A 72,089-nucleotide genomic window follows, 5' to 3' on the forward strand; every position below is an offset into this window, starting at 1 on the left:
CAAGCTGCATCTAATATCATAAGTATTGCATATAGTTGGTTTTAAGTACATTTTTTCTATCTCTTTAATTCTTGAACAAAGTATATCTGTGATATGATATGTGTACATGTAGACACGATATTTTTGTCAATAAATGTATAACAGTAAAGTTGAACGATATTTCAATCTATTTTTTATTGATCAATCTGATTGAATTTTGACAACAGTTGTTGCCTAAGCTGTAAAGGATATTTTTACGTACATATCTTTACGTTTTCTTCTTGATATTCATAATATACACTGGGACTTTGTGATAGTTATAAGTTAAATAATAGCCATATTGAGTAAGTTCAATCAGGCATCACTGATCTTAAAGCTAAGAAATATGAAATATCACGACCATTAAATTTATAAATATTGTATAAACCTTTATTGGAAATATATAAGTACATAATTTTGCTATTTCAAGAGCTTGCTTCAATGTTGTATGTAATCTGTTCTCTTTATGCAGTCAGCATGCTGATTTTTATACGAAAATAAATACCAGCCAGATGTATTTATGTGTTTATCTCTATATTGATACCACTGTATAGCAATTGCTGTCCCATGCTGTTCACTGCAAAGGGCTGTAAACAAGGGTATAGGCATCAAGCAACTGTCAGAGATAATGAGGTACCTGCTGTGGCTAATGATTATTTCATTGGTCTGCGGTCATTAAATTACATGCAACAAAATGTGTGAAAAGTGGCCAGCACAGGAATTTGGTAGCTGACTCTAAACTGTTATATACAGTTGTGTCTCCCCTTAGTAATTTTCTGTGAAATCAATATAACTACTTAAAATTTTGAGATTATTTAATAAAGGGTTTTCAGATGGCAAAAATACGTTTGTTGCACTTCCTCCCCAACCAATCATCAACATAATAATCCTCGATTATTATGGCCATGTTTTTCAAATGTTCACGACTATTTTCAAACTCGTCCGAGGTATCCACATAACCAATGTTTTGACCAAATTTCATGATGATTAGGCAAAAATTGTGACTTCTAGAGTGTTCACAGGCTTTTTTACTATATAAATATAAGGAAAAAGACCCCCCCCCTGGCAGCCATGTTTTTTTTACCGATCTGAACCATTTTCAAACTTAACCGTCGTATCCAGGAAACAAATGTTCTGACCAAATTTCATGAAGATTGGACCAAAAATGTGACTTCTAGAGTGTTCAAATTGTTTCACTATATACATATAGAGAAAACTGCCCCGCCCCCTGGCGGCCATGTTTTTTCACCTTTTCACCGATCTGGACTATTTTTGAACTCATCCGAGATATCAATAAAACCAATGTTTTGACCAAGTTTCATGATGATTGGGCAAAAAGTGTGACTTCTGGAGTGTTCACAAGGTTTCTAAATAGCCATATAAGGAATACTGCCCCGCCCCCTGGTGGCCATGTTTTTCAACGGACCGGAACAATTTTTGAACTCAACCAGAATATCATTAAGACAAACATTTTGGCAAAATTTACATGACGATTGGGCATCAAATGTGACTTCTACAGTGTTCACAAGGTTTTCCAATTTTTTAAAATAGTGACCTAGTTTTTGACCCTGCATGACCCAGTTTCGAATTCAGTCGAGGTATCAGTGATACAAATGTTCTGACCAAGTTTCATGAAGATCGGATAAGAAATGTGGCCTCAAGAGTGTTTACAAGGTAAAATGTTGACGACGCACGACAGACGGACGACGGACAAAAGGCGATCCCAAAAGCTCACCATGAGCACGTTGTGCTCAGGTGAGCTAAAAATCGATCAAACAAAGAGAAATACAATCTCGCTGTTCTCATAGCAAGTACATTTAGTTGTTCAAGTTCTTACTTTAAAGACCTTTTTTTCGTTTGTTCGTTAGCAATTCAAATTTTAATCCATCTACTGTTATGGCTTAACGCTGTTATATAACTTGGTTTCCATTGTAAGTTACTAAATGCTGTAAAATCTATTTATCAAAATGTTATGTATTCTGTTAAATTGAATGACTTTAACACTGATTAGTTTACTGTTTTAACTGGCTTAAAGCAGGGTTGTTCGTTGTCGCCATTACTATTCAATCTATACATAAATGATTTTGCTTTGAAACTGAAGGCTGCTGGTAAAGGAGTGGATATTGATGGCGAAAATGTACCAATTCTCCTTTATGCGGATGATATAGTACTTATTGCCGAGAATGAGCATGACTTACAAAATATGTTAAATATTCTAAATACATGGTGCTCTTCAAACAGCATAAATGTAAAACCTGCAAAATCAAATATTGTACACTTTCGTAATCCATCTGTAGAATGTTCAAACTTTGTGTTTAAAATTGGTGACACTCAATTTAACTATGTAACACAATATAAATATCTTGGTCTTGTGATAACTGAGCACTTAGATTATTCTATTTCTGCAAGAACTGTTGCTGAATCTGCTAAAAGAGCTTTAGGAATGTTGATCGCTAAAACAAAGACATTTGGGGGTATTCCGTATGAAGCTTTTTCAAAATTGTACGAGTCAACAGTTGTTCCAGTAATTACATATGCTTCTTTCATATGGGGTTGTGAAAATTTCTCCTGTATAAGTGCAGTGCAGAATAGGGCTGCTCGCTTCTTCATGAATGTTGGGATATATACCCCAAATGCCGCTGTTTTAGGAGATGTTGGCTGGAAGCCTATAACTTACCATTGTTGGAAAAGTGTATTAGCCAGTTGGAATAGATTTAGCTGTATGAGTCATAGTTTATTGAATATGAAGATATTTGTATGGGCCAATAATGTTGCAAGAAGTACATGTAAAAATTGGAGTTTTAAAGTTTGTAAAATGCTTAAAGCTTATAACTTGGAAAGGTTTTGTAATATGAATATACCTATACAAAAACATGATATTTATGCTTCTGTACTACCTAAAATATTAGACAAGCAAGAGTGGTTGAATGATGTTAATCGTGAATCTGCTAGAAATGGAAATGGTCGTAACAAACTGAGGTTATATAGAACGTTCAAACAAACTTATGAAACTGAAGGCTATTGTCGCACTATTTTTAAAAGGTCATTCAGGGGAGCTATTGCAAAATTCCGCAGTGGAACTGCGCTAATTGGTATTGAGTTAGGAAGATACAATGGTTTGCCAGTTGAGCAAAGAGTCTGTTTTCATTGTCCAGATACTATTGAAGATGAGACGTTACATTGTTCTCTATATGAAACTATTAGATTTGATTTGTTACAAAAGGCAGAATAATTAGATGCACATTTTGTAACCTTATCGGATGCTGATAAAATAGGATTTTTACTATCTAATTCAGACATAGCTTTTTATAGTGCCAAAACATGCTTCAACAAACTGAACAAAACAAAACTGGTATTGTACAATAACAATATGTAGTGTAATAAATGTATTATAGTGTAAATACTTGAAAACCAATAACTTTTATGTTAAACATAGTTTAGTTTTAAAATCCTAGATACATGTTTAGTGTATATATGAACATTGGTTTAAACACTTAAAAACCCAACAAATTTGATGTTAGACATTTTTTAGTTTTTAAATTCCTAGACCCATGTTTTAGTGCATATATGACAATTGTTTTACTGGTCAAATTGTTTTAGCTACATCTTAAAGTTCCCTTGTTAATCAAATTGTGATAAAATCTGATCAAACACTTTCCATTAAATTATACCCATTTTGAGAATGTGTTTTAACATCCCTTCTTAAGGCAGATTTTAATTACCAGATTAAGAAGGATCCTTTAGATCTTATTTGTATTAAGTGTACATCAAGTATAGTCTATGGATCATGATTATCTTATGGTGTTTCTAAGTTTGTCATGTTAACATTAAAAGTCTCTTGTAAATCTTTTCAGATTGACAATGTACTGTATTTTAAACTGTGTTATGTATATGATTATATACTGTGTACATTGATGAGACTATAATAAATATATATATATATAAATGTATCTATCTTTATATTAACGTTTAACTTAGTTTGATGGTGTTAAAGTGGTGGTAATAAAAGGTGTTTATAAAAAATATATATTATATTCGATATTTTACATGACTCATCCAGTCCTCTAAGCCGAAATGATCCGTAAAACAAAAGCGTGTCTTTGTGTCGTATGAACGAATCTGCATGAAAACTACATTAAGACCCGCATCGTACATCGAATCATTTTTGTCGTTAGTTATCAAAACGAAAGTACGGTTGATATTCAAATGCATTAAAGGGTTGCGATAGACACCTATGAACATAGCACATACTGTTAGATGCCCATAATATCATTTCCACAAGTGTATATGAAGTGAAAACACCAAAAATAAACAACGTTGCGATAGACACCTATAAACTGTAAGTTGCCAATAATATCACTTTAAATCTGTGTTCATGATACATAAACATACACTGTAACTCCAATATAAGCGCCAAACATGTGTTATTATAATTGACCGCGTAAAAAATAAGTCATATGCTCATATGTTGCCATGTGGTGTTGTACATGTGTAAAAGTATAATTTGCAAAAACACCTCATAACACCACGCCCATCAACATTACTCAGAAACAACTCACATTTATGTGGAAAAAATAAATAAATAAACACTTTAAGTTAATTTTGTTGAGTTAATGTATTTAACAGAAATTTAATTTAATATATTTAACCCTTTGCCTGTTATGTATGTCATAATCGATTAGCCTAATTACTGCTGAATTATTTTTCATAGCAGAGGCTGATGTGGGCGGCTGAATTCAACAGGCTGCATATCAATTATTATAAGACATAAGTAAATAACAACTTAAGTTTAATTGTTTGTAATTGATCGTTAATTATGATGGTGCTTTTTTATTTTTTACCTGTACTGGCGAATAAACATATTAAAAATTATTCAGTTTCTTTTTGTTCCTTGAAGTTGCAAATTTTGGGCAATGTAACATTTATTCAAACATTCTTATTTTTTGTTGTTGAAATATTTGTTTAAAAAATCTTATTTAACAGCAAAAATTCCAAATCTGACCTTTAAACGAGCCCCATATGTATTGCCAGTGCCAGGAAATCTTTATTTTAGCAGAGGTTACCTCTACTTATTTTCTCTGATTGTTGTTTTGATAAGCTAATTAACTTTGAAGACGCATAGCAGAATGCAACTTATCAAGGCTTCACATATGTCAGAACAATATCAAGAAGTCTAATGGCTCTTGACTGTCAATTTCAATGCTCAACTTTGTATGACCTCTGAATGGGACAACTAATGGCAGAAACCACTATATTAACCAACAATTCTTCACATCTAATTTATTTTAATCGCCACTTATTTTCTCAAATTGAAAGGTTGCCACTCTTTGACATTTGGCGACAATTGCCAATGGAAGCGGGAGCCCTGTTATTACTAATTCAGTCACAGTAAAACATGCAGTTGAAGTAAGAAAATACCAAATTCAGTGCCTTGTGAGCAATTTAACCGAAACAAGCAGACAACATAGCGATCAAAAAGACGCCATTATGTACTAGTAATCAACGTCCTACCAATATTTGCCGCTGGATAAAGAAAAAAGTACACAGACGCTTTTTTGATGTCATATTGTGCCACAAAACATTCTACAATTAATCATTATGAACTTAAATGTCGAATAATTCTGTCTGAAAAAGATTTGAAAAAAAGTTTGCTTTAGATCTAAATATAATCAAACACTCTGTAGAAAGAACTTCATACATAATTGTTCTAAATAATAATGTTCTCCCTTGACAAGAAGCGACATTCAAACTGCGGTTCCGTCATCGGATACGCTTTGCTATAGAGCCGGGGATCAGCTGGAGGCAAGTTGCTGTTTTTAGGGGGAACCACTTGCACGCGCTGCATCAGTGACGTCATCGTGACGAATATTCTGGAGCGCGCGAAATCCTGCCCGGGGCACTCCCTTTTACCGACGCTGAACGGGATTACACTGAAAAATAGGTGAACACTTTACACTATGTACTTAGGGTGCTGGATCAACGGGGTTCACATGGGGTTTAAACACGACTGGACAGAATGTAAACAATTTATGTTTGCAAATATCATAAGTTATTGAAATACATTTGCAAAAATCTTTAGTGCATAAAAGACAGCTTTTCTTGGAGTCGATATGTTAAGAGTTATGAATTAATCCTTCAATGCGTCTTAAATCGTTGCCAAAATTTCACGTTGGGTATTGAATACAACATAGGCGCTCGATGGCAATGTTTTTTATGTTTATTTTATTATTATTATTTTTTTGTTACCCGTTGTTTATTATAATGCATACAAATACTAAATCAATAAGAATCTTCCGACGAAACGTCTTCTTAAAAAAAAGATAGTTCGACTATGTACATAGCTATGTACATATTCGAACTTTTTTTTTAAGAAGACGTTTTGTCGAAAGATGTTTATTGATTGAGTATGTGTATGCATTATAATACATAACGGGTAACTAAACAAATAAAAATAAAAATAAATTAAAAAAAATATTGCCATCGAGCGCCTATTGAATACAAGTGTACATGAATGCTTTACACATCAACTTTTTGCAAAAACACAGGCTTATTTAATAAAGTAATTCTGGTGTATATCACATTGTCATAAGCAGCATAAATGAATGTCTTTAATGCAATAGTTGAAATTCTTAAGAACAATTGTTTTTAAAAGTTATCTGAAAAAAAAATCACGTACAGGTGTGTTTATATCCCTTAACGTTTAAATGGGAAACTAAGAAATTCACGTGATACTGTACCCTGGTACTATATATGTATATTCGCAGTTACTGACACAATAATTATTTAAACTCATTTTTGTTATTCCACTGAATCTGAAGTAATACAAAAGTCTTCAATAGAATTGTGTCTAAAACACGGATGTCCCACTATTCCCACCACGTCTCCCACGAAAATTGACCCATAGTATTTTTACATTGAATTTTAATTTAACAATAGTCAGAGGTCGACCTTTAAACCGATGCATAAAGCCTGCTTTTTCTGACTGATTGTTTACCGAAGACATCTTATCTTAATGTCCAAGAGTGCAATCATGTCCACATAACATAAACCTTTCTTTCCATGTGCGCTTCATTACTCTGCAAACCTCGGTCGTTTTTCTTATGTGTATGTTTTATAACGCGTGCTGTACATAATATATAAATATTACATGTCTGACAGGGTGACAGTAAATTTGTCAACTTGAGGAAATACTGTCAACCGAGGCGAAGCCAAGGTTGACAGTATTTTTCCGAAAGTTGACAAATTTACTGTCACCCTGTCAGACATGTAATATTTATTTTATTATACCGAACAAACTATTCAAACAGGAGCAATTTATATGAATCATAAACAATTTAAATATTCAATAATTGCATTTAATTTCAGCAATGAACAACAATTAATATATTGAGTGGTTCAGCACCCAATTGTATAAACGCTGGTTAAAGTTACCGCTCAGTAACTTTCAAACCTTGGTAAGTTTGCAATTATTCAGGTTTAGTAACCTTCAAAGTAACTCGATTGTATAAACACGATATACCGCTACGTAACCTCACAGCGCAAAGTTGAATTTAACCACCGGCATAGAGATGTGTAAAGTAAAAGATGGTAAAAATAGCACCACACTGGATTTCGGAATGTGCCATTTTGTACACGGGTATCATCCACTAACTTATCCGTTGTGTAATGGCATGTTTTCCATTCGTTGTGTATATATAATTATATTATTTTCGTGTACAATAAGAGCATAAACTATAGACAAATAAAACATTGTGCAAGTTTAAACATATGTTTGTATGCAGAAATCTGCAAATGCAACCAAGTTTACAAACGGCTATTATTTCATAAACTGCTCCGGTTCATTTGAACAGCAAGAATGTAGAGTACATGACGTAGCGTGTGACGAGGAAGAAAGTTTATCGTGTTCATAAACTCATTTGAATATAGTAATACTGTAATAGGATGGCATAAGGGTCTTAATTTTATTATGCTAAACTAATTATTAAAGACCCTTGATGTACAATCGTCAATCATTGACTTAAATGGATTATTTATGGATTTTAAAGGTAAGATACTATTTCAAACGTGTTTTGCTTTTTGTTTGTACTTTTGTCGTTCCCTGTTCTTGGAGAAATGATTTTAACATAGGCGTCATTGATGCATCGGATCACACACGGCATACCCATAACAGAATATTAAAAACACGTTCTGTGCGTCCTTAAATTTGTCGTCCAAAATCGGAAAACGTTTATACTAAATTGATTTTTTTTATGACTCCAGTCAATGCTAAAATAATGGCATTTATCTATTGTACAGCACAGTTTCAGCAATCGATATATAAATTATCCAAATAAAACGGAAATGCAAAACTGCGTACTGCGCATGCGCAAATGGGACAGTTTATTTTTAGAACATTTCGCACGTGGTTGCTATGGCAGCGGGATACAGTATTTTTTGGCCAGTAATTTTTTTCCCGCTGGTGGCACGTGATTACCAAGGTAGCGGGAGACAGTATTTTTTGGACAGTAAATTTATTCCCGCTGGGTCTGACAGTATTTCTATGTCACGATGGCCTATGGGAGTTTAGCATTGTGAATAAAAGTGAGGTATAATAAAATAATATATCATAGGGGAGTTAACTCCCCTGTATAAAGAGCTGAAATCATGACTGCAGCCAAGAGAAGAAATTTGAGATCAGTTTTTAACGTGTCGTTTATAATTTTATGTATATGTTTATTAAAGCCACCGGAACAGCCTTACTTCTGCATCAGTGTGTGGTCGGACGGAAGTAGTTCCCCAGCCTCGTTTAGGAATCGTTCTGGACGGTATTCCCAGGGGTCTCCCCAGGTAACCTCGTCGTGGTGCACTGCGTACAAATTCGGGAATATCTGGAAAATAAATGGATCCATTGAAATACATGTCATTTATTGTAAATCATCTATTTCTGAGTCACAAACTTTGGAAACGCAGGGCAATTACGGTATAAGAGACATAAAAAGCGGCATTATTTCATTAGTTAAGAAGTGAATTAGACAGCATGTACAAATTTACCTTCATATGCGTGACATTATATAATATATTATATACTGTTTGACGTGAACATGTTATCAGCGTTGTTTTTTTAAACAAAACTGCTTCGGTTGGCCTAAGGATCTTTGAGAATAAGGCCCATGTCTCAGTGTCTACCGCGAGACAGTACGTACCACCGAGCCGGCTTCTATCAGGTAACCGTCCAGTTCGACGTTCTTCTGGCACAGATGCGGTATAGCGAGCGGCGTCTGTGACCCATAGCGCCAGATCTCCAACATCACCGCCTGCGTGAATGGCATCCACTTCCGGTCTTCGGGGCACGGGAAACGCTCCGTACCTGACACCATTTTACGTTTTATGAGTTTTGAAAGCTAGATTTTTAGTTGTTTAAGGTTTTTATTGAGAAAACTAGTATCACAATTGCTGCAACTTAGCCGTTTACCAACCCAACTGTACTGGTATACTAGTATACACAATGAACTCACGAAAGATATTTTATCGGTTCCTATTACATGCGGATTGATGATGCTGCAGCAGTTTGATTTTGACAATTTTAACAATGAATAGTTATTATGCTACTTCGCAGTACCTATAATTGTGTCAACCTCCGCTTTTAGCCTGGTCTGAACTTCCGGATGGTGGCACATGAGCAACAGGAAGAGGCGGAGCGTCTTCAAAATCTCGGTCATACCTGTAAAAGGGTGGGCGTGGCAAGTTAATCACGTAGCGCTAATGGCTTGATAAAAACTGACGATTCATTTTACAGGACCGACAATATTGACGTCAAAGATTTATCGTCTTAAATATCACTGTTATGTTTGTAAGAGAGTTGGCAGAGTTTCAGTCAAGTCATGTGGTATTTTTTTTTATAAACAGATTGACAGCATTGTAGGATCGACAATTTTGGAAACGAAAGGCGTTGTCTTCAACATCTCAACCAAGCCTGTATTAAGGCGAGTCGCGAAGTTCCAGAATTGCAACAATTTAGTGAACATTTCGCAATTTACGTTACATAAATGACCAAGAACGAATTAAAAAAAATCATCAAAGAATAGCGACACTAGTCCATACTTTTGAACCATTTGAGTCGTGTTCTAAGAAAACTGGGCATAATGCATGTGCGTAAAGTGTCGTCCCAGGTTAGCCTGTGCAGTCCGCACAGGCTAACCAGGGACGACACTTTCCGCTTTTATAGTATTTTAAATTTCAAAGAAGTCCCTCCTTACCGAAAATCTAGTTTAGGCGGAAAGTGTCGTCCCTGATTAGCCTGTGCGGACTGCACAGGCTAATCTGGGACGACACTTTACGCACATGCTTTAAACCCCATTTTCACAGAACAAGACTCTACACATCTCAATGGTATCAAAATGCTAAATTCATATCCCGTTTCATGTTTCAATGTTTTCAAAAAGATACATTGTCTCTCAATGACGAGTTTTCATTTTTTAATCTAGACTATTCTGAAAACCATGAGGCTGGCGTCTCTCGTCACATACCAGCAGCGAGTGTGTCAAAGATGAGGCCCTTGATGTGTTCGTCAGTTAGCCAGGAGTTACCGGTCTTGGTGAGCTCTTCCAGTTGATTCAGGATACAGACGTCCACAAGGCCCCGGATGTTCCCTGGTCTGTAGCTCGTCTGAAGCCGCATGATACACAAACAAAGAGAGAATAATGTTGACGGCTCTGTCAAACATTAAATCCATCATTCATTAGTATAAATTGCTCGCTTTTCTTGTCTTTCTTAGAAGAATCGAAACGACGTTGGCAATTTATTCAAATTGGGCGTCATTCTCCGTGCAGTTACTGCACTAATGAAATGGGGAAGAATGCAATTTATTTCTTATTATAACAACGTCATGTGTTTAAACGCTGCTATCTTTTATACTACAGTAGCCACAACGGGCTCTCATTTGCAGACGTAAGCGTCTCGTTTCTCATTCGGTTTCATCTTCGGCAAAAGGGCAAACGTTTAAATCGCGCACAAAACGGCGGCATTTCTATATTGACGAATGAACAGCAACGTCGTTAAGATTCGCGGAATACATTAACGTCACTTGAAACTTGTTGATGAAAAAGTAATAAGGTTATGAATATTTATTAGTTCATTTGCATACGTAATGGTTTCATCGGAACAGGTCAGGTAACCGGATTATCCAACCAGAATGCAGCGTCAATGCAAAAACTTAAGAATTGAATAGCATTTTTCTGCATTTCATCGGTGTATGAACTGTCGGGAAAATTACGCCTAATTTGCATAAACGCCGACGGCGTTTATGCATAAATTAGTTGTATTTTTACCGACAGTTCATACACCGATGAATGCTGAAAAATGCTATTCAGTTCTTATAATTACAACACAAAATGATCATCTCCGTGAAATTGGTATATCGTTGAAGTCCGCGCAAACAATATAACGTCATTTCGCTATTGACCAATAAAAAACAACGCGCAAGTTTCGCGCAAAACATAACGTCATTTTGGCAACTTGTTTATGACCAGAAAGTAGCACCATGAATATTCATGTTTAAATTTGCATACGAAGTGGGTTCATCGGAAAATGAAAAACAGGTCTCGTGAACAAATTATCCAATCAGAATGCAGCATTTATATGAAAGCAACAGAAGTTGTTATTATTGTCATTAAAGAATGCAAAACAGTAGACTCCACTATTCTTAAAAAAAACGCAACACAGTGAAACGAAATGAATAAAACAGATCTGTCGACGTTACAACGTCTGAATTCTCTGCACTTTAATTCAAGGGACAAAAATTAGTCTATTACATATTGATAATTTTTCATTAGCAACAGTGGTCAGTTGTTACGTAAAAAGATTGTTCTAAGAAAAATTAAGAATGATTGAAGAAATGTCCAGAGGAATAAGAGAAAAAAATACCACACTTTTCAAAACGGTTTCTGGCTGCCGCGATTATATTGCCAGATGGAGCTCGGGATGTAAAAGCGATCATATTATTGAATAATGTGCACAATGTAATAATACCAGAGACGACGGGAAACTGCATCTGGCTTCTTGCTTGTGTTCTAGAAATTGTTCATATTAAGTATTTTGAAAAAGACGGACATTCGGTACTGACTCATATAAATGGGTAGTCTGGTGAAATTTTGTTTGTAAAAAATCGTTATTATCATATGAGCCGCGTTCTGAGAAAACTGGGCCTTATGCATGTGCGTAAAGTGTCGTCCCAGATTAGCCTGTGCAGTCCGCACAGGCTAATCAGGGACGACAATTTCCGCCTAAATTGGATTTTTGCTAAGAAGAGACCTCATTTAAACGAAAAATGTCATAAAAGCGGAAAGTGTCGTCCCTGAGTAGCCTGTGCGGACTACACAAGCTAATCTGGGACGACACTTTACGCACATGCATTATGCCCAGTTTTCTCAGAACACGACTCATGTGTCATGTTGATAGTTCTTGTTCCTTAAGTAACGCTCTTGCAATATTTATCTCGCTCAGCGGAAAGCTTCTCTTTAGACATGCACATTTACTATATAAAACATGAAACATGATTTGCCAAATGTTTCAGCACTTAAATTTTCTAAAACTTCTTAAATAATACTATTTTATATTACACATTAAAGGGCGCTGGTCACCGTTTTTAAAATGATATATACATTTTTACACAATTACGTTTATCTGAACATAAAGGAAGAATCAAATACACGCCGACCATGCGTATACTTCGATAACGGATGGCACTTAGATATAAGAGAACAACAAAAGCCAGGCACGAGAGGCGAGTTATACGGCTCTTTTGCATTAATCTTCTGTTCATTGGGTTTTCAGACACGGAACATTGTTTGGCAGTTTAATCGTTATGGTATTGCGTAAAGCGAAGAAAGAATATCGCGGGAATACGGTTGATCGTACAAAAACCCCGATAAATATGCACAAAAAATAGCATGAGCAGAATGATCAGTACATACTAGAATACTTTTCGAATAAAATATCAAAATGTCTACTAAAGTTACAATATATATATAAATGTATAATTTACTGGCGTATTTGAAGAAATTCAAATGTTTAAAGCGTCGAGTGCCACATTTTCACAGACACATCTTTAGCCGATCATCTCGATGACAGTGGCACTTCTGTTCCCGACTACACGACAGATATAAAACGCTATTTAAGTCAACCAGATGTTCGTTGTTTAATATTGTATTAGTTACCAGGTAAGAATTAACAAAGTCTGAAAATTAAAAAAGAAACACAAAAATGTGCTTCATTGTTCCCATACCTTAGAAATACGAGCATGATTTTGTTTAAACGTGGCATATTCAATTGAGACAAGACATCTTGGGGATTAAAATCTGAACATTTTAGAGTGGTTTCAATTCATTTTTCTTATATCAATTGTTACGTTTAAGCTTATATACATTTCTCTCGATGTCAGCTTCTTTAGTACTACACCTGGCCTCTCGCCTGTCTATATCATATCAAAGTATGTTAAAAGTCTCCTTTATCCAACTTCATCGTATACTGTGTTAAAAACCAATTTTAAGAAAATAAATTTAAAAAAAAGGGGGAACTTATATTTCGAACGTGGCTTTGTTGTTTTGTTTTGTTGTTGTTTTTTTTTGTTATCGATGTGACATCCGTTATCGAAGTATCTTCATTGGCAGCGTGAAATAATATGGCGAACTTGGAAATAATCACTTTGCCCAAACGAAATTGCAGAAAACCAGCCAACATTAAATACTTCATCAAAATGGAATGTGTCAGATAATGAACTAGAATCGCGTCGACTTCAAACCAGGTATTAACTAATACGCGTGTGATGTTCATCATATTATTCGTATAAACATCTAGCATCTGCCAAACTCACCTTTCATGAAGAACTTCTATGGCATTAATGATAAGCGCTCAATTTACTTATAACTCGTACAGAGAGAGGATTCTTGCGAAAACATCACAGGCAAACATTCGGAAACTTCCGTCCAACATATTTGATATTGTTTACGTTCGGAGTTAACGTGTATATTCAAGAAGGGACGTTTGTTTATAAAGCGGAGAACCAATTTCTGCTTCTACTTTACTGTTTATTATCAGAAAGATTCGCATTTATTGAGCCAGATGCAAACATGTTTAGCCAAGGTCTACACATATATTCATTTTGGTTTAACATTTCCCTAGATTTATTTAGATATAGATCGTCGATTGGAAGAAAAAAACAGAATGTTGGGCGAGCAGATTTAACCATAATACAATAGCATTATTTGAAGCCTTTTTTGTCATTCAAGAAACGCATTCAATATTCTGTGCCCTGGTTCTAGTATTTAAATATTCGTCAAACTCGTCAGTTCAAATAAAACACCGAACAGCAAACAACGTGTTACCTTATGCAGTATAAATGATGTGCACGCTCAAGTTTAAAATCAAAATACTGGTAACAATTGGAATTGAACTGCAAACATTTCAAACTATTGAGAATCTTGCAACGCAAGCATACACAAACTAAGATTCTTGTTAAACTTCGGAAATAAAACAGTTAACTTATATTTTCTGCACACGCGATACTGATTGTAAAGATGACGGCGTCCATATGTCGCTCTATATCTCGACGTTACGCGCCACGAAATTTCTTAGTGGGATCACACAATTACAACTCCTTCCACGAAAATTCGTTGCGAGAGGATTCGATATATAAAGCAAATGTTAATACGAAATTATTAACAACTTTCTAAATGATATTGCAGGAAAGTGTGGGGCATTTGAAAATTAAACATACATGATATAGGGTCTTAAGCGAAAAATACCTTTCTCCGGATCGACATCGCCATCTTGAATATCAGTTTATCACCCCCAGTGTGGTATAGTTTGAATGCAAAACAGAGGCTAAGATCTCTAAGGCGAATGAAACGAAACTTTGAACACTAAGAAACGTGGAGTATTAACAGTTTATACAACCTTGTCAAATATTTACCGAAATTGCAAAGTGATGAATTTATTGGTACCACGTGTCAATCAACACAACAGGCATGAGCAATAAAAATGCTCAAAGAAACCGCGTATTGGCCTTCAATCTTAAGTCGATTCCTTCGCGGGCCCGACGTCGGGTAAAATTTAAGACTGAAAATTAATCCGGACGCCGCCCGATGCTGCAAAATGAGCCGGTGACCGTGCGATCAACGACCGGGCGCCAGCCTAATGAGCGGAAAATACGTCGTCCGCTGATCGGACGGTGATCGGTCTCCATTTGTGACTGAAGAATTTGACTGGGTCACTCATCGGACGACGGACGGCTCCGAAGACAGTCTTCCCGATGCCTGGAGATCGGACACATCGGCCGGCGACCAGGTTATTTATGACTGGGGCATACGTGATTAATGACTGAGGCATAGGCGAGATGTCAATTTTGAGAGTTCTGTTGTCGATATATTTTGTGACACAACGAGGATAGCTTACATAAAATAAAAAATACAAAACTCATTGTATGAGCACGGGTGGCCGAGTGGTCTTAGCGTTAGACTTTTACTCCAGGGGTCAGTGGTTCGAGTCCAGTTGAGGGTTACTTTTTTCTTTCTTTAATTTTATTCTTGTTTTTTTACCAAAGCTTTTTAGATCCAATGTTTTCATTTATTAATATAAGGCATATACTGACAAACTTCAATATCTTCCAAAACCTGTGAAAAGTTTCCTATAATATTAAAACCGTATTTTGAAAATTAACTGTCAACTAACAGTGTGTCCATAGCACATGTCTGCCAGTGTGATGGATCCATCTGCTTAAACATATTCTCCGGGTAGTGTCGGCGGGTCAAAATTTAATGCCCGAAGAAATTAGGAATGTGTCGGATCACGTTTTAATGCAATTATATAAATATAACTACAATGTACTTTCATTTTTTTTGTAACATATTTATGCGCATAACATATTCCACTGTTTGTCAAGTAAAATATGAAAAATGGCACATATTCTATTAACTCAATTTCTTTATGACTGAAAAACTGAAATACCTACAGTTATTTATTGGGTATACTCTACATTGTTGACCTTTAAAAGCAGCTGTAAGTAGTGGATGTCTGACAAGAATGCCCTTATTTGAATATCATGCAAACATGACGCTTCAAGTAAACATAAAGTTTCTGTCACTTTGAGACAAGCTAAAATAACTTTTATTGCTAGCTTTAACTGCCGTTTCAACTTTAAAGTGCATATATTTACCGGTAATATAAAAGTTCATTTTTAGCTGTGGCAATTTTTTGATTTTGATAGGATCCGTCAACTTATTTATTAAGATTTGGAATAGAAACACAGCTTTAAATCATAAAGAATATAATTTTACAGCACTTGTGTCACTTATCTACACTTAAGTGTATGTTCTTTCACTTCGTATCAAACAATCCGAACCGGTATTGTTTGCATTGTGTTTTACCCGGCTCCGCTCTTCTCTCCCACACTTAACAAAAGAGGCATGAAAAGACCATCGTGATAAATGACAATGCAGCTAGACCGGGCCTCATCATCAACAGCTGAAATGGTGAAGTGTTCAAGACCAACGCGTCCAACGGCACACCATTACAGCCCAAGGCGAGTTGCTAGAGCAGGTAAACTGCTTCCCCTATATCAGAAGCATCCCCGATAACAATTATGGAACGGGGGCAGACATCAGAACGAACATATAAGAGCACGCGCAACTTCCGTCTGAACAAAATATTGGAATCAAGCGCTATAGCATCACGACCAAGATTAAGCTCTTTACAACTATCGTGAAGCAAAAAAAATACTCTCTCATGAAGCAGAGACCTTTCAGAACCATGTCCACCAATCATAATATAATCGAGGTCTTTACCAATACCTTCCTCGTGAAGATCCTCAAGATCCGCTGGCCAGAAAAAAATCGCCAACGAGCAATAAAAGATAAGAATCATAAGACATCCTCCAGAGACGTTGTCTATGGCAAGGCCAAACCCTTTTTAAGCCTGCATTCAATACGACAATGCAATCTCTCACCTGGAACCCCATATGAACACGAAGAGAGGGCGGCCAAGAAACTCCTGGCCCATGACTTAAATGCAGATGCTAAACAGATAGGCAATACGTGTGTGTGTGTGTGTGGGGGGGGGGCTACTCGAAAGAATCGCAAAACAAAAAACGAGGCGAATGTATGTAGCTGGTCGAGAGCCTTTGTCCCAAACGGGACCACATGCAAAGATAGGACTAAATAATTTCTTCAAAATATTTGTACCGAACAGGAGACTGAGCGGATTAATCGTATAAAAAATAAACACAGCAACGACTGGAGTTCATGGGTACCTTTTGGTCTTCATAGAATCGTTTTGCCACTTTGTCGCGAGCCGTGATCGTCTGTCGATAGATGCTACCATAGTAACCTGGTAAACGCCGTAAGAACGGAAACGTTCGCAACGCGCCATCTACCGAGGGGTCAATAAGTACGAATAGGAGGTCAATGAATTCCCAAAAAACATCTCTGTCGCGGTCACTTTTTTCCAACGTTTCTCCAATAAGCTGAAACGAAGACAAATATGCGTTATTTACAATATCACAGGGGTAATCACGTGATAGTCAATATGGCGACGTCCATTCCGAGGCATGTATTTTTCGCCGTTGTATACCCTATATTACTTGTATTTTTTTTATGCCGCTCACTTTCCATCCATACAAGCAATACAGTTTCTAGCGTTTATTTCGTATTCATAATTATTCGATCTATACCTCGACTTTACTCGCTGCAAAATATCTTAAGCGGGACGACCTAATAACAGCTACACTAAGAACAGTGGCAGGGAGTTAAGAAGAGATATAAAGCGAATTTTAATACAAAGTATGTTATAATCACCATTTTACTGATATAGCTGGAAAGTGATCGTCATTTTAAAATTACACAAAATAATGAGGGGCGAAAAGTAACTATCTCGGCATGGACATCGCCACCTTGACAATCACTTGATTACCGCCTCTGAATATAGATATTTCCGCTTAAAGAAACTTGTTGAAAATTTGGAAATATGATTATTTAAAAAGTCAAATATTCCTTTTTACATGAAATTCAGACAAGCTAAATAACACTACTGACCCAAACTCACTGTCGAAATATCGGTTCGTTGATGGATATTTCAAATCGGTTAACTTGAATATGGCATCCCATAATGCTTTCTATTGTCTGAATGGTCCAGTGTTCGCGCTTCAGATTTTATTTCGAAACCACCGTCCCGGGTTCGACTCACGGTGGAAGTTGAATATTGATATCACACTTTTTTCCATATTATACTTTTTTAGACTGAACCGAAGTTTGTAAATTTGTTATCAAGTATATTTGATGTCATTTACAATACAATTATCTGTGTACTCTTTCATGTTCATATTGCACTATGTTAATGGATTTTTGCATGTTCATATTGCACTATGTTAATGGATATTGCACTATGTTAATGGACTGTTAATGTCTTTCATGTTCATATTGTACTATGTTAATGGACTTTTAATGTCTTTCATGTTCATATTGCACTATGTTAATGGACTGTTAATGTCTTTCATGTTCATATTGCACTATGTTAATGGACTGTTAATGTCTCTTTAATTTATGTTAAACATTTTTGTACTTTTATCTATGTGTCATTTAAATAAAACCACAAGATGCGGATAGAGAAAAAAATCGTTCAACTAACATAATTATCATGATTACTCGTTTAAGTCCAACGTTCAACTCACAACTAATGTATTTGTATTTTTAGGTTAGCAAGGAACCTATACCACGCTGCTAATGCAGATACTTGGATAACGGATGGCACTTCGATAACAGAGAAAAACAAAAGCGACCCGCGAAATATAAGTTCCTCGTGTTTTTTTTTTAAATATACTGATATAAGTTTTTGAGACACAGTACATGGCTGAGTTGACAAATATGGTATATCCTACTTGAAATGAGTTGATTTATATTGTTACTATTTAACCAATGTGTATGCTATCCCAGCATGAAGATTAATTACTGTGCTTAAAAAGCTGAAAATGGTATAATGTTCAATGAAATATGTACGAAGAAAGAGCATGCTTTAGAGGTATACCACCTTGTTTTAGACACATTGATAACGGACACGTCGGAAAATGGATTATTTTAACAAATCTGGCACCCTGATATGCTGTTGACCGGCGCGAGTATCTGTGTAGTACCAAAGAAGCAAACGCTGAGAGGAGTACCAATAAGCTTCAGCGTTAACATTAAGAACAATTAATTGAATCTTAACGCTATAATTTTAATTTTAATATGCCACAAAAAACAAAATCATGGTAATATTCCAAATGGATAAGAAAAATGAAGCAACTTTTCGATGATTTTTTTAAATTTACGTCAGTCCAGAAATTGTTAATTATTATCTGCTTTCTATAACAATATGCAGCAGCGAATTTTGCATTTCTGGTTCAATAAAAAATGTGTATAATATTTATTAAAAAGTGTCGGGTTAACCGGAACAGAAGTGTAATTGAGATGATAGGCTAACGAAATATCCACGAAAATGTGGCATCCGACTCTTTTAAATTTGAAAAATTCTCAAATACGTCTGTAAACTAAAAATTTAAGATGTTGTAACATTAATAGACATATAGATCTTTTAATTCGAAAAGTAAACACGTTCTTGATATATTTCTACGGATTTTTATTTAGTTGAAATGTGTACTTATCATCCACTTCAAACTGATTTTCGATGGAATTGTATGGTCTTTTTTAACCATTATCAACCGTTTTTTCGAGAATTTCTTTCTTCGCAATAGGAAGTGCTATACCATTAATCGACCAAACAATGCTCTGTGTCCGATAACGCAATGAACAGAAAATAAATGCTGAAGAGCTTACCTCTCACGCGTGGCTTTTGTTGTTCTCTGCACTGTTATCGAAGAGCTATCCGTTATCAAAGTATCCGCATTACCGGCGTGTATACAAAGACTTGTTTGTATCTGTCCCTGGGTGAGTTAACGAGGAAAACAGCATGCTGTTAAGTGTTTAGTGACGCATACTAACCACGTGTCTGTCCGAGTGCGTACGAAGCAACAACACCGAACCCAACACAGAGGCGCCTATAATTTGTACTAAAGGGGCCTTTTCACGTTTGGTAAATTGACAAAATTACAAAAAGTTGTTTCAGATTCGCAAACTTTTGTTGTCGTGATAATAATTGTGTGAAAACTGTAAAACGGAACATTTAGCATGCTCTAAAATATCCATTATAAGAATCTTTTGACGATTTAAAAACCTGACAATTATATCGCGTTGCAATGCGAAACGATTGAATAAAATTGAAAGTTCTGTTGATGTTGTTATATTTTGTGACACTACAAGAATGTTCTACATAAAGTTTAAAATACAGCAACCATGGTATGAGCACGGATGGCCGAGTGGTATAAGTGATTAACTTTTACTCCAGGGATCAGTGGTTCGAGCCCAGTTCTTGTTTTTACTAGAGCCTTTTAGATCCAATGTTTAAATTCATCAATGTAAAGCATTTAATGACAAACTTTAATACATGCTAAAATATGTCAAATGGACCCTTTAACAAAACGATGTTATAAATTGCGGAATAGCAAACTTTCCTGCCCTATCGATGTTATATAATGCGGAATAGCAAACGTTCCTGCCCTATCGATGTTTTATAATGCGGAATAGCAAGCTTTCCTGCCCTATCGATGTTATATAATGCGGAATAGCAAACGTTCCTGCCCTATCGATGTTATATAATGCGGAATAGCAAGCGTTCCTGCACTATCGATGTTATATAATGCGGAATAGCAAGCGTTCCTGCCCTATCGATGTTATATAATGTGGAATAGCAAGCTTTCCTGCACTATCGATGTTATATAATGCGGAATAGCAAACGTTACTGCCCTAGCGATGTCTAATATGCAAGATGTTAAGCATAACATAACGGCTAGGCTTCTTAACATATAACGGTGTTATACAGGTTAGTAAGATTATTGTTATAGTCAGATCGAGCCACGCTCTCGCCCAATACTAATTAAATGACCCTGTATCACTCTCGCCCAATACTAATTAAGTGACCCTGTATCACTCTCGCCCAATACTAATTAAGTGACCCTGTATCATACCGTACGAGGCTAGTTCTAAAACGCTAACTAACAATGTAGCTTCATAATTTGCCTTATTTAAGAAAAAGTAATAGAATCAGTCGATATTGTATTGACAGATACGCAGTTCCATTTAAATTGTTTTTGAAAATGTACCGGGTCCGATGCCCTTCTCAAAAGTTTAAAAGCCACAATAGAATGGTTGGAATTATTAAATGGTTATATTGTAAGTTATAAAGGCATCAACTGTATATTTGATAATAACTACTCATGCTTTTCAAGAACTATTCAGACAATAGACAATCCCAGAAATTGATAACTCCCGGATTACCGCCCCTGAATACTCGCGTGCGCCTCCTAAACGGTACTGAAGAAAAAAATAGGAACATATATGTTTGTATAGGTCCCTGAACAAAACAAGAAGGCGAAACGATTTTATCGAATATGTTTGAAGATTTAAAAAGGTTCTGTTAACGATCTGAAAATCAAATAATAGTTCGTGTTTTTTCAAGATCAGTTAATACGTAATTAGTAGAAATAAGGTTCATCTGCATTCATTTAAGAGTAATAAAACTCAGCATGAACAGGGCCCTTTTTGTAAAGGTCCCTGGCAAGAATAAGGTATTGATTGTCATTTATCATGTTGTTTAAAGGCGACACGTGATATGTTATCTTAATTACGGTATCTACACATGTGCAGACATGTGGTGTCACGGGCATACCCATAAACGCTTTTAATACACACTTGGAACATTTCAATAAAAAAGTATGCCATGTTCTGACATCTTACACAGTTTGCAAATGGATAGCTCCGATACTTGTTCAGTTAGAATCACAAAATTTATATCCGGCTAGTGATTTTTGTATTAGCTTGAGAGCGATTTTTAAATAAAAGAAATTGCTAAAAAGCACACTAGTTTTAAACTCAACCAGATACATACATTTAGTTAAAAAAAGTTGAAATCTTACAGAGGTTAGCTAATAAATATTTCCGGACCAATTTTAGAATCACAAACTTCATTTTGGCTATACATTTTATATTACCTTTAAAATGACACTTACAAAGGAAGTATTAATAACGAAATTGGAAAATGTTTAGACAATCACTATTCAATAAAAAAGTCGGCCTCTGTCTGTAATCTTACACGGTTTCTTATTGAGTATCTCCGGAATTATATAAGTACGGCATTTTATAAGAAATAATACAGGCTAAAACAAAGGCAGATATCTACTTTTCAATAAATTTGTCTACCTCGGTCTGAAATCTTTCAAAGTTTCGCCAATTCATATTTTTGGCACTATTTACGCAAAGACCACAACGTTTACTTCAGACTTTAGATATTTCTATAAACTTTATAATTTTCATTCAATAATTTTATTCCATAAGGAAATCATTAAATTTTATACAAAGGCATTACTGAAAGGTATGCTTAAAAAAGCAAACTTGGCCTTAAACATTACGTGTTGTCACTGAATATTGTTGCAGAGACACATTTTATAAATCTATCGGGTATATTTCTTATTTAACTTATATTGATAAACGGTGTTTAACAAATCGACACTTGGTTTCATGTTTCAATTGTTTTCAATCCTACTGTGAGAAATCATTAAGTACTGTTTCTTGGAATAAAGCGGGTGTACACTATGATTACGCTGTAATCTGCCAAATTCTTCAGTACCGTCAGGATCAGCGGGTCACGTGATAGCCAGTATGGCGGCGGTCAATTTATCGATTCTGGGATTGTCTAGGTTTCGATAAATCTTATCGAAAAAAGGAATCGATAAATGTTGAATTGTGCTCTTGAAACATCCACAAAATAAAACTTTACACACGGTGGTTCGTCCAACCCCCTTCATGTTTCGGAACTATTTCTTTGGCTTTTACTCGACTGCAAATGTTTACACTTGATAAATATCGGTACAACCAAAGATGCTGTGCACGTTTGTTATTTAAGATTCGTGCCTTTGTTTTGCATTGTCCCTTCATTTTGAAAAGTGCATGTATATACATTTTATTAAATGTATTGATTTAAAATATAAAGTTCAAACATGTACCTGGTAATTAGCGATAGGAATCGTATCCGAAGTCGGTATCCGGATAACCGTATTCGTTATCCAAATATAGCCGGATATACGTATTCTTTTGTAAGTAAAGTAAGAGGCTTTTACCATCATCACAACACTGTGAATACTTTAATTTGCACTGTTTACAGAATAACAAACATTATAACGCATTTTTATGATTATATGTTTTTAAATTATTTTATTTATAAGAACAATATCAAAGTCTCAAAATACGTAATTTCTTTAAAAAAAAAAGAACACATCGTAAAACAAACTCAAACTAAAACAAAAGCATACTACGATATAAACATTCTACATACGTTAAATACATTCAGTTAAGTATTATTATTTTTCGCAAAAGATTGTTAATACAACAGCAATGACAAACACATCTTTATTAATACTCTTAAAAAAAACAGATAAATATTGATTGGCCAATGGAAAAACATTTTTCTGATTGGGCAGAGATATTTTTTCCATACTGTTGCACCCGTCGATTGAAGCTAAGTAGTCATTTGGTGTCAATTAGCGGGACCATAAAACAAACGAAGGAGGCTCAAGTTTGCAATTATGCAACTCGGCCATTATCACCAAGTTGATCGGGAACTGGCAGGGACACTCGCTGAGCAACAACCTGTTAAAGGATTTATGTCAGTCTGTCAACGTTGTCTGGTTTACAGATTAACGGCGAAATATACGATAAGGTACATAGTGTGCATAACAGCAGTGCAAATATCGTTTAAAAAGTACTCGGATGCACTTTTTCAATTCGGATACTTGACCAGTATTCGGATATCCGGATAATCTTTACCATCTCTAAGGGTAATACATGTTAACTACAATAACAAGCCATGGCGAAATCAATCGTTTATTTTGTATGTCCCTGTAAACTTTTTAAGAACTGGGGTATTCCATTTATTGTTCAGTGCATCAAATGCATCAACCACTGAAAATATCTTTAACTCAAGCATCGATCACTTACCCAGAGTACCCATGAATGTTCTGATATTGTTAACAACAAAGGCAGTGTCTGAAGACAGATCATGTTTAATAACGTGTATCTCTCACTTGAACTTTCCTCAGCATCGACGCAGTACTAAAGAATTGTCTGGTAACACAATTTTGCGAGGTTTTATTTATTTAGATTCACCGTTCATACCATTAGGATCGCAAATAAGGGTGCGGTTCAGCCCAAGTACAGTATACCATGCTTTAATCGCTTGATAGGGAACGATGCGAAAATTAATTGATGAACGAATAAGATTAGCGTTTACATTAGCCTTGCTCTGTGAAAAGAGGGTTTAATACATGTTCGTAAAGTGTCGTCCCAAATAAGACTGTGCAGTCCACACAGGATAATCTGGGACGACACTTTCCGCTGTTATTATATTTTTCATTTAAAAAGTATCTTTGAGCAAAAATCTAGTTAAGCGGACAGTGTCGTCCCTGATTCCTTAAAAACTCCTTTTCACAGAGCACGCCCAAATGGGTTTAACATATAGTAGTACATGGTTTAGCAAAACGGCGCTGATATAAGAATGGTCATGTTTATTTAAAACGTACAGCTGTCTGCTTTGTGTTTTGATATGTATCCATATTCCCCATATAACGAGTGAATGTTAAATAATGTAATTTATGGTAGAAACGATTGAATCTCACGATATAAACAAAAAAGCAGATTGCCCCGTAACGTAGACATTAGAAAAAACGTTCATTTTAACTCAAGTTCGTGCACGCGATAATACTAAACACAATAGCGCAGATTTTATTTGAGACTGATTACACTTACATAGCTGGCAGCAATACGTGAACATTATAACTTAGTTTTTTTTATTCTTAAAAATATATTTGTTAAACATTGACTTGGAAGTTAATTTTGTAATGGATTATATAACCTTCAAACAATGTAAACATCAGCTGACTGCATATTTCTACAGTATGTTCATTTAGTTTAATCGCTGTGTAAGATTTGAGTTGTCAGTTTTTGTTGCTTTGGTTACTTATGCATAATAAATTAAATCAACATGACGATATATCGGGTTTATTTCATTGTTTTCAACATTGTACCTAAGTCGCATTATCTTACTGTTATGTCCCCGAATAACAAATTCAATGCACTTAGTGATTTATTTAAATGCTGTTTCTTTCAGAATACATATTTCAACATTCTGATGAATCCATCCGGTTTTGCCTACTTATTCGAACATCAAATGGTACTAGGCAAACCCGTTCAGAACGATAATCGCTTTCAATATGACTGGAAACCAGACTTTGACTCATTTTGCCCTGACGTCTTTTCCTTGTAAAAGTTGTGATTAACGTTTCGAGTAATATTTCAACCCAATTTTTTGCTATTAAAAAATTACGAAGTTCAACATAGCGCGAAATTATTTAGTCCTTTGAATAATAATTTTCGACATATTCGTTTGAAACCACAGCGTGTATAAAAAAATCCATACAACAGGTCATTACTCGGCATTGTCAAGTTTTGGATAAACTTTTTCTTTTGACAAGGCAGGATTTTTTTGCATTTTGTCTTAACAATAATAAATTACAAACGTTTTATGTGGAAATAGTATTCTGTATCTCAGTGTAATCCATTCCATCAAGCATGCTGTGAGTTGATACGTTTAGTAGTGATGCTGAATAGTGTACACGATATGTCTTTGTTTGTCTTTTACCCGGCAGTTGTTGAATGTCATTTTTTGTTAACTAATCAATTGTTGTTGAATTTTTCTATAATGCCAGTCTTAACTTATTCAAATTTTTGTAATCAGCATTACTCTTCAAAGTACTTCACAATAGGTGTATTAAGTTTACATTTAAAAATCGCTTGACAACTGACAGGCTGTGAACTGGAAAGGTTTGTAAAATCGAATTGTTGCTGCATGTCTTTGTACAATCCAACGATTGTACAAGAAAGCCACAATTCTGAAAATCGGTATTGAAATGAACTATTAACTACAAAACTTTATGTTTATCTTGCTTGCATATCTACATGTGCTAGCACTAACGAGAAAGAGAGAAGAAAAGTTAGCTTACCAATATGGAGATCAAATTCTGAAGAAATAATCTCAAATGTAGGTGAGGATTAACATCAATATTCCTTCCACTGATAAAATTTAAATGTAACACCTTGATTTCCGTTTCAAATAGCGTATTGAGTTTTCCGCCTTTATCGAAAACCCGTATGGCGGAAAGTTTATGGAAATCCCGCAGTAAACTCGTTACATAATTCCAGTCTGCTAGCCCGATGTGTTTTCGTCCGTAAAAAATATCCGACGTAGAATTGGTCGGTCTGTCATTGGCAATTTGGCAAGATGGGTTCAGTTCGAACGCTTCGGAAATATATTTAGCAGACGACAATGATATCACTTTAGTTCCGAATATTTGAAATTTTATGATTTTACCGTAAACGTCATGGAATCCTTTTAAATTTTGATGGATATGATCAGAGTCAATTTGGAAACTATTTCCGCAACATAAATATCCCTTAGGTCCTGGCGGAAGTCGCCGATTTCTCTTGTACAGAAATGCGCATGAGAACACGATGAAAACGAAACTCGACGTGCACGTGCATATTATTAAAATGTCTGTCAATGAGATCATTTTGCATTCAGTTACAGAATTAAATGCAATTTAAACGAAAACGCTGTTAACTCGTAGTTAATGATAAACGAGTGTAAACGTTGTTATAACGTCCTCATGCTTCAGTTATTTTAAGCTGCAACCCTTTTCTGACAGACACGAATATCCTCATAAATATAAGTAATCCATTTATTCAACACGACCATGAAAAGCCATTGCACATTCGAATATAATTAACGAGAACAATAAATGCATTCATGTAGCCGGGCACTTAATACGAGTGGCTACCTCTAAAGACTCAGAGTTACTAGAAACTCCATCGCTTCACCACGGATAACAAACTCGGCTGTAACTTGCAGTCCGCATCATCCCATTGGCTATCTATTTTGTTATCCGTTGCGTAGGAATTAATTTCTTTATAACAGATGGTTAGCATTGCAAGAAATATGAGCGATAACAATTAACAAAGATATATAATATTTCCTTTCTTTGGTTTTGGTTGGTAGATTATCAGTTTTATCAATGAGGTAAACTTTTGCAAATGTTTTTGCGCGCAGTTTTTAGGCGCATCGTACCGACATCAATTACGGGATGTTGTGCCAGTTTTCGTGATCTTATTTCCCATTTTTGCGGTATCGTTAAAGGGGCATTTTCACAGATTTTGGCATGTATTGAAATTGATAAATGTTAACATCGGATCTAAAAAGCTCTAGTAAAAAAATCTAGAATAAAATTGAAGAAAGAAAAAAAAGTAACCCTCATCGGGGCTCGCACACTGACCGCTGGAGCCCTGGAGTAAAGTCTTCCGCTTAGAACACTCGGCCATCGGTGCTCATACCATGCGATTTGTATTTTATACTGCAATCGTCGTAGTATCACAAAATATAACGACAACAACAGAACTCTCCAAATTATTCAATCGTTTCGCGTTGCAACACTTTATTATTTTCAGGTATTTTAATAGTCAATAGATGCACATAATTGATATTTTAAAGCATGGTAAATTTTCAGTATAACTATTTCCTCACAAATATCATAACTACAACGAAAATTTGCGAATCTGAAACATTCTTTTTTAATTTTGTCAATTAAGCAAAACGTGAAAAGGCCCCTTTAAAATAACGATTTCCTGCTACAGTTTGAAGCAATGCTCACGTTTACAACATGTTAAAAGGAAAATTATATAAACAATCTAAATATTTGTAAATTGGATTTTGGACCGATGAGATAATGGACTGTCGAGGAAATGGAGTAGAGAGATATTGAACTGGGCGATACTGGACTGGTGAGATATTGGACTTGAGAGATAATGGACTGCAAGATACTGGACTGACGAGGTAATGGACTGGCAGACATTGGCTATGAATGTTGTAGGTCACTTAAAATTAATCAGTATGTTCTACCACCAAAAAACTTTGGAAATATAAAAACGGTTATACGAAATGATTTTCGTTGTTGGATCGCATACAAAAGAAACCGCGACCCTTAAAACCTAAAATGAAATGTGTGGTACGTGAGATAGGCCGCTGTTTTCTGTCAGCCCCACCTACACATTTTGTGGTACGTGAGATAGGCCGCTGTTTTTTGTCAGTCCCGCACCCACAGTTTGTGGTATTTGAGATAGGCCGCTGTATGCTGTCAGTCCCCCACCCAGAATTTGTAGTGAGTGAGATAGTCCGCTGTATTCTATCAGTCCCCCACCCACAGTTTGTGGTACGTGAGATAGCCCGCTGTATTTTGTCAGTCCCCCATCTACAGTTTGTGGTACGTAAGACAGGCCGCTGTATTCTGTCAGTCCGCACCCACATTTTGTGGTACGTGAGATAGGCCGCTGTTATCTGTCAGTCCCCCCCCCCCCCCACACACACAGTTTGTGGTACGTGAGATAGGCCGCTGTATTCTGTCAGTCCCCCACCCACAATTTGTGATCGTGAGATAGGCCGCTGTATTCTGTCAGCCCCCCCCCCCCCCGCATACACAGTTTGTGGAACGTGAGATAGGCCGCTGTTTTCTGTCAGCCCCCCCACCCTTCGCAGTTTGTGGTACGTGAGGTAGGCCGCTGTATTCTGTCAGTCCTCCACCCACAGTTTCTGGTACGTGAGATAGGCCGCTGTATTCTGTCAGTTCCCCATCCGCTGTTTGTGGCACGTGAGATAACCCGTTGAATTCTGTCAGTCCCCCACCCACAGTTTGTGGTACTTGAGAAAGGCCGCTGTATTCTGTCAGCCCCCGACCCACAGTTTGTGGTACGTGAGAAAGCCCGCTGTTTTCTGTCAGTTCCCCCCCCTCCCTACGCAGTTTGTGGTACGTGAGGTAGGCCGCTGTAATCTGTCAGTCCTCCACCCACAGTTTGTGGTACGTGAGATAAGCCGCTGTATTCTGTCAGCCCCTCCCCCCCACCTACGCAGTTTGTGGCACGTGAGATAGCCCGCTGTATTCTGTGTCAGTCCCCCAACAACAGTTTTTGGTACATGAGATAGGCGGCTGTATTCTGTCAGTCCCCCACCCACAGTTTGTGGTACATGAGATAGTCCGCTGTATTCTGTCAGTCCCCACCCACAGTTTGTGGTACGTGAGATAGCCCGCTGTATTCTGTAAGTCCCCCACCCACAGTTAGTGGTAGGTGGGATAAGCCGCTGTATTCTGTCAGTCCCCCACCCACAGTTTGTGGTAGGTGAGATAGGCCGCTGTATTCTGTCAGCCTCACCCCTACGCAGTTTGTGGTACGTGAGATAGGCCGCTGTATTCTGTCAGTCCCCCACCCACAGTGTGTGGCACGTGAGATAGCCCGCTGTATTCTGTCAGTCCCCCACCTACAGTTTGTGGTACGTGAGATAAGCAGCTGTATTCTGTCAGCCCCCCACCCCCTACACAGTTTGTGGCACGTGAGATAGCCCGCTGTATTCTGTAAGTCCCCCACCCACAGATAGTGGTAGGTGGGATAAGCCGCTGTATTCTGTCAGTCCCCCACCCACAGTTTGTGGTAGGTGAGATAGGCCGCTGTATTCTGTCAGCCTCACCCCTACGCAGTTTGTGGTACGTGAGATAGGCCGCTGTATTCTGTCAGTCCCCCACCCACAGTTTGTGGCACGTGAGATAGCCCGCTGTATTCTGTCAGTCCCCCACCTACAGTTTGTGGTAGGTGAGATAGGCCGCTGTATTTGGTCAGTCCCCCACCCACAGTTTGTGGTACGTGAGATAGCCCGCTGTATTCTGTCAGTCCCCACCCACATTTTGTGGTACGTGAGATAGGCCGCTGTTTCATGTCATTCCCCTCCCCCCCCCCTCACACACAGTTTGTGGTACGTGAGATAGGCCGCTGTTTTTTGTTAGTCCCCCACCACGGTTTGTGGAATGTGAGATAGGCCGCTGTTTTCTGTCTGCCCACCCCCCCACACACACACAGTTTGTTGTACGTTAGATAGGCCGCTGTATTCTGTCAGTCAACTACCCACAGTTTGTGGTATGTGAGATAGGCTGCTGTTTTCCGTCAGTCCCCCACCCACCAGACTAATCACACTATCCGGCAAAGTTTCGTAAAAAGTTACGTCTATGCTTTTCATTTTATCATATCAATTGAACGACTCGTCAATTTACGCAAACGCGACATATCACCTGAAAAGGCAAGTATCTAGATAACGTTGTAAAAATCATTTGAATAGCTTAAATATTTTCGCCTCTAATCGTTCCAAAACGTTATTGTCATGCATTATACAATACTTGATTAATATATTATTGGAGACTTCTTGCATGAAAAAATACGTATTTTGTTTCCTTTAACTATTAGCTATTAAGAAATGTCGAACGATATTGAATGATGATGATCACACAGTGTGGACTTCAGTCAAGACAGCGTAAAGATACCCTGTAATTACGTGTTAGTCATAGCATCAGCAATACATGTCGAACAATTATTACTCCATTCTCATCGTAACTGAGTCTGTTTGATCTTTTTTTTTATAATCGCAAATATTGTTCATTTGAAGATTCCAGTGACTGCATATTTCAGTTGCTAATTGAGAGATCGAAACAAATTAGTCTTGTTCTGAGAAAGCTGGGCTTAATGCATGTGCGTAAAGTGTCGTCCCAGATTAGCATGTGCAGTCTGCACAGGCTAATCAGGGACGTCAATTTCCGCCTAAATTAGATTTTTGCTAAGAAGAGACTTTATTCAAACGAAAAATGTCATTCAAGCGGAAAGTGTCGTCCCGGATAAGCCTGTGCGTACTGCACAGGCTAATCTGGAACGACACTTAACGCACATGCATTATGCCCGGTTTTCTCAGAACGCGACTCAAATCATTGTCCTTGGTATTGTGCACGAAAAACTCCAATAAGTAGCCATCGTTTCCTCAATTTCAAGGTCACGTTATTATTCAGGTTTTAAATACATGAAATAGCAAACTTTTTCTAATACTGAAAAAAAAGATAAAATGTGCGTTAAAAATAGCAAATCGACATCTCGAATACTTATCATTAGTAAAAACTATATAATAATAATAATATGGTATACATCAATATTATGTTTTCCACTAATAAAAAGAACATGAGTAAGATAGCAAATGTTTGTGTTAAAATATCCATGTGAAAATACATTTCAAAATAATAGTACTTATACCAAGATAAGGCTGCTATCTCATCTGTCCGCATCCGCATATCCGCATCCGCAAAAAAATAGAACCAGTTGAAATGCACTGCGCTTATTCCATTCATCCGCATCCGTATCCGCATCCGCATCCGCATATTCGCATCCGCAAAAGAACGCTCAAGTGAGCATTCTAAGGCTGCTATTCATCTGTCCGTATCCGCATCCTCATATCCGCATCCGCAAAAAAATAGAACCAGTTGAAATGCACTGCGCTTATTCCATTCATCCGCATCCGTATCCACATCCGCATATCCGCATCCGCAAAAGAACGCTCAAGTGAGCATTCTAATGCGGATGCGGACGAGATACGGACGGCATTTAGCACGATGAGGGGAAAGCTGTCATCTCAAAAATCAACCGAAAAACTTATCGAATTGGTGAAAAATTAACCGGAACTATACAATCAACGCAGTTCTTTATATCGTGACTCAGATTTTACCTCAAATGTTTGGAAAAGTATAGCAAAGGCGCTAGAAGAAGATGTTTCAGGTATTTACCATTTGTATTCTTTTACAGACATAATGATGATTTGTACCTTATATATAATAAAATTCACGCTTGTTTTTCATAACAATTATCTCAATTATAATTTTCAGTTTTATCCATAATTTTATAATGAAAAGTGTGCACTTCGTGCCAAACAGTTGTCCAAAGAAAGGCAATCATGGCTCCAGTTACAGAATTCGATGGACTTGTTTAACGCGGAGTCGAACGCTATTTTGTCACCGCCTACATATCCTACAGGTCTAAACAATTACAACCAGCCCGTGCCTGAGCATAGATAACAACAATCGTTTTTGTCATCTGTTAACCAAGAGCATGGTTTCCAGCATATGTCCACAGCTAGTTATGTGGCCTACCCTGTGGCACAGGCACAGGACAATCAGACCGGTGGACAACAAACAGGACTTAACATTTTGAGCGCTGCTATGGAAACTTTACAGTAAAACGAGCGATTGTCCACAATTTTGTGACAAATTAAAGTTACATTTCCTTGTTCGTTTGATGTCTCAAGTACAGTGAAACACAGGTCTTTTCGAGAATATTTTATTTCTAAATACATTATATGCATCATTTGATATTGTTTTATGCTTATGATTGCTGATTAAGTTTACGTTGCCAATATGTAAGTACATTAAAGTTGAATAAACGTATATAAAATTCAAATTATTGACCCAAACAAAATATGTATAGTTACCGCAAGCAAATAGCTAGGCGTTGTTTGGCTTCAATGGTCTGTCTTGTAACCGATTTCTTTGAAATAAACTCTTTAACTAGAGAGAGAACGTATCCAAATTGTTGTTTATTTAGTCTAAAGTAACCTTTAGACTCCTCATCAGCAAGTTCAAGTTCTTGAACTAAATGGTTGTAAGTTCCAAATGTTTGGCGATTTCTTACTATTGCACGTGTCCACCACCTGTGCTTTCGTTTACGTTTACACTCCTTCGCGTGAGCAACAGCAGCACCAATTAACAAACGAGAGCGCCGATGGCGCTGAAAGCATAGTTGCAAGATACAGGGAAGATGCTGCTGAAGTAAATGTTTAGGTCAAAATATACTAAATAGTTTCCTTATATGTTTCGATGTAAAAGCGACAACTTTGAGCGAAAATAAATACAACATTTTGCACAAAGAGACCCCCATAACCATACCTTTTCTTGACGGGCATTCTTAGCTGAATCGATTTAAGCAATAAAAAAGATTTGTCATGTTCAAACCAAAAACAAATTCGACTCAAATCAAAATCGACTGTTTTTGCGCCTTTTTCGGCCGTTTTCTAGTGGATTGTAACCTTTTGCAGTGCCATTTTTTACTTTAATCTCCAACTTTATCCTATTTCAGGGATTAAGTAGTGAACACCTATGCTTCCCCTATCAATATCTCCAAACGATAAAACCAGAACAAAGTGTACAACATGCCTTCGAGGAAAATATGATGATTTGTTTAGAAAGTACAGCCCTTCATGACTCGATTATTTAGTATATTGTAGCCTTAACGATTGCTGACATCACGAGTCGCCCCCCTTGTTAACAAAATGCTCTATTTTTAGAAACGGGAATTCCAAATAGTGACGAATGTGAATGGTTACAAAATGACATAACTATGAAAATAAATACGTAGAATTACATTATTTCACGCATACCATTATGCAACCATCCGTTTTCTTTTCCGACTTGATACATTTACAGCTTTCCATTTAATATTTTACAGACACAGCACTCGTCCAGAATTCACGCGAATCCATTAAATCCGATGCCACATTTAAACCGTTAACTCTACTCGTAACGTAAATTTCTGGCTCAAAGTAAAACATTTTAACTTCAATTAACACATCTCTTACTTTTAAACTCTACTTCATCAAATCCATAGAAAGGCACGTCAGAATCCATGTCATAAATCAGAAAACATTCATCGTACTCCGCCATTTTTTACACATTTTCAAAGAATAAAAGTGCTTTATGCCCCACTTCCTGCTGAGAATATGTTTTAATTTCTATTTATAATTAACCGATGAAATGTTCCATATACTTTAACCAGGGCCTTATTAATTCAGTTATGTAAACATTTGACCTCTCACAGAACAGTAAACGAAGGAAATAGAAATTGGGATCCCATATAGATCTAAATTAGGTGTGAGGTCACTATCAACAAGAACAGAATTGTTTTACGAACGAAATTTGTTCTAGGTTATAAGAAGATTTTTTGACATAAAACGGTCTTAGAAAAATTCACTAAAAACGGTGTCAGTAATATTCTTGGAAGAAAACGTTAGAAAAACGTTTCCCCCCAAAAAATTGTAAGAATTACCATATGCTAAATTAAATAGATATTTCGTCTGATTTTTGATCAGGTAAGGCTTCAGAAAGGTTAACCGACCGATGTGGATTTTCAAAATGTGGTATATACCTTAAGCATAGGTGCAAGCACCTATGCTAAAAATGGGAAAACTCTTCTTTTGCATACATGTTTTCAGTTCAGAAGTTTTTCCAAAAAAGAAAGACACGTTCGACGTATGCGGATAAATGGAATAAAGCGTCCGTATTATGATTTTGCGGATACGGATGCGGATACGGATGCGGATACGGATGCGGAAACGGATGCGGACAGATGGAATAGTAGCCTGAAAAAAGCTGAAGTTAGGCAAAAAGGGAGGCTACTACAAAAAGAAAACTCCTGTATTAAAATAAATTGTGATATTGTTTTTTTCTTAGCATTCGATTAAATGAAATCTTATAATACTTTTATGTCATTGATTCACGCCGGTTATGCGGATACTTTGATAAATGGTGTCACGTCGTTAATAGAGAACAACAAACGAAACGCGCGAGATTCCAGTTTTCAACTTTTTACATTTATTTTCTTTTCCGTGAGACACGGACTTTTTGGCAAATAAATAGTTAACCACGTCGTATCGAGAAGAAAGAAAATCCGGGTAAACGGTTGATTTAATAAAAAAAATACGATAAAAAATTCCATCGAAGATTATCATGAAGTGTATGATCAGTGCATATTTTAACAAAATAAAAAAGCTTCGAAATTACTCAAGTCATTGTCACAATTCGAATTTAAAGATCAATAAGTCTATAAATGTTCTAACATGTTAATTGTGTTGTTTACTGACGTATTTGAGGAAATTCAAATGTTTAAAGAGTCCAATGCCAAATTTTCATTGACACTTCTAGTACTATCAAAATTCCAGTATTTGCAGTAAAGTTTTTGCTAAACATGATGGAATAGCAAACACTATATAAATATGTTTCTAAGTATGTTTATTTTATAGAAATGTGTACCGATTATCCAGAGAATGCTGTTTTCCGAACGAATTTCCTCAATTTTTGCAACAATATACCATTTATTTTTAACATTCCTCCTTTTCGGTACAAAATATATACTTTTCAAATATGTACTGTGTCATAACAAGTAATAGTATTGATGTACATTTTCAAAAGAAGTAAGAACCTTATATTTTGCACATGGCTGTTGTGTATTAAGACGATGTGTATTTAATATATCCATACTGGGAAAAGCCCTATCTACGACAAATGGTGTGTGTGGCCACCAGCGGCTTGTTCGTTTTATGAGAACATGTTCTTTAAAGAAAGAGTTATTCAAAACTGTAGTCGTTACCAGAAAACATTGCAGAACAACATATTACATGTAATGCACGTGTTAAAAACAAAAATAATTAAACGAAAAAACGGTTGCATTTAATTTGGTAATATAAACTGAATAATAACAAACAAATTCATGTACCGCTGGCGGCCACACACACCATTTGTCGTAGATAGGGCTTTTCCCAGTATGGCTATATTAAATACACATACAAAAGAACACGTTTTGTAGAACGCTATGTGAAAAGTTTTGCCTTGAATTGGCTCGATACTCATGTGCAATAAAAAAAGAATGAATGCGAGGATCTTCTCAGAAAAGCGAAGTTAAAATGCCATGTTCACGTCTTACAAGCATTAATTTATTCGATCATTTATTTTCAGAAACTTACAATTTTACTATCAGAAAATGATAATAAGTCCGGCTAAATATGATTATGTCCGGTTACTTAATCTTAAGATCCAACAGAACGCTTACTAAACTATTCGAGTCTTAAGTTATACCTTTTGTGAAATGTAAGCAAAAAACATCTTATAAAAACAGTTGTATATGTTACAAAGATAGGTAATAGTATAGACGGGACTTGCTTAAAACAGCGGTTTCAAAGTTTATAAGAGTAATGTGGAAGCCTTATTATTTCATGTGGTCTTTATAATTACGAAGATTTAACTGATTTACAAAAAAGTGTGACGGGTCACAAAACAGACCCACTACACACAACACAACATGCAACAAACACACACAAAATATAAATAATAACTCCTGATACGGAAAGTTGATACTGATAATTCGCTCTGCAGTTAAGTTAAACCTTGGATGTTTGTTGGTATCTGTTATTTACCGAAAACCAAGAAATTTCCTTTTTATTTCACGAATAGTTAATTATTTTTATTTTTTTAAAGAGTTGAGCAGGCGAAGTTTGCTGGATTTATAACGTCATGATATCAATAATGACGTCATTTCACATGAAACAGTGAAAGTGTGGATCATTTTTGCTGATAATTGTTATTATTTAAAACAATAAATAATTATTTTTATAAACTATTTATATTAACCCTATAAAATTCAGATAATAATGAAGTACGTATTGATCTTCAAAGAAATGCACTATTTCACTTACCAGATTAGTGATGATATTTGGTGACAACGTCTTTCACAATAACGTCCGGTCTCACGTCACGCTTGAGCACAAGGTTAACTTGAACAGTCCTGTCAAGATCTTACTTCGCTTTCCGTCCAATGTGTGTAGAAACGATATTAGAAGCGTTCTTGGCAGCCTCGTAACAACAGAGAAACTTGAAAACGCTAGAGAATGTTCCCGGAAGATGTATTAACTAATGAACAAGTCTTTTCTTCCGCCTGTATAGGGGCAATGCGACGGTGACGTAAACAGTTTATGAATAATCTTCGCAGACGACACGACGACGTGACGTCTTCTCATGAATTTGAACTGAAAATGTCGCCGAGTCAAGTCTGCTATTTCGCAAACTGTTCCAAGACCGTCGTCTGCGTTTTCGTCTTGCAAAGGGCGAGAACACAAATATTTGCACATGGTAAAACCTTAAGACGCCGATCTTTTTTACGATGTACACTATCCATTCCAAGTTAAAAATTAACTCTACAGCATCAGGGGTTTTCATATATTTAACGCCGATGTATTCTTAGATGCAGCTGCTTTTCATGAAGCGTTCTCAATAATTGTGCTGAAAATGCTATGTAATTTTCACTCGTTTGACGGTTATACGAATGTATCCCTCTAAAGCAAAGACCCCAACACGAGGTTTGTACCCGTAACCTGACAAAGGCGCCTGGTGTATTCATGAATGTCGACATTAATTTATAATACATTATAGGGACATATCGCACACACTTTTCACTACATTTAATTGCTTATATAATGTATCGAAGTAATTTTCGTCTGATATTACCGAAACATCGATAACGCATTTCGCTAGTTTCATCAGTTGTGTGACATAGCGACAAGTATGTGATTCACACGACGACCACATTCCAATAATTCGATAACATTGTTTGTGTGCCGAACGTTTTTACTACCGGTAATTGTATAATGATATTTCATCCTATAATATGTTTGTTTCAGTAATCGTGTAAACAAGGAAATATAACGTTGTTTTCTGTTGCTGTTTTTGTTGTTAACCAACTACAATTATTTGGATATTGAATAAACATCAAAAGATCATATTTGTCGAAAATTCTAATAATCGTTAGGATTTTATGTATTTTTATCTTGGAAATCTGCATATTTATATATCTAATCTGCATATGCTCACACAATAATTATATCTTATCAATTTCTACAATTTGTTGGGAATAAGGTTTCTCTTTAAAACATACGATTTTACACCATTATTTATACTTTGGCACAATGATTTGTGAAGTTCATGAACGTTGATGAAGCATAGACACATTTTGTAAGTTTGCAACTAAAACATTTTTTTATTAATTTATAATGCGCTTGGTAAAAATCAATTTATTGACGCACGTACATAAATACATAAATATCAAATACTTCTTATGTTGCAAATATATATTTTATCAATGACTATACAACACATAATCAAAGTGGTATGCTTAAAATACAATCAGTAACATGCACACGTACATAGAGGTGCTTAATGTTATAAGACATCATACGACTTACATGATAAGAAATGAGATAAGGTGTATGCACGAACAAAGAGATGTATATGCTTACAGCAAATATTAAAAATGCTTATACATTTAAAGTAACATAAATACTCTAAATCAAAGAAGAATTCTTTAACATTTCGTGAAATAAAGTTAACCCATACAAAATCATTGTTCCTTAAAGCAAATACCAAAATTTCAACGCAAGATGTGGTAAAGTATCATAGATTTACAGGGTCATCAGAATTACTTTATTTGATAAGCCTGTGTTCTTATTCACACAATTCCATGTATACTGCACGATAATGCTTCTCGAAAGGTGAAACTTTGTCACCGATTTCAGACGTACTCAAGGATTTATTCTTATACCTGAAGAAACCGGCAAAAACTGCAAGAAAAACTGTCTTTGATGCACTTAAGATGTTCACAAATAACTTGAGATATTTGCACAAATAAAGTGTTAACGGTGTGATAACATTCTGTCCAGCCCGTGTGCAAATCCCTGAAAACCCCGTTGATTCTTCGCCCTGTTTAACGAGATACAAAATGCTCGTTTTTATTTGTTATGCAATATATACGATTTGAATTTCCCGCCACTAAATCCTAACATTTACGCATTCAAGAGAACTACGACTTGCTTTCGAAGCTACCCGAAGACCATCTCGCGCTCGCTCGTAAATGCTCGGATATCGTAGCCCAAAATTCAATTGCAATATTGTGACAAAAAATAAAAACGAGCATTTTGTATCGCTTAAATCTTAGTAACCAGACCTCATCTTGCATTGAAATCTTGGCTATTGCTATAAGGAACAATGCTTTTTTAATGTGTTATCTTTGTTTTTCGAAATATTTCGAAATAAAGTGGATGTAACCAAAAAGAGTGATATAATGTGATACACACAACACATCAATAAACATTCAACGATTTCTATCAATAATCAACGCAATTAGGATATCAAAAGATGGAGATCATTATGATCTGATAAGTTACAGAATTTAAGCAGTTATTTCTTTTACTTATCATTTTATTTTTTTTGTAGAACTTTTTATAAACAAGTTCATTGATGTGACCGAATAAGACCTAGTTCCTGGAAATCGCTGCACAATTGATGAAGTTATGGATGTTCGAAGCGATGCACCATGTTTTCCGATCATTCTGAGTTGAATAACTTGTTATATATATACTTTATGGGGATTATTATTTCAGTGAGGTTGATTTTTCGTTATAATTTTTATTATTTTTCATTCAAAATGATGTTTTTACTAATTATTATCATAGCCACAGGCTAACCACCTGTGCAAACAGCAAGAAAAACTGTCTCTTATGCACTAAAGATCAAGTTATTGTGGACTAACGATTCTCAACGACCTATGACGGACAGAAGACGGTCACACAATCTTAATCACATCGCGCTCCAACAAGTAAAAAAAAAATAGTTTTAAGAATAACTACATCACAAGATCATCTTTTTACATGTTCAGATCTCGCGAATGAAAATGCCGGGGAACCGGACGACATTGACTCTTGGCGACTGGCAGCGAAACTCAGACTGGTTTTCAAGCGTTCCATGTAAAACTCGCTCTTCTCAAGGCGCTTGCGCTCCAGTGAACGCCATCTGGCGGAAAGGTCGGCCAGCTTTGTGGTATTGCGGAGTCTGAAAGTATTTGAGGAAATATTATTAACGATGCCTGCATTATATTGTTCTGACCCATACAGAAACTAATCAAACTAATGACATTGTTTGTTGAATTCAGACATTCTTTCGCTCCAAACATTGAAAATTGACCTGTTTCACCGTACACCATAACGCGTTTGTAGACATATGCACATTAAGTGTTCGTTTCAGGTATTTTAAATGCACTCTTTTTATATTTTCTGCCCAACACCCACCCCCACCCCCATCCCCCCCACACACTCAATCCCACCCAATATTACTGAGCAGTCCCTAAATACTGGCGCGACAAAAGTGTCAAATAAGTAAAATGTTTTTTCACCCGAACGTACATAATTTGTTTTACACTTGCAGTGCGAACATTGACTTCAGCGTAGTACCGGTTTTCTATACTATTCCTACATGATCCACGGGAATCGCTATACGGAAGATCAAAGCAAAGGATTAACTGGTATCAGCATATGCCACACAGAAACGCACATTCTGTCACCTTTTTACAAATATTTGGCTATGATATAAAAATCATATTATGTATGATAAATGTTGCGCAGCATATACTGTCATCTCATCTTCGCCTGTTGTACCGTCTGGACCAGCCTGCTCTAGGCGTATCGGTCTGTTGTTCCGTCTGGACCAGCTTGCTCTAGGCGTCTTGGAATGTTGTCCCGTCTGGACAAGCTTGCTCTATGCGTCTCGGTATGTTGTCCCGTCTGGACCAGCTTGCTCTATGCGTTTCTGTATGTTGTCCCGTCATGACCAGCTTGCTCTAGGCGGCTCGGTCTGTTGTCCCGTCTGGACCAGCTTGCTCTATGCGTCTCGGTATGTTGTCCCGTCTGGACCAGCCTGCTCTAGGCGTCTCTGTATGTTGTTCCGTCTGGACCAGCTTGCTCTAGGCGACTCGGTCTGTTGTTCCGTCTGGACCAGCTTGCTGTAGGCGGCTCGATCTGTTGTCCCGTCTGGACCAGCTTGCTCTAGACGGCTCGGTATGTTGTCCCGTCTGGACCAACTTGCTCTAGGCGGCTCGGTATGTTGTCCCGTCTGGACCAGCTTGCTCTTGGCATCTCGGTCTGTTGTCGCGTCTGGACCAGCTTGCTCTAGACGGCTCGGTCTGTTGTCCCGTCTGGATTACCTTGCTCTGTGCGTCTCGGTCTGATGTCCCGTTTGGACCAGCTAGCTCTAGGCGTCTCGGTCTGTTGTCCAGTCTGCACCAGCCTGCTCTAGGCGTCTCGGTCTGTTGTCCCGTCTGCACCAGCCTGATCTATGCGTCTCGGTCTGTTGTCCCGTCTGGACCAGCCTGCTCTAGGCGTCTCGGTCTGTTGTACCGTCTGGACCAGCTTGCTCTATGCGTCTCGGTATGTTGATCCGTCTGGTCCATCTTGCTCTATGCGTCTCGGTATGTTGTCCCGTCTGGACCAGCTTGCTCTAGGCGGCTCGGTCTGTTGTCCCGTCTTGACCAGCTTGCTCTATGCGTCTCGGTATGTTGTCTCGTCTGGACCAGCCTACTCAAGGCGTCTCGGTCTGTTGTTCCGTCTGGACCAGCTTGCTCTAGGCGGGTCGGTCTGTTGTTTCGTCTGGACCAGCTTGCTGTAGGCGGCTCGGTATGTTGTCCCGTCTGGACCAGCTTGCTCTAGGCGGCTCGGTATGTTGTCCCGTCTGGACCAGCTTGCTCTAGGCGTCTCGGTCTGTTGTCCCGTCTGGACCAGCTTGCTCTAGACGTCTCGGTCTGTTGTCCCGTCTGGACCAGCTTGCTCTGAGCGTCTCGGTCTGATGTCCCGTTTGGACCAGCTTGCTCTAGGCGTCTCGGTCTGTTGTCCCGTCTGCACCAGCCTGCTCTAGGCGTCTCGGTCTGTTGTCCCGTCTGGACCAGCCTGCTCTATGCGTCTCGGTCTGTTGTCCCGTCTGGACCAGCCTGCTCTAGGCTCTAGAGAGACGTAACATGAAATTTGACCTCTTATAGGGGTATTCCACTACGACCCGATTCCCCACGATTTGTCCCGATTTCCAATATTTTGAGGTCGGGTACATTAGTTATGCTAAGTTTACATCTGGCCACGATCTCCCCGATTAGCCAGAGGCTAAAAAATCGGGGAGCTCTACGATTAAATGGTATACTCCACGTTCTGTTACGCTTCCTTACGAAATCAGCACGTTTTGTTGCTACGATCGAGCCCACGATTTGCATCACGTTCTGTTACGCTTTGTTGCGATCAACACGATTGGCTTCCACGCTCCACCACGTTCCGTTACGTCCTGTTAAGATCTTCCACGACAAAGCCGCTTTGTTGCGATCTCCTGCGATTTGACCCACGATTTGAGATAAGAAAATGAATCGGGGCAATCGTGGTGAAATTTAAGTTTGATTTAAAATCAGTCCCGATGCCCACGATGTCTCCGATTCAACCACGTTCCGTTACGCTCCCCCACGATCACCCCGATTCGACTCCACGCTCTGTTACGTTCGCCACGATGCTCTGGAATCGGGGACATCGTGGTAATCGTGGCCAGATGTAAACCTAGCATTACTCAATCGGCGAAGGTCCTAACTCATTCGTAGCTAGTCGCGGGCGAGTCGTGAGCTCCCAAAAAATCGCGGCCAGTTTTTAAACGTGTTTAAAATTTGACCAAAACCTCCAAGACTGAATTTAATCGCAGTTGACTCGTAACAGTTTCGTAGTGCGTTCTTGGGCGTCGTAATGGAATCTTAGGTAATTCGTGACTCAATCGGGGAATCGGTGATCACGTGATCTGTCTACGAATCATTTACGACTTTGTCAAGACTCTCAAGAGTTCACCCCGATTGAGTTGCGAGCCCGCTAAAATTCTCGCGATTTAGTTACGAAACAGTTACGATTTTGTTAAGAATGATAAAGAAATAATATTTTTCCATCATGTTTTGTTGTCGAATAACCCACAGTAAGGAGTATAGATGCGTAGGAATTAAATCACGAATGCGGAGCACGAGTGCTTTGATAACACGAATCTATACTGCTTACTGTGGGTTATTCGACAACAAGCCATCATAGAAAAATATTATTTCTATTCTTACACGATTGTGATTGATTTGCTTCAAGCTTTTGGACGTGAACTATATTTTTCAATACTCCGCCCTTCTTAGTACAAAGTTCACTATTTAGTGACGTCATTGAATTGAACAAACATTTGACGTCGTTTTCATTCATAAATATTTTGCAAATTACGTCACTTTCATTGAGAACAACACTCATAGAAACTAAATGACGTCACATGTGTTAATTCTTCTGAAAAGCTGACATGCTATAAATGTTTTTTTAATTACGTTTCTTAACAAACAAATTCTTAGCAGGCGTGGTCATGCCACTTATCACCAAATATACAATTTGTTGTTTCATTACGTGCTACATATTTTTTACATTTCTTTAAGAGCGAGATTTAAGCACGTGCATTTTACTACAATATTTTCTTTATTTATTCGGAACTATTTTCGAAACATTAAGCTCCGCCCATAATTTATTGCAGAATAACCGACACTTTATTTCCTTCTTTGTCTATAGAAAACAAGTCGCGTGCCGAGTTAGAATCAATATCAGTAGATATTGGCGCCGAATTCATGGGTGCGTTCGGTGAGGTCCTAGCTTAGTCGTGACCGATCTGCATCGTTCGTAGTACAGTCGCAGTAGATTCTTACACATCGTAGTGAAGTCGCGACCCTATTCGCAAGACTTCAACCGAACCCCACGATTCGTCGTAACTCAATCGTACCACTGTCGTAACTGAATCGCAGACTGTCACGAGTCTTCCCGATTCAATAAATGTGAGAAATTGTGGCGAATAGTGGGCTTGTTTTCGTAGTGGAATAGGGCCATTAAGCGAAATACTTTGTCTATACATTGTCAAGCTCACAGGTAAGTTTCTGACATTGTCAAGCTCTCAGGTCTGTTTCTGTTAAGATGTCAAAAAGTACTTGAACATATATCATTATACTTGAATAAGCTACCACCTAATCGGAATGCAGCGCTAAGCAGTAAATTGACGAATCCACTTTTTTGTGAAGCTTGAGTCAATAAAAGTGGAATACTCTGTTTTCGTTGCATCACACAATTGCTTTGATATCTTGTTTCATAATCAAGTAAATTATTATAATTAGGGCATGTTTGCAAAGTACTTTTTTAATGAAAACTTAAATCAATTCATATCAAACGGATTAAAAATACCCAAATGGTTGCTAAACGTATTATTTCGGCATTGTGTATGCCTTTATGAAACATTTCTCCTCGGATGAGAACTGATATTTTCAAAAGAAGTATCTTTTATGTTGTCATATTTCAGTCTTGGTAAGATGTAAGCAGAAGAGCTATTTTGTGTTATGTGGATGAAACATATTTACAAACTTCCGTCAGCCTAGTTTGTGTGAAAGATGTTTGTTGATAAATCTCTTACTTGATAGTTTGCCATGTCTGTTTCTTTTATACTTTAAATATAAAAATCTTTACCCTGATAGTAAACATAGAATTACGATTCAATTTATGCGTTTCATTTTGGCACTCATATTTTCATTTTGGGTCTTAAAAGAATGGCGTGTCAAAAGTTGAAAAAAAATACATTTACATAGGAAAATTAAGTTTGTGTATCACATAAAAATGTGCTTATGTGAAAAATATATTATGTGTTTGGTAAAACAACATATCTTCTAAAATGTCGCATTTATTTTCTAGAATGCTATTGATGTGTTGTTAAACAAAGTTTTATGTGTACCGGTTTTGAATAGTTTTTACATGGTATGAATAGATCGGGTTTGATTGGAATTAAACGAAAAAATATCTTTAAAAAATATTCGGCGTATATCCTGACTTTAAAATAAACGTAGAAAATTTACGTGTTTTAAGTTATTAACTTAAAAAACAAAGGTTAAAGTAATGTAGTGTTTTTTTTTCGCTAAATGATCGCACATCCACGCATGAAATGTTTGCTAAGTAGTACACGTATATTGAATTACATAATAGTGTTTGTAGATACATATTTTACTGCGTTAGATCACATCATACGTGTTCTCACATTACTAATTTGAATGTATTTCTTCGTTATCGAAACATATGGTATATTTATATTTCATTTATGGGCAGTTTTTTATTGCACATAATCAAATAACACTGTTACATCTGTGTCATGCGAACCTTGGTCTTATGGCCAGCGTAGCTCAAGCCCAGACTTCTTACTTGTGCGTTCTAGTAATGGGCTACGCATATCGCACTTGCGCGGTCTAGTCTTGGGCTACGCTTATCGCACTTGCGCGGTCTATTCACGGGCTACGCTTATCGCACTTGCGCGGCCTAGTCATGGGCTACGCTTATCGCACTTGCGAGGTCTAGTCATGGACTACGCATATCGCACTTGCGCGGTCAAGTCATGGGCTACGCTTATCGCACTTGCGCGGTCTGGTCATGGGCTACGCATATTGCACTTGCGCGGTCTAGTCATGGACTACGCATATCGCACTTGCGCGGTCTAGTCATGGACTACGCATATCGCACTTGCGCGGTCAAGTCATGGGCTACGCTTATCGCACTTGCGCGGTCTAGTCATTGGTAACACTTATCGCACTTGCGCGGTCTAGTCACGGGCTACGCCAATTGCACTTGCGCGGTCTAGTCATGGGTTACGCTTATCGCACGTGCGCGGTCTAGTCATGGGCTACGCTTATCGCACTTGCGCGGTCTAGTCATGGGCTTCTCTTATCGCACTTGCGCTGTCTAGTCATGGGCTACGCTTATCGCTATTGTGCGGTCTAGTCATGGGTAGCGCTTATCGCACTTGCGCGGTCTATTCACGGGCAACGCTTATCGCACTTGCGCGCTCTAATCATGGGCTACGCTTATCGCACTTGCGCGTTCTAGCCATGGACTACGCATATCGCACTTGCGCGGTCTAGTCATGGGCTACGCTTATCGCACTTGCGCTGTCTAGTCATGGGCTACGCTTATCGCACTTGCGCGGTTTAGTCATGGACTACGCATATCGCACTTGTGCGGTCTAGTCATGGGCTACGCATATCGCACTTGCGCGGTCTAGTCATAGGCTACGCTTATCGCATTGCGCGGTCTACCCATAGGCTACGCATATCGCACCTGTATAGTGATTATAGTGATAGTGCGATATCCCTTCTAAAATGGACACTATATTAGTTCAATTGTTTTGTCTCAAAATAAAAGACAAATGGCAATTGCTGATAGGTTTTCATTCATTTGTTCACATAACATTCGTGTTATTTGATTAATTGAAAGCAGTACTGAGTTATTAACATAAGGCGTTTATTGATAGTACATTTCGTCGTCCCACTGACGATTTACTGACACAGTACTGTTCCTAAAAGTCTTGGGGAATGGGTATGATAGTCTGTACCACATAAACATTGTGTTTTTCAATATAAATAGTGTTTTTAGAATATGCCCATGAAACTATACAATGAAAACATGTCTTTTGCAATACAAATACAATCTTTGTAACATGAACAACAATTTAATAACACTTTCATATTGAAATATTCTACTCAATTTTCACATTCACTACATAAACCCGGAAACATTGAAATAGCGGACATTTTACTCGTTATTCCACACGGGCTCTGTGAAAAGGGGGTTTGCTGCATGTGCGTAAAGTGTCGTCCCAGATTATACTGTGCAGTCCGCATAGGCAAGTCAGGGACGACACTTTCCGCTTTTATGATATTTATCGTTTAAAGAAATTCTCTTCTTAGCAAAAATACAGTTTAAGCGGAAAGTGTCGTCCTTGATTAGTCTGTGCGGACTGCACAGGCTAATCTGAGACGACACTTAAAGCACATGCGATCATTTCAGTTGCTCGTCTGGTATGTGATTTATTCAAGTCAAAGTGTGATTCAAGGCAAGCCTTCAAAACGTTGTAAATGCTTTGCATTTACCGTCACATATCGGTAATCAAAATATTTCATCATTTTGTGTTTATAGTTGGTGTGCTCTTATAAAAAATAGTGGATACGAGCAGATCCAGAATGTTTCTACTGACAGAGTTTATGGCGTTTCGGTGTTTGCTATATATTGCACGTGTTTTCTTAACCAAGAAAACTCATAAAAAAATTTGGAATGTAAAAGGCAAGCTGGTGATTTTTTATAACAGCTAGGCAATCTACAAAACTGTAAATATAAGCAATAGTTGCATGTATATTATGACATAACCGGTTAAAATAAGGAATTTTCCAAAGCCGCCACCCTTAAACGAAAGTATCATACTTTTGTAAAGCTACCCCTCCAAACCTGCGTTGTGACGACATCGCCTGCTGCCCCTGAAGGTCCTGTTTGCGTCGGTGGAACTCCTGGTCCCAACGGCGCTCCTCCTCGCGCTCCCTGGCGTCCATCAACTGTGCATGCTTCACCTCCTTCCACGACTTTCGGAGAGCTTCTATGTCCGTCTTGGAACGCTGGACCTGTCACATATCAGCACAGGTCTGGATGTGTATCTTGCTAATTATTTAGTACGCATATAATAATCTATTTGGTCCAATTATATCTCGTGTAAGCCGGCGTATATGGATATTACTTTAAGAGCGTTTGTTAAACAATAGTATACACAGTTTTTGCATGTCAACAAAAGCGAAAAAGGAACTGTGCCTAATAAAATAAGACCGATATATCTTTTATATGGTTTCGTACATTGAAAAACATTATTTGGTAGTGAATTTCAAAATGGGAGAATCACGGATCAAATGTATCTTTTGTTTGCGGTATTAAGGTAATACTGACTCTCTATTTTAATGGATATGCTGCACGGTACTTGTTTCACGCTTTTGAGCGGCGGTTTTAATGACCTTTTGTTCGCTATACGTGTAGTTTATAAGTTACTCTACTAATGCGTTTGTTTCCCAAATTAAATGCTTATTGAATAAAGTTTGTGAACTTTTCACTCCTAACAACTCACACACAAAATATCTGGACATGTAAGTAACTTTTCGGCGTGTCCCGATTTAAATATTCCTATTGGCGGTTAGGTTATCACATTATAATCCCCTTTTTCTGACAACACGACCAAGCTTAGCGAAAAACAAGACTGAAGTGTGTAAAGAGGAACGCTTGCAATTAATTTGAATTCGATTGGTCATTTAAGTATATTAATCTATTATTCTCGCATTCTCTTCATCGCGTTTTCGCATTCTGGCCATAGTATTGTCGAACTGTCGTTATCGTATTGACGCAATCTCGTTTTCGTACTCTCGAGTCCTCGCATTCTCGCCCTCTGGATTCTAATGTGTAACCACGATGGCCCTAACGGTACTCCGTACGCACATCATAGCATTCCATTTTGCTTGCAATATAAATCGAGTGTGCACGTAATAGAGACCTCTAAATAAAATACTTTCAAATACCCTGTATGCCATCGTTTAAAATGCACTATGTGGCGGTTCAAAAAATATTGTTTGGTCTTAGTCAAGGTGACTTTTGCTATAATAGCGACATTACACAACTCATGCTTGACGCTTTACGAGCATTTATAAACTGACTATAATTCAAATACAAATGTGCCCTGGGGCCCGGGGTGTGGTCGTGGACGTGCACAGTTTACATATATAAGCCAGTATGAAATATGTAATAAATACAACGATATCTTGAAAACATAAATATTATATAATATGTTTTTGTTAAGTCTTACTTACTTTGATTATTTCCGTTGCCATGTCTTTTGAACTTTAAATGTCCACTTTTCATCAAAAACTAAACATACAATTTCACATTCTGTGTAATTAACAGTGCAATCATGTTCGCATTAATCAGTAACTACTCTTGTTAGATGTTTATATTTGTTATGGGCGAAAAAAGCACCCACGATTATCTGTCTAATTATCCGTAAGGCTTTTATAATCTCCATGAAATACCAGTGTACTTGACATGGCGGCTATTTAATTCCCCGGGTACATATAAGTCCATTGTTAGGCTACTTTTAACGACTTAAGATTAACGATTTTAAAGCCTTGTACCTCAATAAACATCACACGTTTTATTGATATTCATAAAGAAGCTATTAAAGAACGACATTAAGTTACGCCGCTGTAATTTCATGCTTCGATTAAAATTTGCAAACAAGTATTGGAAACACAACTATAATGTTTCCTAATCGCACTTGCCTTTGAAAACGTTATCCATACCACAAACTTACTGTTAAATTGCTGCGGTCATAGTTTAACAACTTGTTTTATTGACGTTCTTATATAATTCATAATTGTTACCTCCTGGTGGTCACATCAACTCGTGTCTATGCCCTCTTCTGATATGTTGAAGGCTAATATATTTAGATTATATCTAGAATTGAGAACCGTAGCATGTTTCTATCATTTAACACCATGATAGCAATTAAATAATTCTCCGTGTGAATAGATTTCAAACGTGTTTCTTAAACGTCAAGTTTTATGACAAAACCTCACATAACCTTCAGCGAGTGCGTCAATTTTAATAATAAGTCAACAACTTACCTGAATATTATGTATACACCGCCACATTTGGGTCTTTGACTTCATCAGCAACGCTTCGTTTCCATGCTGAAAAGTCATATTTGAGCAATTAAGCCCAAAGTCTCTATCCAAGTAGATTGCTGAGACGGTCCATTCAAGTTTACAAAGTCGGCAGAGCATTAAAAATGCTCAATTTCTTTGCAGTGTAAAATGATTATCAGCTGAGGCTTTCGAAATGACATTACTAAATAAAACTGAATACGTTGTCTTTCCAGTGCAATACAAATATTAGAAAAGGTCCGAGGATGGTCCGAAAAGTATGCTACGATTTAGTGTAACAACAAAGACCGTTCAAATATCCGAAAACGTGAATAAAAAAAGTTATACCAGTCGCATATGTTCGAAGAATCTGATTGTATATTAAGCGTTCTATGGTGCAAGATAGCAAAGTTCGACACATTATTCCGTAAGAAGTTGTTGCGAATTTAAATGAAAACTATCACAGTGGTTTTGTATTGGAACTGGTTACATAGAAAAAAAAACGGATGTATCTCTAAACTCCGTGTTAACAGCCATCCAGTCAGCTGACTATCGGTTTAAAGCGCCCTGTTTCTCAGAATCCGTTGTTTTTCTTGTAAATTGATCGTGCAAATACCAATGACAATATTTGCAAATGTTTTCAATTCTCCACAACGTGCGGCACGCATTGGCTTATCGAAGCAAAACAGTTGCGATCTTTATCTTGCATTGTCGGCGACAGCGTGAAATCGATATGGGTAAAGGATTGAAGCACTCAACATAAGGTCCAGAAATTAATGCGGCTTCTTTAATTACAATCAAAGTACTGAAAGTGCTGGTTTGACGATGCTTTTGAAGAGGATGGATATATAGAGGATATTTGTTGGATTCGGTGGAATATCGATTTTCCCAGAAAAACTGCGAAAAATATCGATATTTTCACTGTTATTTTTCACTGTTTAAAACAGTGAAATACCAGTTTATTTCACTGATATTTCTGTATAAATCACCGAAAAGCATAAAATAAATAAGCATCCATTTAAGTTAATCTACATCACCGCAATTGTGTAAATTAAATTTGTATTGCTTGTCATTTATCCGCAGGTCAATAGTTAATGGTAGTGGCGCAATCGTTTTTTTCTTGGACACTGCACTCCCTTCAATAAAATTTATTTACCTAAATATCTCACATTTGAACTTACAATTCTTTTGGGAGTAATGGTCCAGACAACTGGATAAAACAGCAACAATATGCTAACCCATTATTTTTCGAGGAACATAATTGAGAATTCCTGTGCTAGCCCCCAGTCACAGTATGTACGGGTATAATAATAGTCAAATTTTGTTTTTCTTCTCAGAAGATTGTCGTAGATTATAAGTTGAGGAATATAACAAATTTTTCATGAAGATCTAGAAAAAAAGGCATTGTGATTATGAACAAACTATTTGCGTCTAGTTGAGCCTTGTTACCGAGTTCCTACTTTTATTTATTTGAACATTCTGATCAACTGCCATGAAGATCAGGTAAAATATGTAAGTGTTAACATAGATTTTAATGATTTTAGTTATTGATCAAATGCTTGGAAGCACATGACCCACTTTGGAACGTGACCTGTTGATCACTGAGACTAGACCGTGTGACCTAAATGTTGAATATGCTACTTTCAAGCTTGACTTTGAAATCATTTAAAATGATGTTCTAACCAATTTACAAGTGGATCAGAGAGAGAATGTGAGCACTTAAGTATAAACAGACATTTTCTTATATTTGACATAGTGCCCTATTTTTTGATAGAATATGAAACCCAAAATGACATAGAGGTGACTTGTTTCATAAGAATCTGGCAAAGAGGTGACACCCAAATTTAAACATTGTAAAATGATATCTTATGTGTTCACAATAAACTTTGGATAAAATACAACAGACAAAGAGTGATAACAAAAGCTCACCTTGTCACATCATAACAAGTAAGCAAAATAACCAAAACTATGACATCATATAATTGCTCAGTTACTTCCAATAACAATAAAATGTTACTTTTGAAACAAATACAATACCTTCCCTTTCTTACTACAGGCTGTTCTAAAACAAGATAGCCATGTATCGCTCACCCAAAACTCCTTCTATAGTGTCAAAAACTTGTGTATGATTTGACTAAGTTGTAACCTAGCTTTAGCCTGCCAGGACCAACTTGCAAATTCAGCTTTTGATTTGATTAAGATGGACATTGTAAGCAATTTTCATGAAAATCAGGAAGATAATGTAACCTGTAGAAAGGTAAAGGAAGTTTTCTATATTTTGACATAATGACCTAGTTTTTTTTACAAACTACCAACTTTCAAACTGAAACTTTATTTCATCGAGATAACATTATGTCCAATTTTCATGAAGATCTGGAAGAAAATGTGACCTCTGGAGTGTTCACTTACCTTTTCTGTGATTTGGTTTGTTGACCTAGTTCGAACCACATATGACCTACTTTCAAACTTAACCTAGAATTGACCGAGATGAACATTTACCAACATAAGACAAACAAGGGCTGTTTGTAAAACATGCATGCCCCCCATATGGGCTGTCAGTTGTAGTGGTAGCCATTGTGTGAATACATTTTTTGTCACTGTGACCTTGACCTTTGACCTAGTGACCTGAAAATCAATAGGGATCATCTGCCAGTCATGATCAATTTACCTATGAAGTTTCATGATCCTAGGCCTTACTTTTTTGAGTTATCATCAGGAAACCTTTTTACTGTTATGAGTCACTGTGACCTTGACCTTTGACCAAGTGACCTGAAAATCAATAAGGGTTATATACCAGTCATGGTCAATGTACCTATGAAGTTTAATGGTCCTAGGCGTAAGCATTTTTGAGTTATCATCCATTTACTATTTTACTGTTTAAAGTCATTTTGACCTTGACCTTTGACCTAGTGACCTAAACATCAATAGGGGTAATCTGCAAGTCATGATCAATGTACCTATAAAGTTTCATGATCCTAGACGTAAGCATTCTTGAGTTATCATCCGGAAATCATTAAACTGTTTTTACTCACTGTGACCTTGACCTTTGACCTAATGACCTGAACATCAATAGGGGTCATCTTCGAGTCATGATCAATGTACCTATGAAGTTTCATGATCCTATGCGTAAGTTTCTTGTGTTATCATCCGGAAACCATTTTACTATGTCAAGTCACCGTGACCTTGACCTTTGACCTAGTGACCTGAAAGGCAATAGGGGTCATCTGCGAGGCATGATCAATGTACCTAAGAAGTTTCATGATCATAGGCGTAAGCATTCTTGAGTTATCATTTGGAAACCATTTTTCAAAGTTGACCCATGTGACCTGAAAATCATTAGGGGTCATCTGCGAGTCATGATCAACGTACCTATGAAGTTTCATGATCCTAGGCATAAACGTTGTTGAGTTATCATCTGGAAACCATTTCACTATTTCGGGTCACCGTGACCTTGACCTTTGACCTAGTGACCTAAAATTAAATAGGGATCATCTGCGAGTCATGATCAATGTATCTATGATGTTTCATGATCCTAGACATAAGCGTTCTTGAGTTATCATCCGGAAACCATTTAACTATTTCGGGTCACAGTGACCTTGACCTTTGACCTAGTGACCTCAAAAGGGGTCATCTGCGAGTCATGATCAATTTATCTATGAAGTTTCATGATCCTAGGCATAAGCGTTCTTGAGTTATCATCCGGAAACCATTTTACTATTTCGGGTCACCGTGACATTGACCTCTGACCTAGTGACCTGAAAATCAATAGGGTTCATCTGCGAGTCATGATCAATGAACCTATGAAGTTTCATGATCCTAGGCATAAGCGTTCTTGAGTTATCATCCGGAAACCGTTGTACTATTTCGGGTCACCGTGACCTTGACCTTTGACCTAGAAACCTCAAAATCAATAGTGGCCATTTGCGAGTCATGATCAATGTACACATGAAGTTTCATGATCCTAGGCATAAGCGTTCTTGAGTTATAATCAGGAAACCATTTTACTATTTCGGGTCACCGTGACCTTGCTCTTTGACCTAGTGTCCTCAAAATCAATATGGGTCATCTGCGAGTCATGATCAATGTACCTATGAAGTTTCATGATCCTAGGCATAAGCATTCTTGAGTGATCATACGGAAACCATCTGGTGGACGGACATACGGACATACGGACCGACATGTGCAAAACAATATACCCTCTCTTCTTCGAAGGGGGGCATAATAATACAGTAGCATGAACCAACAATGGAGGCAACATGTTATGTCACAATTTGGCAGTGTATAAAAAGTGGTACTTAATTATCTCGCTAAACATGGGTCTAAATTACGTTTAAAAGCTATTTTCTGATTGGATGAAACAGTCCAAAATCATCCAATAAATGAAGTCGAAATATTTATCTTGCGGAACATGCAATGCCATGCCGCATGCAAACTATCAATAAAGTAAATATCGTAAATCAAATAGTTTTTTTTTCGCGGTCATTGACAGTGTTCCTGGCTGAAATAATGCAATATTACTTTTAAATCATTCATGTATTAGATTTTAGCAAGAAAGAGGTAGAATATTAGTGTAAAACATATTTTTCATATTTAAACTTGTATCTGCTACAATTTAACGAGTGGTTACGGAAATAACCGATTGTACAGATGTATCGACAGACATGCAAAACGAAAGAATAGCTTGCATATTTCAAGTTTATCAGCCTTGAAATTACCTATTAATCAAATGAGAATCGAAATTATTAAAATATAAACCAGTAATGTTCATTAACACCAAAATCTTTGGGCACAACCATCATATTTTTGGAAACCGTAACGTATAGTTTTTCGGAAACTGACGATCGGTAATTTCCATAACCATATGGAAAATTTCATCACTGACAAGTTTCGTTTCTAATGTTTTTCTCAAATATTCTACCACAAAATTATTGTATACCATTACAAAAATGAATGACAAGTAATACTTCCTTGATTTTGGGGAGGGACACTGTCTATAAATGATTATAAAAACGCATTAAGGCTAAACTTAAGTGCATAAAATATTGAAAAATAAATCATAATTCAAGTGTAGACAAGTGTTCGTTTTATCCGATATATTCATTCATTCACATTGCTCAGACACTCAATTATATTGGAAATTATTACGAATATCTGATAAAACTTGCACTATTTATTTTTATCTTTAAACTTCCATTTCATAAATGTTTTTTGATAAACGTCGTCAATTATTAATTGTATATAGATTTCTCTATAGTTTAAAAACATTTAGGCAAATATTTCTCATGTAAGATAAAATGCAAATAATTAATAAAATATTCCCTTTTAATCAGTATGTTGGTTTATCGGTCAATAACAATATCACTTTGAACATTGAATTATTTAAAAGTTATAACAAGCATTAAATGTTCTCCGAACAAATGATTCATAACACATATAACAGATTGATAGGAAGATATGAACAAACCAAGGTTGCTAGGCTGTCCGCCTTGAATGGTCCTGTTAGTATGGAAGTACTTGATATATAAACTTATTAGCCTGTCGGTGTTGTAAAGACATGAATATTTTATGAATGTCTCAAAGTGTAGAATTATTTTGCATTTAGTAAAAGAAAGGCAACATATAACCCTTAAGTGGCTGACACGAACTTGTGGCTGAATACAACTAAAACGAGGCATTATGATTCTTGAAAATTAAAGTAAACATCATTTTATATGAATTTTCTGATCAAAAGTGTTATTTTAAGTGAATAGGTGAAATACATTTTCAAGAATAAACAATATAATTATAAATGTTTTGGCGAAGTGCATCATAGTATTATCATAGTACCAGTTTTGGTCTAAAAATCCAGTAACCTTTTTTAAATTTCATAACCCCTTGTTGCAAAAAAAATTCATGAAAAATAGAATTTTCAGAGTAACCTATTAAAATAAAATAAAAAATGCTTTATTAGACCCTAAATATTATTTTTGCAATCATTTTTCATCAATTACAAATAAAAAAAATTGTTTCATACTACTCATGGTACTATTTTTTTTGTCAGAAAATTAATTATATTTTAAGAAAATGCGTTACCCCTTGTTGCCAACTAATTCATAAAAGATATAATTTTCAAAGATATCCTTTGAAACAAAAAGAAAATGCCTTCTTAAACCTAAAATGTTATTCCTTCGAGCATTTTACATCAATTATTAATGTTTGAAAAAATCATTGGTTCATGCTAAATACTGTTTGATATACTGTAAATAATGTAACTACACATCCAAGTTGTGAGTCCATCAAACTATTGCAACCGAAACACCTGGTGTGCCAAGGCACCAGCCGAAGTCAAATGCCTTCTGACTTAGTGCATTTTACTATTTATATTTGTATGCATTTGTATGTGTTTGAAAAAAAATGTATAATCTTTAATGACATCTTCTGACCATGCATGTCCTAGATTTCAAAATCCAGGCCCTGGTCTGACACATTGGTAACATTAACGTTAAACAGTTACCAGGCTTCTGAATATAATAAGCCAGGTCACATGAAAAGGGCAGTCTACTCAGTATCCAATCAAACTATTTGTCATTGTCAGAAAACCGCTCTTAAGCAAACAGCTTTCAAGCAACTGCAGGCTGAACTGGATCTAAACTGGCCACAATCGCCTTAATGTCTCTTTTACTGGGATACAGTTCATTTGACTTTAAAGGGATCTTTTCACGTTTTGGTAAATTGACAAAAATTGAAAAAAGTTGTATCGGATTCGCAAATTTTCGTTTTAGTTATGTTATTTTTAGGAAACAGTATAACTGAACATTTACCATGGTCTAATATAGCCAGTATATGCATCTTTTAACGATTTAAAAATTATAAAGCGTTGCAACGCGAAACGATTGAATAATTTGGAGAGTTTGCTTATATAAGGTATAAAATACGTCAACCATTTATACTTGGCAGAATAGTCGAGCAGGCTAATGCGTTTTTACTCCAGGACTAAGGGGGTCACTGGTTCGAACCCTGCTGCGGACTACTTTTTTTTAAAGAATTTTATTCTGGATTTTTAACTGGAGCTTTTAAGATCTAATGTTTACATTTATCAATGTAAAGCATTTAATGACTAACTTCAAAACATGTCAAAATCTGTGAAAAGGCCTCTTTAACATAATATCTACTCCTATTAATATGAGGTCAATAAACATGGACTAAACGGTAAATTACGTCTAATTATTTGGACTATAATTATATCAACTACTTAAATAGAAAGAAGAAAGAATTCATACAAACCAGTAATTTGAGTAAAGAGTTTGTAATCAATGTTGTATTTCAGGACAGCTTGGTGATATGCAAATCCCATATGACATGTTGATATCGGGTATCATACCCATTCAATAAGTCGCAAAATGCTCGTACAAAATTTATAAAGCAAAATTTGACTTAAATTGATAACTAAAAATACCAGTATCATCAGTATGCCAGTTTTGCCTTGTCAAGCTGTCGAGATCAAGAAAGTGCTTCATTCACATTGAATATGTCCTTCGAATTCCATTTATTGTTGTATAACTAAATAGCGATACAAGCCGATTTAAGCTGTAAGAAAGTTTTGACACGAGTGTTATCAAGTCTCTCATGGGCGAAGCCATTGTTGTAGAAAGTGATCCATTCACATCGAATATATCCTTCGAATTCCATCCATTGTTGTCATTAGCGGAGATTTAGTAATAATAATTCATATATCATAAATGACAGATTCTAAATAGCGAAACAAGCCAATTTATGCAGTAAGAAAGTTTTGACTCGAGACTCCCATGGGTGCGGCCATTGTTGAATGTTGAAAAACGAACGACAACTCTGCTAGGAGAATGTTATCAATGAAAATCAACGAGGTCGAGGTATTTCGATTAGAAAATTCGAGTTATCTCAATCGGACTGGCTCGGTCTTTTACATAGGTCGCCATTGTGAAGAATTATTTGATGGTTATCATACCTTAGACGATGTTGCCAGCATCGTCAAAAAAGGACGTTATTTACTTTCACGAGGTTGACATGAATTCCTTTTGATTGTGCTTATCACTTAGGCCTGTTCACTTACTTCAGTTGCGTAAAGTATCGCACAGGCTGTCTGGGATAATACTCTCCGCATCGACTGGATGTAGTTTAGAAGGGACTTTCTTTAAATGACAAATCAATTACGGTAAAGTGGAATGCACAAGCTAATCTATGACGATAATACAAGCCAAAGCATTAAGCCCAGTGTTCCCAGAGAGCGACTCATTGGTGAATAAATGTCTATATGTCTAACTCTATCCCGTTATGTCAGTTCCTTCATATCTGTTCACGATTGCAGAATCATGATTATAAAAGATGCTTGATTGAAAGTTCATGAAGTGCAGTAATGTATTTCATGTATTGCGGAATCACAGAGATAAAAAAGGATAACACACAGATCAGAAAAGGAGCAGCACACTATACAGTAATGCGTAAAATGATCTAGTAAGCCGAAAGACTGGTCTTCGTTTTCACACGCAAACATATTTTAACCACATGTGGTTAGAGTGTGACTATACTATACATTAGTAAAAAAACATCATCTTGAATGAAAAATAATCAAATAATAACGAAAAATCCAGTAAGGATGGCCGTACTTGATGCAGTTGTAGAGTAAGGATGACCATACTTTATGCAGTGGTAGCGTGAGGATGACCGTTCTTGATTTAGTGGTAGAGTGAGGATGATTGTACATGATTCACTGGTAAATTGAGGATTAACGTTCTCCATTTTGTTGTAAAATGGGAATGGCCGTCATTGAATCAGTAGTAGAGTGAAGATGGCCGTACAGTGGTAGAGTGAGGATGGCCATACTTGATTCAGTGGTAGAGTGCGGGTGATCGTACTTTATTCAATGGTAGGGCGAGGATGGCCGTACATGATTCAGTGGTAGAGTGAAGATGTTCGTACGTGATTCAGTGGTAGAGTGAGGATGGCCGTACATGATTCTGTGGTAGAATTAGGATGGCTCTACTTGATTCAGTGGTAGAGTGAGAATGGCAGTACAGAGGTAGATTGAGGATGGCCGAACTTGATTCAGTGGAAGAGTTAAGATAGCCGTACAGTGGTAGAGTGAGGAAGGTCGTACTTAAGTCAGTAGTACAGTAAGGATGGCCGTACCTGATTCGGTTTTAGAGTGAAAAATGTCGTAATTGATTCAGTGGAAGGGTGCGGATGGCCGTGCAACGGTAGTGGGGATGGCCCTACAGTGGTTGAGTGAGGATGGCCGTACTGTGGTAGAGTGAGGATGGCCGTACTTTGGTAGAGTGAGAATTGTCGTACAGTGGTATGTGAGGATGGTTATCAAGTGGAAGAGTGAGGATGGCCGGACAGTCGTAGAGTAAGGATGGCTGTACTTGATTTAGTGGAAGATTGAGGACGGACGTACTGGATTCAATTATAGAATGGGGATGGTCGTACAATGGTAGAGTGAGGATGGCCTCACAATGGTAGAGTGAAGAGCGGCGCACTTGATTTGATGGAAGTGATGATGGCCGTACATTTGTTGAGTTAGGATGGCCGCACAGTGGTGAAGTAAGGATGGGCGTATCGTGGTAGAGTGAGGAGGTCCGTTCATAATTTAGTAATAGAGTTAGGATGGCCGTACTTGATTCAGTGGTAGAGTGCGGATGGTCGTACTTTATTCAATGGTAGAGCGAGGATGGCCGTACATGATTCAGTGGTAGAGTGAGGATGGCCGTATGTAATTCAATGGTAGAGTGAGGATGGCCGTTATTGATTTTGTGGTAGAATGAGGATGGCCGTACTTGATTCAGTGGTAGAGTGAGGATGGCCGTACAGAGGTAGATTGAGGATAGCCGAACTTGATTCAGTGGTAGAGTGAGGATGGCCGTACAGTGGTAGAGTGAGAAGGATCGTACTTGAGTCAGTTTAAGAGTACGTACTTGATTCAGTGGAAGAGTGACGATGGACGTAGAGTGGTAGTGAGGATGGACGAACATTGGTTGAGTGAGTATGGCCGTACAGTGGTCGAGTGAGAATGACCATACAGTGGTAGATTGAGGATGGCCGTATTGTGATAGAGTGAGGATGGCCGTATAGTGGTTAAAAGAGATGGCCGTATTTGATTCAGAAGTAGAGTGAGGATGGCCGTACAGTGGTAGAGTAAGTATGGCCGTACAGTGGTTGAGTGAGGACGGCCGTACAGTGATAAAGTGAGGATGGCCGTACAATGGTAGAGTGAGAATGGCCGTATAGTGGTTAAAAGAAATGGCCGTATTTGATTCAGAAGTAGAATGAGAATGGCCGTACAGTGGTAGAGTGAGTATAGCCGTTCAGTGGTTGAGTGAGGATGGCCGTACAGTGGTTGAGTGAGCATGGCCGTACAGTGGTAGAGTGAGTGTGGCCTTACCATACAGTGGTTGTGTGAGGATGGCCGTACAGTGATTGAGTGAGAATGGCCCTACAGTGGTAGAGTGAGGATGTCCGTATATGATTCAGAAGAAGAGTGACGATGGCCGTACAGTTGTAGAATGAGGATGTCCGTTATTGATTAAGAAGTAGATTGAGGATGGCCGTACAGTGGAAGAACGAGGATGGCCGTACAGTGGTAGAGTGAGGATGGCCGTACAGTAGTAGAATGAGGAAGGTCATACAGTGGTAGAGTGAGGATGGACTACAGTGATAGAGTGAGTATGGCCGTATTTGATTCAGAACAGACTGAGGATGGACGTACAGTGGTAGAGTGAGTATGGCCTGGCCATACAGTGGTTGTGTGAGGATGGTCGTTCAGTGGTAGAGTGATGATGGCCGTACAGTGGTTGAGTGAGGATGGCCTACAGTGGTAGAGTGAGGATGGCCGTATAGTGGTAAGGTCAGATAGCCGTATTATTCAGAAGTAGAGTGAGGATAGCCGTACAGTGGTAGAGTGAGTATGGCCGTACAGTGGTAGAGTGAGTATGGCCTACAGTGGTAGAGTGAAGATGGCCGTATAGTGGTAAAGTGTGATGGCCGTATTATTCAGAAGTATTGTGAGGATGGCCGTACAGTGGTAGAGTGAGGATGGCCGCACAGTGGTAGAGTGAGTATGGCCGTATAGTGGTAAAGTGAGTATGACAGTATTTGATTCAGGAGTAGAGTGAGTATGGCCGTATTTGATTCAGAAGTATAGTGAGTAAGGCCGTACATTGGTTGAGTGAGGATGACCGTATTTGATGCATAAGTAGAGTGAGGATGGTCGTTCAATGGTAGTGAAGATGGTCGTACAGTGGTAGTGAGGATGGTCGTACAGTGGTAGTGAGGATGGTCGAACAGTGGTAGTGAGGATGGTCGTACAGTGGTAGAATGAGGGTGGTCGTACAGTGGTAGTGAGGATGGTCGTACAGTGGTAGAGTGAGAATGGTCGTTCAGTGGTAGAGTGAGAATGGTCGTCCAGTGTTAGTAAGAATGGTCGTACAGTGGTAGAGTGAGGATGGTCGTACAGTGGAAGTGAAGATGGTCGTACAGTGGTAGTGAGGATGGTCGTACAGTGGTAGTGAGGATGGTCGTACAGTGGTAGTGAGGATGGCCGTACAGTGGTAGTGAGGATGGTCGTACAGTGGTAGTGAGGATGGTCGTAAAGTGGTAGTGAGGATGGTCGTACAGTGGTAGTGAGGATGGTCGTCCAGTGGTAGAGTGAGGATGGCCGTACAGTGGTTGAGTGAGGATGGTCCTACAGTGATAGTGAGGATAGTCGTACAGTGGTAGAGTGAGGATGGTCGTACAGTGGTAGTGAGGATTGTCGTACAATGGTAAAGTGAGGATGGTCGTACAGTGGTTGAGTGAGGATGGTCGTAAAGTGGTTGAGTGAGGATGGCCGTACAGTGGTAGTGAGGACGGTCGTACAGTGGTAGTGAGGATGGTCAAACAGTGGTAGCCTGAGGATGGTCGTACAGTGGTAGTGAGGATGGTCGTACAGTGGTAGTGAGGATGATCGTACAGTGGTAGAGTGAGGATGGCCGTAGAGTGGTAGAGTGAGAATGGTCGTACAGTGGAGTGAAGATGGTCGTACAGTGGTAGAGTGAGGATGGCCGCACAGTGGTAGTGAGTATGGTCGAACAGTGGTAGAGTGAGTATGGTCGTACAGTGGTAGAGTGAGGATGGTCGTACAGTGGTAGAGTGAGGATGGTCGTACAGTGGTAGTGAGGATGGTGGTACAGTGGTAGTGAGGATTGTCGTACAGTGGTAGTGAGGATGGTCGTACAGTGGTAGAGAGGATGATCGTACAGCGGTAGATGAGGATGGCCGTACAGTGGTAGAGTGAGGATTATCGTACCGTGGTAGTGAGGATTATCGTACCGTGGTAGTGAGGATGGCCGTACAGTGGTAGAGTGAGGATAGTCGTTCAGTGGTAGTGAGGATGGTCGTACAGTGGTTGTGAGGATGGCCGTACAGTGGTAGTGAGGATGGTCGTACAGTGGTAGTGAGGATGGCCGTACAGTGTTAGTGAGGATGGACGTACAATGCTAGTGAGGATGGTCGTACAGTTGTAGAGTGAGGATGGTCGAACAGTGGAAGAGTGTGGATGGTCGAACAGTGGTAGAGTGAGGATGGTCGTACAGTGGTAAAGTGAGGATGGTCGTACAGTGGTAGAGTGAGGATGGTCGTACAGTGGTAGTAAGGATGGTCGTACAGTGGTAGTGAGGATGGCCGTACAGTGATAGAGTAAGGATGGACGTGCAGTGGTAGTGAAGATGGTCGTTCAGTGTTAGTGAGGATTGTCTTTCAGTGGTAGTGAGGATGGTCGTACAGTGGTAGTGAGGATGGCCGTACAGTTGTAGAGTGAGGATGGTCGAACAGTGGAAGAGTGTGGATGGTCGTACAGTGGTAGAGTGAGGATGGTCGTACAGTGGTAGAGTGAGGATGGTCGTACAGTTGTAGAGTGAGTATGGTCGTACAGTGGTAGTGAGGATGGTCGTACAGTGGTAGTGAGGATGGCCGTACAGTGATAGAGTAAGGATGGACGTGCAGTTGTAGTGAAGATGGTCGTTCAGTGGTAGTAAGGATGGTCTTTCAGTGGTAGTGAGGATGGTCGTACAGCGGCAGTGAGGATGGTCGTACAGTGGTAGTGAGGATGGTCGTACAGTGGTAGAGTAAGGATGGTCGTACAGTGGTAGTGAGGATGGCCGTACAGTGGTAATGAGGATGGTCGTACAGTGGTAGAGTGAGGATGGTCGTACAGTGGTAGTGAGGATTGTCGTACAGTGGTAGTGAGGATGGTCGTATAGCGGAAGTGAGAATGGTCGTAGAATGGTAGTGAGGATGGTCGTACTGTGGTAGAGTGAGGATGGTCATAAAGTGGTAGTTAGGATGGTCGTACAGTGGTAGAGTGAGGATGGTTGTACATTGGTAGTGAGGATTGTCGTAAGTGGTAGTGAGGATGGTCGTACAGTGATATAGTGTCAGGATTGCCGTACAGTGGTAGAGTTAGGATGGTCGTGGAGTGGTAGTGAGAATAATCGTACAGTGGTAGTCAGGATGGTCGTACAGTGGTAGAGTGAGGATTGCCGTACAGTGGTTGAGTGAGAATGGTCGTAGAGTGGTAGTGAGGATGGTCGTACAGTAGAGTGAGGATGGTCGTACAGTGGTAGTGAGGATGGCCGTAGAGTGGTAGTGAGGATTGTCGTAGAGTGGTAGTGAGGATGGCCGTACAGTGGTATTGAGGATGGCCGTACAGTGGTAGTGAGGATGGTCGTACAGTGGTAGTGAAGATGGTCCTACAGTGGTAGAATGAGAATGGTCGTACAGTGGAAGAGTGAGGATGGTGGTACAGTGGTAGTGAGGATGGTCGTTCAGTGGTAGTGAGGATGGTCGTACAGTGGTAGAGTGAGAATGGTCGTACAGTGGAAGTGAGGATGGTCGTACAGTGGTAGTGAGGATGGTCGTACAGTGGTAGTGAGGATGGCCGTACAGTGGTAGAGTGTGGATGGCCGTACAGTGGTAGTGAGGATGGTCGGACAGTGGTAGCGAGGATGGCTGTACTGTGGTAGTGAGGATGGTCGTACAGTGGTAGTGAAGATGTACGTACAATGGTAGTGAGGATGGTCGTACAGTGGTAGAGTGAGGATAGTCGTACAGATGTAGTGAGGATTGTCGCAAAGTGGTAGAGAGACTTTTGCCGTACAGTGGGAGTGAAGATAGTCGTACAGTGGTAGTGAGGATGGTCATACAGTGGTAGTGAGGATGGCCGTACTGTGGTAGTGAGGATGGTCGTACAGTGGTAGTGAGGATGGTCGAACAATGGTAGAGTGAGTATGGTCGTACAGTGGTAGAGTGAGGATGGTCGCACAGTGGTAGAGTGAGGATGGTCGTACAGTTGAAGTAAGGATGGTCGTAGAGTGGTAGTGAGGATTGTCGGACAGTGGTAGAGAGGATGGTCGTACAGTAGTAGAGTGAAAATTGCCGGACAGCGGTAGTGAGGATGGTCGTACAGTGGTCGTGAGGATGGTCGTACAGTGGTAGAGTGAGGATGGTCGTACAGTGGTAGAGTGAGGATGGTCGTACAGTGGTAGTGAGGAAGGTCGTACATTGGTAGTGAGGATTGTCGTACAGTGGAAGTGAGGATGGTCGTAGAGTGGTAGTGAAGATGGTCGTACAGAGGTGGAGTGAGGATTGCCGTACAGTGGTAGAGTAAGGATGGTCGATCAGTGGTAGTGAGGATGGTCGTACAATGGAAATGAAAATGGTCGTACAGTGGTAGTGAGGATGGTCGTACAGTTGTAGAGTGAGGATGGTCGTACAGTGGTAGTGAGGATGGTCGTACAGTTGTAATGAGGATTTCCATACAGTGGTAATGAGGATGGTCGTACAGTGGTAGTGAGGATGGCCATACAGTAGTAGTGAGGATGGTCGTACAGTGGTAGTGAGGATGGTCGTACAGTGGTATATTGAGGATGGTCGTACAGTGGTAGTGACGATTGTCGTACAGTGGTAGTGAAGATGGTCGTACAGTGGTAGAGTGAGGATTGCCGTACAGTGGTAGAGTGAGGATTGTCGTGGATTGGTAGTGAGGATGGTCATACAGTGGTAGAGTGAGGATGGTCGTTCAATGGTAGTGAGGATGGTCGTACAGTGGTAGAGTGAGGATGGTCGTATAGTGGTAGAGTGAGGATGGTCGTACAGTAGTAGTGAGGATGGTCGTACAGTGGTAGTGAGGATGGCCGTACAGTGGTAGAGTGAGGATGGTCGTACAGTAGTAGAGTGATGATGGTCGTACAGTGGTAGTGAGGATGTTCGTACAGTGGTAGTGAGGATGGCCGTACAGTGGTAGAGTGAGGATGGTCGTACAGTGGTATTGAGGATGGTCGTACAGTGGTAGTGAGGATGGTCGTACAGTGATAGTGAGGATGGTCGTACAGTGGTAGTGAGGATGGTCGTACAGTGGTAGTGAGGATGGCACTAACACATATTATAAAATACACGACTCGGTTTCTGATTTCCATGGTAATTTTCTTGAACTTGACATTTTTGTTATCGGATATTGCTTTACTTTGCTTTCTTTAGATGGACCAAATAATGACTCATTTTATTTTTAACTGATATCTTTGAAGTTATTGAAATACTTGAAAATGAGGCTTTTATTATATGTGGCGATTTTAACTTAGTTTTATATATCCTGTATTAGATAACTTTAATTACAAAAAAGTCAATAATTATAAAACTCGAAATCAAGTCTTTGAATTAATTAAATGATACAATCTTGTTGATCACTTCCGTCAACATAACCAGTCAAAAATAAAAATTAAGATGGCGAAGTACAAATCCAATACAACGGGCTAGGTTTGGTAAAGTTTGTATCACATCTGATTTCTTGAAATATTTTAAAGCAACTGAAAGTGTACTAAATATTTAATCTTTACATTCAATAATTACTTTAAACTTAACTGTTAGCAATTTTTTCTCATAGACCAGGTCTTTGACAACATAACAATTCTCTGCTGTCAGTCATTTTCTATGTTTTGGGAATAAACAAACATATGGATGACATTACAATTCAATACGCTGTGCCCATTTACAATTATAAAAATATAAATGCAATTATTTACAGTGAATTACAGTTTAAAACAAGTGATTAAGTCTTTTCGACAATCTGCTTATGGAATTAAGTGGTAAATCTATTTCAAATGGGTTATATATATATATATATATATATATATATATATATATATATATATATATTTATATATTTATTTATTTATTTATATAAAAGAAACAAAACTTATAGAAAGCAAATTATTACAAAGAATTAAAGAGTTGGAGGTAAACTTTTCAGATGCGAATATTGAAGAACAAGCAAACTTAAAATCAGAAATACCTATCATTCAGAACAAAACAATAATAAAAGGATGTATGCTTAGATCCACATTTCAATAGACTGTACATCGTGAAAAGACGAATACTTTTGAAATGTCAACAAATTCACTCTCAACTCAGGGTAGAGGCTAAATTAATTACTAAAACTATGTTTTAAACATCAGTAATTATTATTCATACCAATATACAATTCGGCTCCCCGTCAAAGTCGTTTGATGTACCGACGTTTAATTGCCCATAAAACTGCGATGGGAGCTATTACTCTTATAAATTAGAATTGTGTTTGATCTTTACAAAAGCTCTTCAAAACGTATGTGCTATATTCAGTTTGCATTTCTGTTATCTTCCATTATGTTTTAATTGTGGTAGACGTCATGATGGTGAACATTTTAATTGAACAACTACAAATATTGAACGAACCAAATAACTCATTGGGTCACAACAGGTTAAACACAAAGTTATAAGATATTTGTCGAAGTTTCCAAACACAAACATAACATATTAATTTCATTGAACTACGCAAATAAATTATCTATTATAACTGCTCAGTGAACGTTTGCAATACGGGCTTATCATCGTTCATCGTCCAGAATGCTTAAACAAGCGAACGAACATTCATCATATTTCATTTTATATTTTGTTTTATCAAACTAAAACGGTTTATTAATTCGTGATTGTAAAAAATCATTGAAGAGAATGCGAACTTACAATATATTAGTAACCACCAGTATTTGTTTCGGATTAAGTCTATACTCTCTGTTTAATGCAAATTACTGGGGCACCTATACAATAAAATAAATCGTAAATTGGCGAAAAGGCTCGATAATCGATATGTCATCGGTAGCCACAATTTGTTTTTATTGAACATTCAACAATTAGAATGTAACTACTATGATTTAGTAGATACCCGTTACATAACATTCAGTCCTGTATCGTACGTCCTACGCATGATAACTTTAAATAGTGTTGTGTTTCGCTTTTTACTTAATATAAATATGGCATACCAATTGAAATTGAAATTTTTGAAGAATGAAAACATGTATTAGTATAAAATTCCATTAAAAACCTGAAGGCATTGTTGAAAAAACACCAAGTGATCGTGAATTCTGTAATAGTCAACATAAACGTACACAAACCCCAAAAAGCATGTAAGAAAGGTCCCTCAGCATCGTGTTTTTGTTGTAAATGTTTTAAATTTCGCTTCTCACCGAAATACGATTAGGCTGCTAACTCTTTATTTTGAGACAAAATTACGGTAAAGGTATCAATTACAAGTGTGATTGAATTGTCGCAGGACATCAATCATTACGCAATATGTGTTATTATGAGACTTTTACATAATACATCTTATAATAAATATACAGTCAAGGGTGGTATTTGATTTGTATGCAATGTATGTAATATTGTTTTTTTCCCACGAGAATCATACTTTAAGCATTATTTCTTGAGAAACAACATTCTGCATATATTTTTTTATATACGTATTACTTCTCTTCTAGGTCGTTGGGTCGTTTGTGTCGTTGGGTCGTTTGAAACAGTTGTTCAAAAGGAAGGGAAGTTTTATATATATATATATATATATATATATATATATATATATATATATATAGATATATATATATATATATATATATATATATATATATATATATATATATATATATATATATATATATATATATATATATATATATATATATATATATACCAACTCATTAGGTCGATATTTGGCATCACAAGCATGTTTGGGGAATAGACAGTTACATAATCTATACAAATATTGACAAATATTTATATTGATACAAGTGACACGGACTCAGGGATGCAACAACGAGCTATTGGATGTAAATTTCTGCCCGATATTTATCTACATTTAAAACAAGCAAGAGTGTTTGTTTCTGTATAACTACTTATATCACGTTAGAAACATATTTTATATCGAACCAGACTGGATAAAATGCCGTGTTATGTTGTCTAAGGTGTCAGGCAGATGATACACTGTTTAAGTTTAAATATTGCTCTCAAACAGTTTTTATGTACACATTTTTGACAAACACGGTCCTAATAGTTCAACATCTATCGAGTAGAAGACACATGTATCATAGATCACCCTTACTAGGTGGCATGTAGTCCAGTTCAGATTACTTAACGTGACAATAAATCAGGTTGACCAAAAAAGGCTGTTTTGATGCTTCATTCGTACGTCATTTAAATGCCAATCTGTGACAAAAACATGTGTATATGTTTTTAGACATTATTCATGTTAAATACATTTGATTGTTTTTGTTAATTTAGCGAAACGTATCGGGTCCCATAAGAAAGCGATTGCTTACGTCATGAAAATCATAGTTTGCAAGATTGTTTCTTGGATGTTAAACACCAATAAACTAATCTTCATAACACTCAAATTGACTGTATGTTTATGTAAATGAAAAAAAGCTTTTTTGAGAGTATACTTATCGTATGGGGGCTCTTTTAGTTTAATAATATTAAAAACACACCTATCGGAGCATACGCAATGCCATGTTGTTGCCAGTCGAAAATAACAGTACGGTCACAAACCAATTTTAGACAACGCCAACACTACGGGTACCTGTTCACTAACCAAGTGGTACAATTTATACATGTCTGAGCTTAAGATATACATTTTGGTACCAGTCCAGAATTGTTTCACGATACTGTTCCTGCTTGATATCAAACGAATCAACCTTCTTGGACCTATAATACAACGCAGACTTAAATGGAGAGATATCGTGTACTTAAAATATGACGAGGTATGTTTTACTTGTACAAGCGAAATGTGTGTGCGATTGTATTCACATTAAAACTGTAATGCAACGAATTTACAACTGCCTTGACGTCAGATAAACGAAAATCATACGTTGTTTTTTATGTTGGGCGCTTATGTTACCCAGCCAGACAAATCCCCGACCACAATGGGGATTGAGTCCAGGACCTCTCGTTTCAGGCAGAAACTCTACCGCGTCGCTAAAAAGCTACCGCATACAGCACGACAATATCAGATCTCTTTATACTGTATGCTGTTACATGCATCTAAAGGTTAGGGGTGCATGTTTTTTCTTACATACATATCTGTTCATCATATACATCTTCGCTTTATAATGCGTGTTATGAACGTTTAACGTTACACATACTTCTAACGTTGTATTTAATATTCATATCATACGGCATATTAATAAAACTTGAATTATAAATCGATTTGGCGATGCAACACAGTCGACATTAATGCAAACGTTATATTTACTTGATTATACTTTTATGATATTGATGATGATATGGAACGATAGGCCTGCACGCGCGGATGTGCTGATAAATGCAATAGTATGCAAGTTATGTGTGTTAAACTCATTCGTCGTAAATGTTGCCAATCGGCAGCGGAGGTTAAACATTCAGTAATCACGCATTCAAATGGTTATTTTAATTTAATATTCAGTTTAATATATATGTCGAATATTTAAGTTCGATGCTACGAATGCTACGGCTATTACATGGGCATGAACAACAACAAATACCGGGTCAATATGGAGATAGTGGCGCTCTTGATTTGGTTAAACTCTTAATGATATGTATCACAGCATTAGGCGCTTCCTTATAGTCTGTCATACCGAAAATTAACATGCATATCTTATATCATGCTTTTAAGCAATGACATTTGCTGAGGTTGATTTGGTTTCAATGTGTATACAACTTTCGATAATAAACGACAAAAACACAGTGTGTAACATGTATAATAAGCAACATGTTTGTTATTTTGTAAATAATATTACCCAAAGTGTCGATTTGTCATATCTTACGATTCCCTTAAAGCGAGCGTCTCCTGATATCGATCATTTAGTTGACATTAAGAACGAGGCTCTCGAGATAACGTCACTCGCATGCGCTCCAAGCATATTTTTTTAATTAAATTACTAAGCTGGAAAATAAATACAAGCTCAACCAAATAAGTAAAAACCTGATGAAATAGCATTTCGAAATCTGACTTCAACTTACATAATCCAAACGTATCCATGTTCAATATATTTTATTTGTCCTATAATAAAATGTCCAGACATGACTGAGCTATTGTAAACACATCATTTTATTAATTTGATTTATACTCAAACACTATGTTCAATCATTTCCGAATACCAGAAAAGATTGCATGACAATTTATACTATAAGAACTGTGGGCGTACATCGCATCAGGCACTATACACATGTTCAGTGGGAATAATCCGTCTGGATTAGAATTTTTTTCAGGAAATCTTTAAAAGTAACATATATGCCGAAACGCATTTGAAAACTTGTCGAACAATTGAGTTTAGGAAATTAATGAGCATTTTTTGCTCATGTTCCTCCCAAGCAGAATGACTGATAGACATAAACTTGTTGTATTGTAAATAGAAGTTTAAAAAAAGTTTAATAACGTGTAGTAAAGCTTAGTTTTATTATGCCATTATTATGTAACTTTAATTATATGATGTCATTTTTCATAACACTGATTTTTCATAATTAACAGTAAGTCATCAGTACTTATGCCTATCGACTAAGAGATAGCTAAAAGAAAGACAACCTGTACATAAGTTTGCAGTATTTAACTCCCTTGTTTAACCTGGTTACTCAATCTCCCTAATCTATGTTTAGATCAACTCTGGTATTTGTTAGACCCCTGGTTTCAAAATACTTTAAGGTCTAATACTTCAAAATGCATATTTTTTCTTATTTAAGGACATTCTTACCTAAGATATTATTTTCTTGTGTAAATATGTACTTATTGTTTTATCACATTTGTTATCATTATTTGGCAACTTAATCAATAATAAGAACCTTTACTGATAAACCTTCATTGAGAAAATCCCCTGCAGAGTTTCCTAGAGCTTAGATATTGATTATTAATTAATGGTTTGTTTTGATATTTGAATGGATGTGGACTTTGCATATTTTATTAGACGTATGTTGTTTATGTTCAATTTAAATAGCGTTGTTGATTTGAGTGTTTGTATTATATTTTAAGTCTTTGAGTAGAGATTATATTTCTAACCAGTCAAAATGTCTGTAAATGGACTTTTCCAAGGGAAAATAGACTGTTCTGCCAGTGCTCTTAGAACTGTATAAAACAAGCTGTTTTGGCTGATTTAATCACTTCTTGATGCTTTCTTGAAAAGGTAACAACTCTCAGTAAAAGGTGGGAAATGTTATAAATAAATAATTAATTAAACTCTAAATTATTGTTAGACCAGCATCAAGACATTTTGGCACTATTTTCTCACTTATTCTTATTATTTAGATTATTTTTATTTGGTATTTTCTAAATTAGAAAGACTCTTATTTTATTTAAATAACTTAATTAATTCTTCTTATTTTTACATTTGAGTCACTGGAGTTTCCCACTCTCCATAAATTGTGTTCTTTAGGTTAAGTTTGGCTTATTTTCTAAACTAGATTATTGAAGCACCTTCTAGACTAACAGTAACTTATAATTATATCAGTTTTTGACAGATTGTGAACTTCTTTTGTTTTACATTCATTAAGGCATTTGCTGAATTTTGTTCATTTTTAATGATAATGATTCTTTAGACTTGGCTTGTATCTGTTCTTAATTCTCTGTCATTGTTCTTCATTTGCTAGTTCTTAGAATAAAAGTGTGTTATTTTTGTTAAAGCTGCTTTGGTTTTCACTTATAATTATATTAATTATTTAGGTGTATTCATGCGTATCTGACTGGACGTCTTTAGTAAATTGAATTACAACCAGTCAATGGTGTCATCCTGACCGGAAATAAGCGTTCTTTAATTAGACTTGAATAATATTTCCGTATTGTATTAGTGCTCAAAAAATTACATAACTTGTAACCGTCCCGTGACTGGTTCACTTGCGTAAGCGAACGAGACCGCACCGCCACAAACGTTTTAAGTTCAAATAAAATATGTTCATTGAATAAAAAGAAAAGTTTTGTGGATGTGATTGCGTGTGTGTATTAAAATTACGTCTCGGCGTGGTTAACGTTGATGTAAATACGCGATTTTGACATGGATTTAACGGAATTAAATGAATCGTTTGAGGTAAATCGTTCAGTATTGCAATGTTTGCATAAATTAAGATATTGAGTTACTAGTTTCCTCAACCATTCGATTCGCGGTAACCGGAGAATACAGCGTGAATTTCATTTCAAGTTCGGATGTCGTTTTTTCAATAGATGGGATGGCATGGCCTGTGTTGGTAATACATACGTAGAGCGATAAGAACAAACTAATCGATGTGTTAAAGAAAACTTACTTCATGAAAAAAGGGCCTTATACCATATTCGACAAGCGTACCTCCAGAGAAGCCATATGGTAAAAGCCACATTATCGAACGACGCTTGTCGTAACATGTTAATACTCACTTGAGCGCATGTTAAGCGCATGGTTTGAAAATCAAAAGAGCAAAAATAAGTGCAGGATCTCAACT

At 37.4% G+C, this 72,089-nt stretch overlaps 3 protein-coding genes across 4 annotated transcripts; all 3 read right to left on the bottom strand.

Annotated features, from left to right (window-relative positions):
• Positions 1-5,725: 5,725 nt before the first annotated feature.
• LOC127838280 (cytochrome P450 2C31-like) lies at positions 5,726-29,967 on the bottom strand. Its single transcript, XM_052365959.1, has 8 exons — positions 29,916-29,967; positions 28,820-29,055; positions 17,300-17,512; positions 10,524-10,662; positions 9,617-9,718; positions 9,201-9,364; positions 8,758-8,885; positions 5,726-5,948 (listed from the first exon to the last, which is right to left on the bottom strand). Exons 1-8 carry the CDS (start codon positions 29,965-29,967, stop codon positions 5,726-5,728), a joined length of 1,257 nt encoding a protein of 418 aa, XP_052221919.1.
• A 9,041-nt stretch (positions 29,968-39,008) lies between these two features.
• Positions 39,009-49,557, bottom strand: LOC127841187 (uncharacterized). Of its 2 annotated transcripts, none has more exons than XM_052369854.1 (3): positions 49,287-49,557; positions 47,080-47,249; positions 39,009-39,796 (listed from the first exon to the last, which is right to left on the bottom strand). In XM_052369854.1, exons 1-3 carry the CDS (start codon positions 49,443-49,445, stop codon positions 39,604-39,606), a joined length of 522 nt encoding a protein of 173 aa, XP_052225814.1. In that variant the 5' UTR covers positions 49,446-49,557; the 3' UTR covers positions 39,009-39,603. The 2 variants fall into 2 exon arrangements, with proteins under 2 accessions (XP_052225814.1, XP_052225819.1); XM_052369859.1 differs by lacking the exon at positions 49,287-49,557 and adding an exon at positions 48,474-48,529.
• A 13,196-nt stretch (positions 49,558-62,753) lies between these two features.
• LOC127838343 (hepatitis A virus cellular receptor 1-like) lies at positions 62,754-64,346 on the bottom strand. The gene is made up of 2 exons (XM_052366083.1): positions 64,230-64,346; positions 62,754-63,518 (listed from the first exon to the last, which is right to left on the bottom strand). Exons 1-2 carry the CDS (start codon positions 64,344-64,346, stop codon positions 62,754-62,756), a joined length of 882 nt encoding a protein of 293 aa, XP_052222043.1.
• Between the last annotated feature and the right edge of the window lie 7,743 nt (positions 64,347-72,089).

This window comes from Dreissena polymorpha, chromosome 1 (genome assembly GCF_020536995.1).
Source record: "Dreissena polymorpha isolate Duluth1 chromosome 1, UMN_Dpol_1.0, whole genome shotgun sequence".
Taxonomy (NCBI): Eukaryota; Metazoa; Mollusca; class Bivalvia; order Myida; family Dreissenidae; genus Dreissena; species Dreissena polymorpha.

What these genes read in the sequence shown, in the direction of transcription:
- LOC127838343 (XM_052366083.1), bottom strand. Translation starts at nt 64,346, where the DNA reads ATGACCATCCTCACTACCAATCCACGACAATCCTCACTCTACCACTGT. An exon ending in CGACAATCGTCACTACCACT is followed by an intron (nt 63,519 to 64,229) that starts GTACGACCATCC and finishes TCACTACCACAG; the next exon opens with TACGGCCATCCTCACTACCA.
- LOC127841187 (XM_052369854.1), bottom strand. Translation starts at nt 49,445, where the DNA reads ATGCTCTGCCGACTTTGTAAACTTGAATGGACCGTCTCAGCAATCTAC. An exon ending in GGTGTATACATAATATTCAG is followed by an intron (nt 47,250 to 49,286) that starts GTAAGTTGTTGA and finishes GATATGTGACAG; the next exon opens with GTCCAGCGTTCCAAGACGGA. An exon ending in GCGATGTCGTCACAACGCAG is followed by an intron (nt 39,797 to 47,079) that starts GTTTGGAGGGGT and finishes AAATACTTTCAG; the next exon opens with ACTCCGCAATACCACAAAGC.
- LOC127838280 (XM_052365959.1), bottom strand. Translation starts at nt 29,967, where the DNA reads ATGTGGGTGGGGACTGACAGAATACAGCGGGCTATCTCACGTACCACA. An exon ending in TATCTCACGTACCAGAAACT is followed by an intron (nt 17,513 to 28,819) that starts GTGGGTGGAGGA and finishes TCTTCGTTTCAG; the next exon opens with CTTATTGGAGAAACGTTGGA. An exon ending in CTTTGACACACTCGCTGCTG is followed by an intron (nt 9,719 to 10,523) that starts GTATGTGACGAG and finishes ACCCTTTTACAG; the next exon opens with GTATGACCGAGATTTTGAAG.